The 72,089-nt window shown below is 42.6% G+C and overlaps 1 protein-coding gene, 1 long non-coding RNA gene and 1 pseudogene across 2 annotated transcripts; 1 reads left to right on the plus strand and 2 right to left on the minus strand.

The window, feature by feature from the left end:
- Positions 1-28,946: 28,946 nt before the first annotated feature.
- Positions 28,947-31,156, minus strand: LOC127349219 (uncharacterized). The gene is made up of 3 exons (XR_007880157.2): positions 30,822-31,156; positions 30,617-30,702; positions 28,947-30,383 (listed from the first exon to the last, which is right to left on the minus strand). It is a non-coding gene; the product is annotated as an uncharacterized lncRNA (long non-coding RNA).
- An 11,215-nt stretch (positions 31,157-42,371) lies between these two features.
- LOC127296991 (uncharacterized) lies at positions 42,372-43,343 on the plus strand. Its single transcript, XM_051327237.2, has 2 exons — positions 42,372-42,834; positions 42,926-43,343. Exons 1-2 carry the CDS (start codon positions 42,524-42,526, stop codon positions 43,110-43,112), a joined length of 498 nt encoding a protein of 165 aa, XP_051183197.1. The 5' UTR covers positions 42,372-42,523; the 3' UTR covers positions 43,113-43,343.
- A 24,339-nt stretch (positions 43,344-67,682) lies between these two features.
- Positions 67,683-71,201, minus strand: LOC127296990 (acireductone dioxygenase 3-like; annotated as a pseudogene).
- Between the last annotated feature and the right edge of the window lie 888 nt (positions 71,202-72,089).

Consider the following 72,089-nt stretch of genomic DNA (forward strand, 5'->3'; position numbering starts at 1 on the left):
TATTCCACATACGTGGAGAGTAAATGTGTAGCATACGGACTTGTTCCATCATGACAATTAAAAAACATACAAAAGTGGCAGATACTTTCAAGATTATAGGGGCGATTCACTCCACGACCATGTGTTCCATGTGAGAGTTCCACGTAAAATAAAAACAAAGAGTTAGTGTTGCGTCTTTTGAAGAATCAAAATAACGAAGAATTATGATCATAGCAGAGCAATGAGTTTAAACATGTACTACATGATGGTAGGAAAGAAATAATAGCAGGCATTTGCCATCATAGTTTACGATTAAACATATATAAATTATAAAAAAAACAATTGTGAACATGGAAGCGCGGGGAATGAACAACAAAATAGAAGACGGTTATGGTCGACAACGAACAAGATACAAATTACAACGGCGTTGATGTGGGGGTACCACGACAATCCATAAGTTATGGACATGGGTTTTAGGGAAGAAGATGCGCTGGCGGATTCATCAGCGTACAAACAACACAACACGTGGAACACGACATACCCAGAGTGCTTGTTTGATCTTGATTGATGATGATTAGGGTTACATAGTTGCCTTGGTGGCTATGGCGTACTCTAGATTGTGTATCGTGTATGCCTCTCCCGTCGATCCCTCCTAGTCCTTATAAAGGAGGCCGGGTCTCAGAACTCCAGGTCGGTTACATGCTAGGATACCCTTGTATGGGCTACTTATTATGTTGCACGCAAGTTTCCTAGGCTTCGGCTGCTATTGCATCCTAGGTGTAACACTCCAAAAATAAAACCTTTATTTTAGTGGTGTCTTCGACCACCAAAGAACTTTTTCCCTCTCATCTCAAAATTTTACCAAATAATTTTGCGCTTGGTTTTGCCTTTGATTCTCTCTTTTCTATGATTATTCCCATGTTTCCTTAAACCTACCACATCTTCCTCGCAACCAAATTCCACGTGACCCCTCTCCAAAACCCTATGCTCCTTTGTCGATCGGTAAAACCTATTCCACCACCTACCAAAAGAGCATACATTTCCATTGACTATAAAATTCCACCATATGTACCAGATGATTACAATATGTTTATAAAACCTTCTCAAGCAAAATATAGCCTACCCTAATGCAATATTTCCAAAATATCCAATATTCCCTATAATACCATCTCCAATCCAGAAATCATTTGACCAACCTATACACCTTAGAAAATCCCCAACTCTATAGGAGATGGATGATTGCATTATCTACATTTCATATTTTGGGCCAACCCCATTTGAGCAATATATCTACCACTTCCTTTGTAAGCCAATATTTGTGCCATATTGCAATCTTCAAACAAACCAAGTTCACATATTTCTTACTTCATGACCTAGTGCCCATTTTAGCTCTAATATGTGACCCTCAACAACATACTAAAAGTTGAGATCAAATACCTTACATTTACCCCACAAAATCTTCCAAAACCATTTCAGTTGATTTGAACTTTCAAATAATTGCATTGCCAAGTTTGGAATTTGGGAAAACCATAGTTACAAAAAAAAATTGAGAATACCTTATGGATCACAATGCATCAAACCACATCTCAAACACCTTCCAAAATCTTGACCAAAACCTTCCATGTATATTCCTGTTTTTTTCTATTTTGGAAAATCTTACATTACCAAGTTTCGACTCTGGCAAAATCATAGTTTAGAAAAAGTTTTGAAATTCCATTTGGCACACTCCAGTGGAAAACCTAATCCTTTTTGGTACATCACAGCTCTGAAACTAGGCCAATGCCAATGTAGGCATGATCACATGGTGGTCACCACTCGCCTGCGCGATGTGGCCGACAAGGCTCTCCCATATTCCCTCGACTCGGACCCCTCATGTTCATGCTCCAGCCCGACCCGGTGGACACTGTACTTGTTCTGATCCTCCTCCTCATCGATCCTATCCTCCTAGCTCAGCCGATATTATCCTCCTCCTCCTTCCTATTCCAAAGCCGGGGACGCCCATGGTATTGGCCCTCAGAAACCGCCATTCCTTTACTATAAAGTGAGACCCCCGTGGATCAAGATCGTGCTCCTGCACTCCTATCCCTTCCGGATGCTCGTTGCTGGTTTAGTTGGATGATGGAGCTGTTGTTCGACCTAATCGGCCAAAATCATTGCCAGAGTTCCACGGGACATCGGGAGATTTAGAGCATCTCCACTCGCCCTCCCCATACGACCTCCGGCGCTGCTATTTTTTGGCCCATTTTGGGGGGAGGGGAGGGGCTAAGACGCGAATGTGAATATGGGGACGTACCGATGCCTAGCCGTGCACCCCACACACTCCCCAAAATAATTTTTTGATATAACTTAAATTTAAAATAAGAAATGAACTACACTAATTTATTACAAGTTCAAAAAATCATACAAATAATTTAACAAGTTTAACATATAAAGCTAATAATTTAGTTCAACAAACCACACAAATTAAACATGTTTGAATCACAATGATAAACATATCATTTTGCAAACTAGATCGTTCCTTTGAGAACCCACAAATGCTCCACCAGATCATCTTGCAGTTGGTGATGAGTATTGGTGTCTCGAACTTATTGTTGCTTGGCGAGAAAAGCAGCAAATGTGGGAGGCACATGGTGATCAGCATCTACAAGATGACCCATCCGTTCATATAGTTCAACGTCAACCACTAGAAATCCCCTCTACCTCTCAATGATCATGTTGTGCAATATCACATAGGCAGTCATGACCTTCCACATCTGCTCTTTCGACCAGGTAAGAGCATGGTACCAGACAAAGGAAATCGAGACTGTAGCACACGAACTGGCCTCTTGATAAGCGCAGATTGCACACCGTTGGGGAACCCCAAGAGGAAGGTATGATGAGCACAATAGCAAGTTTTCCCTCAGTAAGAAACCAAGGTTTAATCGACCAGTAGGAGAAAGGGGTGACTTTTGACGGTGTTGCTAGCTGACTTATGGCAGGGCGCACTACCGGCGTCAACAACAACGTGGAACCTGCACACAACACAGCCAAATACTTTTCCCAAACTTACAGTAAGGTTGTCAATCTCACCGGTTTCGCTGAACACAAAGGATTAGACGTATTGTGTGGAAAAATGATGATTGTTTGCTGTGAAATTAAAGAGAACAGTTCTTGCAGTAAGTAAACAAAATATGATGATTGTATCAGTGTAAAAGAAAGGACCGGGGTCCACATTTCACTAGAGGTGTCTCTCCATAAAGATAAATAATATGCTGAGTGAGCAAATTACAACTAGGCAATTGACAGAATAAAGACCATACATGAAAAGATGATTACTATGAGATTTTTTTGGGCATTACAACATAATACATAGACCGTAATCCAACTGCGTCTATGACTAATAATCCACCTTCCGATTATCGTCTGAATCCCTTCCAGTATTAAGTTGCAAGCAACCGATTATCACATTAAGCAATGTGTGTAAAGTAAACAATAGAATTAAGATCTCAAAAAAAAAAACAATAGAATTACCCTTGGATAAAACATTGTTGTTTTCTTCCTAGTATCAACAACACATCTACAATCTTATAAATTATTGTCACTCTTCCAGAAAACTAGAGGCATGAACCCACCATCGAGCATAAATACTCCCTCTTGGAGTCACAAGCATTTACTTGGCCAGAGTATCTACTAGCAACGGAGAGCATGCAAGATCACAAATAACATATGAAAAGTATATATAATCGATCTCAACATAGTATTCCATATTTATCGGTCTCTAGAAAACATAACATGTAGCATTACATAAATATGATCTTGATCATGATTGGTAGCTCACAAGATCTAAACATGAGGCATAAAGTGGAGAAGATAACCATCTAGCTACTTCTATGGACCCATAGCCTAGGGATGAACTACTCATGCATCACTTCAGAGGCGGGCATGGTGATGTAGAGGAAGAGCTTCAGAACCCTCCCAGGTTAGGGCCTGCGATGGCGGCCGCGACAGAACTTTTCGTGGATGGACGCTCGGGTGTTTAGATTATTCCAAAGATCATGAATAAATAGGCGGAGGGGCGAGGTCGGTGGCCGCCTGGGGGGCCCACACCACCTCAATCCATGTGCCTGAAGGGAAGAAAGGTTGGTTTTCTCAAATGCAAGAGCCTGCCATGAAGGGTGTGGAGAGGTGATACGTCGCAAACGTATCTATAATTTTTGATGCTCCATGCTTGTTTTACATCAATTTATATATGATTTTCTTACACTTTGTTGCACTTTGTTGCACTTTTATACATTTTCCAGCACTAACCTATTAACAAGATGCCACAGTGCTGTTGTTTTGTATTTCAGAAAAGTTGTATAGGAAATATTCTCAGAATTGGACGAAACAAAAGTCGAAGTCAATATTTTACCGTAACGAAGATAGAGTCCAGAGGGGGGCGAGGAGGCGCCACAGGGCGGCCAAACCACCCCATTGCGTGGCCTCTGGACTCTATCTTCGTTACGGTAAAATATTGACTTCGACTTTTGTTTCGTCCAATTCTGAGAATATTTCCTATACAACTTTTCTGAAATACAAAACAACAGCACTGTGGCATCTTGTTAATAGGTTAGTGCCGGAAAATGTATAAAAGTGCAACAAAGTGCAACAAAGTGTAAGAAAATCATATATAAATTGATGTAAAACAAGCATGGAGCATCAAAAATTATAGATACGTTTGCGACGTATCACCTCTCCACACCCTTCATGGCAGGCTCTTGCATTTGAGAAAACCAACCTTTCTTCCCTTCAGGCACATGGATCGAGATTGTCTTAACGAATGTTGACCATCTTGGATAGATGACATCTGCAAAATAGTAGCCATTGTCATACTAGTGGCCATGGATCTGATACTGCACCGGAGGAGAATTGCCTTCAACAAGCTTTTGAAACATTTTCGAGGATTGCAACACATTGATGTCATGGTGCGATCCTGCCGTACCAAAGAAAGCATGACAAATCCACAAGTCCTAATCTTCCACTGCCTCAAGCACCACACTGCATGCTCCCTTGTGTCCCTTTGTACATGCACTGATGTGCAAATGGACAGTTTCCAAACACCGACACAATTTCCCTGCATAACCTATACATGTAATCAATGGCATTGGACTTACCCATGCACAGGAAGTCGCCTTGTGTATCTCCTGCAATTTCAAAGGCAAGCATTCCAAGGGTGACCGTGCATTTCTGAATTATGGAGAAACGAAGTTCACCGACAATGTCTCTCTTTAGTTTGAAGTAGTCGATCTCCCTCAAATTCTCGACTATCTTCAGGAAAATCTTCCTACTCATCATGAAACGACGGCGGAATACGACATCGTCGTGCAATAAATCATCATCAAACTAGTCGACGTATAACATGTAATAGTCTCCCATCCTCCGCCTCGGCTTGCTTTTGCGGAGCCCTGGCGTGGAACCACCAATGAGCGTCTTGTCCTCCTCGGGATCATGGCCAAGAGGGAGACGCTGATCGACATATGTTCCTCATTCCAATGACGTCCCTTGCAGCAGTCGAGACATAAATTTCCTTGTCCATGAGAGCGGCATGGCCTCCTCGTCATCCAAATCCATCGCCTTGGCAAACCGCCAAACACCTCGCGTGCAAGGTGAGCATGGGGCGGGAACGGAAGGTGCGGCGGTGGCGGTGGGGCGGTGAACGGTGACGGTGGGATGGGCCAGAGAGGTGGCGAGGGTTGCGACAGAGTATATGCGGCGGTGGAGTGGATGCTACCGAAGGCAATGGGCCATCGATAGCGAGGGGTGGTTGTTGCGGTGACCTGGGGAACGGGAGGTAGTCGCGGGGTAGAACGGGTGAATGGGTTTGTGATTTCGTCTCCACTCGCCAACAGGGCTAGCCCGCCGCATTATTTCGGCCATCCGGTGCCCCCGTTAGCCCCCTGTGGATTGGGTTCGACCTAGGAGCGCCGGATAAGTCATTGAGCCGTGCCGGCAAAAAAACAAATATAAGGACCCAAGCTAAGCACGTTTTTTGTGTGCACCGGCACCCCTATTTGGATATTGAGGACCTTTGGAGATCCCGAGCAGGCGAGTGGAGATGCTCTTAGAGTTCTATAGTCCGATTAAACCGCCAGGAAAGGTCCCCCTTAATCTCCTCTATCTCCCGGTGTTCCTGGTTTTTCAAACGTTGGTCTGTGGCTTCGGCATCGACCGTATCCATGGACGGCTGTGCTTGATACTGCTCGAGGGGATGTTTCCCGCGGGCTACGGCGTTCGTGGCCTACCTACCTAGACGCGGAGAACCCTAGCGACCACGTTGGTGCCCTCGTAGAGCTCCGACGAGCCCTGGAGCCTCGCCCCCCTCTACCACCTGGCATTCCCTGCGTCTGTTTCGACCGAAGGTTGAAGACGACGAGGACGACCGAGTTGACCCAGCCTCGTAACGGTTCACCACAGTGGGCCAGGCGGGCAACTTCGCGACCTAAGGCTGGTCCACGGACAGCCCAGCCCAGCAACCTCCTAGAAGTCCAATGCGCGCCCGCCCGCGCGGCCTGCACGCCGTCCACGGCTAGCCGGCCCGTTACCAGATCTGGCCCGTTTACAGGTTTTTTCTCATAAACTTTCTGCGAATATCAAAACTTTGAACGGCCATATTCATCGATCTATAACTCGGAAAAAGGTGATTCAAAAGCACAATTTTTTTACTTTGAAAATATCTATCCGTTGGTACTGGTTTCACATTTTTGTGATACACTTTTGTCACGAGCAGCCTATTACCCCGCAGTTGCTAGTAATACCGAGAACTTACGAATTGGCCATTTTGTAAAAGAGGGCCAACCTCTCCTCATTGAGACGAGCTATGCATCTGCCGTCCCTTCGTCGGAATGAGGAGGCCAGCACTGGCGACCGCATAGCTAGATGCCGCTTCAACCTCTGTAAATCAATTGTTATTACATAGATGAATTTAGCCGCCCTGCCGACGAGTATTCACCATGCTCCCCTCGCTGCTTTTCTCCGGGCCTGCGTGTCGCCTAGTCAGAATATAGATTGAGAGAGAAGGGGTAATTCTAAAGGAGAGTGAGTCTCATTCGTGTGTTGTGTGCTTTCTCCTGGATGTGTTGGACGCATTTGTTAGCATTAACATACCCCTGCCCCCTGGCACGAGGCTATTTTTCCAGTTGTATTGCCTCGTCATTGCTTAGAAAAAGGAACATATTATGAAATGGCTACAAAATCTGAAATCCTAAAGCGCAAATGAGCAGCGGCAGTGATTCAGACCCCGCCTTACACAATGTCCACCAAATTTCCTCTGTATTTTATTACAATTATTTATTATTGCACGATTACACCTCCAAGATCACGGGCGCCAATACATTCTCCATTCACTACTCATCATAGGTAAAAAGAGCATTTCAGGTCAATCCCAGTGGCAGCAACAAATACTTTCCCCCGAGACATCATCGCAACTGGCTTTTGCGGGGTCATAATCGTTGCTCTTACAAATCGTCCGGCATTCACCGATCGAGCAGCGTTGCACGTAGAAACATTTTCGATCTTGAATACTAGCTGTATACAACAAAAATGATTTGATGTTGAGATGCGTGCGCGGTATGATAAAAGAAGAATACTATACTACAACAAAAATAAGAGATGTGTATGTACGCACCTATGTCCCTCCCCGTCGCATGGCATGATTGGAGAGTGGCAAACACGAGCAGAAGAGGTAGTACTAGGCACACGATACTTGTGATGTTTCTGATAGGCGCCATGAAGAGAAGCTAGCTAGTTCTTGTCTATCTTTTTTACCCTGCAATGTTTCACCACGCAGCTGTATATTTTCCTTTGTACTCTTAGCCATATATATAGAGAGATGCACATAGGCAAATCTTGGACAGTAATCAGTTCTAACCATATAATTCTCTGTCATAGCATCGCCACTTAGTTGACATTAATACCTACTTATATTAAAATTATTGCACACATATCTATTCTCTCTGCCATATCATCAATTATTGGGCATCAATGCCTACTTATATTGAAATTATTGCACGTATATCTATTCTCTCTGCCATATCATCAATTATTGGGCATCAATGCCTACTTATGCTAGTCATAGTGCATAGTATCATATAATAGTATCATGCATGTGATACTTGTCTATGATACTATCTCTATAGTGGGTGATATTTTATAGAGTAGTATCATAATCTTCTAAATTTATTGTTTTGTAGAATCCCAATACAAATTTGTGTACAAGATTTATTTAGCATTAATTTTTCTCGTAACGTGTGCTATGATACAATATCCACATATGTTACTCTAATCTTATCATATAGTGGTACCATCCATATGATACCAGTCTATGATACTACCCCTATAGTGATTAATATCATCTAGTAGTATCATAATCTCAAGATATTTAATGATTTGTAGAATCTCAATGCAATTGTCTGTATAAAATGTATTTGCCATTAAATTTTCTAATTTCACGTGCTATGATACAATGTCATAATATGATACCACTAGCATATCTCTCCTCATTAATTATAGCACCACATAAGATTTTTGCCAATGTGGCATGCATGATACTCCTATGATACTAGCACTATGGCTAGTCTTAATTAGATGCCACGTCAGCATTTTTGTGAGCCCATGATGCATGATACTGCCTAAGATACTAGCACTATGGCCAGCCTTATATATGAAATATTGAATTTATTTGGCTCATTTTTTTCCTGAATACATGTTCTTCGTTAAGAAAGATAATCTTCGATACTCCAAAATGACTATTCAGGAGACTTCTTATGGTCTTTTCCACCTATGCCACAAAAAATATGCTTTCTCCGATACTTAGTGCATCAACACAGAATGCCAAGATGTATTTTTATAATTAGTATTTCTACATCTATGAGCCAAACCACCTATGCCACAAACAGTTTTTTTAAATTTTTTTAAAATACATTTTATGCATTTTTATAATTAGCATTTCTACATCTATGAGGCAAACCACCGTCTTCACAAATATAGAGCTAATAACCAGTAAAGGTCCCAATACCATGTCTACTTCTAGCTGACGCTGAAACCGTAGTTTGTAGCCCACTTATCAGTGTGGGCGTGGCCGAAATAGCCCACTGTAGTGAAGGGGGCTCTTACACACCTAAGTTGGGTGGTACTTGGCGAAAGAAAGACCATTTCGTCTCATATCTTTGCTCATACCGAAACCCAAAACTCCTAGCGATGGAGATGGTGACATGACAAAGAATGAAGGGCCACTGCATTGTCGGCTACCCTGCGAGAGCATGAACGCGGTAGGGAGAGGACACGAGTCAGATGACTTCGTAAGAGTTCCAACAACGATGGAGTGGAGCAACACGTTCTTCTATGTTGAGCAAGCCACTTCGTCTTGGGTTGCTCTGGCAACGATTGGAATGCACCTGCACAAATATGGGTTTAGGGCTAAGAGGTACCTTGATATCTACGTACATTTGTTGGTTGTCTGATAAAAACTGATGACATGATGGTATTTGATGTCGAACTTGCTAGAAAACGCTAGCTCGTTCACTACTAGGAAATGGCCTACCGCCGGCGTCCTGAAATGGCCTACCGCCGGAAAGTCCAAATGTAGCCCGAGCTACATGGCTTTTCTTTTTTTACAAAACTCGAATTCAACATTTTGAAGTTTTAAAAAATTCTGAAAAAAAATCTTGGTGTAGATTATGATGTATTCTACTACTGTGCAAAATCTCAGAATGCAATACATTATATTCGAGGCTACAGAAAAATGATAAATTCTACCAAATTTTGGAGGTTTAAAAATTTGTACTGCTCACTTATTCAGATCCATGAATTTGTGAATTTTGCACAACCCAAAATATCAAGTCTTTCATATTGCTTCTTTTTCACAGTGGTAAAGTACAACATTATCTATCTCAAAAAAATTGTTCATATTTTTTTTTGAAGCTGAACAGTGAGTTTCCTCACTGCATATTTTTATATTTTATTAAAATAAAGAACTGTACAAACAGTGCTAGAGAAAAGCACTGGAACAAAAAAGAAAAAGCTAGAAGAAAAGATCCTACAAAACTGTACAAAATTTTCTACCCAAACCTGTAGTCCCGTATAAGACTTCCTCTTAGCCTTGTAAATAAGGAGATGCATTTCATCCTTTAATTTGCGCCTGGCTCGGTATAGACTAGGAGTCAATCCTTTGAAGATAAAATCATTACGTGTCGTCCAAATCGACCAGCAAATAAGAATGATGATTTCCATGAAGAAAGGCTGCCGAATATGTGCTTTGATACTCTGTATATAGCTCTGGATATCATTTGGTATAGTCACTTGAGAAAGATACCAGGGAGGGCACATGTGTTGGAGATATGCCCAAGAGGCAATAATAAAATGGTTATTATAATATATCTTTGTGTTTATGATAATGTTTGCATACCATGCTATAATTGTATTAACCGAAACATTGATACATGTGTGTTATGTAAACAACAAGGAGTCCCTAGTAAGCCTCTTGTATAACTAGCTTGTTGATTAATAGATGATCATAGTTTCATGATCATGAACATTGGATGTTATTAATAACAAGGTTATGTTATTATATGAATGATGTAATGGACACATCCAATTAAGCGTAGCATATGATCACGTCATTAAGTTCTATTTGCTATAAGCTTTCGATACGTAGTTATCTAGTCCTTTCGACCATGAGATCATGTAAATCACTTATGCCGGAAGGGTACTTTGATTACATCAAACGCCACTGCGTAAATGGGTGGTTATAAAGGTGAGATTAGGTATTCGTAAAGTATGAGTTGAGGCATATGGATCAACAATGGGATTTGTCCATCCCGATGACGGATAGATATACTCTGGGCCCTCTCGGTGGAATGTCGTCTAATTAGCTTGCAAGCATATGAATGGTTCATAAGAGACCACATACCACGGTATGAGTAAAGAGTACTTGTCAGGAGACGAGGTTGAACAAGGTATAGAGATACCGATGATCAAATCTCGGACAAGTAAAAATATCGCGTGACAAAGGGAATCAACATCGTATGTAAATGGTTCATTCGATCACTAAGTCATCGTTGAATATGTGGGAGCCATTATAGATCTCCAGATCCCGCTATTGGTTATTGGTCGGAGAGAAGTCTCAACCATGTCTGCGTAGTTCACGAACCGTAGGGTGACACACTTAAGGTTTGATGTCGTTTAAGTAGATATGGAATATGGAATGGAGTTCGAAGTTTTGTTCGGAGTCTCGGATGGGATCCAGGACATCACGAGGAGGTCCGGAATGGTCCGGAGAATTAGATTCATATATAGGAAGTCACTTTCCAAGTTTGGAAATGATCCGGTGAATTTATGGAAGGTGGTTTCTAGAATTATCCGGAATAAATCACTATGGAAGGTGGAGTCCCGGTTGGACTCCACCAACCCTAACTTGCCCACCAAGTGGAAGGGTGGATTCCATGGTGCACTCCACCTCCTTGGCCGGCCAAGCAAGGGGGGAAAGGGGAGAGTCCCAACCCAACTAGGTTTCGTCCATATGGCAGTTTTGAATTGGGGTCTTATTCGAAGACTTGGGCAAACCCTAGATGTGTTCCACCTATATAATGAGGGACAAGGGGAGGGGGCCGGCCACCCTAAGACCACAAGTTGGCCGCACCCCTCAAGGCTGCCCTAGCCGGCGCCCCTCTCCCAAACCCTAGCCGCCCTCCTCCTCCTCCTCTCCCGCATATGCTTTGGCGAAGCCCTGCCGGAGATCTCCGCCACCACCGCCACCACGCCGTCGTGCTGCCGGGATTCCGAGGAGGATCTACTACTTCCGCTGCCCGCTGGAACGGGGAGAAGGACGTCTTCATCAACACCGAACGTGTGACCGAGTACGGAGGTGCTGCCCGATTGTGGCACCGTCAAGATCTTCTACGCGCTTTTGAATGCGGCAAGTGATCATCTTCTGCAACAACGAGATCGAATCTCGTAGGCTTTGGAAATCTTCAAGGGTTAGTCTCGTGATCCCCTCGTTGCTACCATCTTCTAGATTGCATCTTGGCTTGTTTTTCGTTCTCGCGGTAGGAATTTTTTTGTTTTCTATGCTACGAATCTCATCAGTGGTATCAGAGCCGAGTCTATGCATAGATTGGTTACACGAGTAGAACACAATTGTTTTGTGGGTGTTGATGCTTTGAAGTCTTTAGTTCGTGTACTTTGCATCTTGCGGCATGGTGGGATGAAGCGGCCCGGGCTAACTTTACATGACCGCGTTCAAGAGACTTGCTCCACGCTCGACATGCAACTTGTATTGCATAAATGGCTTTGCGGGTGTCTATCTCTCCCACCATAGTGAAGATTCAATTTACTCTTTCTATTGACAATATTAGTATCACCGTTGTGGTTCATGTTCGTAGGTAGATTGGATCTTACTCGAAAACCCTAAACCACGTAAAATATGCAAACCAAATTAGAGGCGTCTAACTTGTTTTTGCAGGGTTTGGTGATGTGATATGGCCATGATGTTATGATGAATATGTATGAGATGATCATTATTGTATTGTGGCAACCGGCAGGAGCCTTATGGTTGTCTTTATATTTCATGTTGAGGTATTATTACAAAGTAGTTGTTATAGTTGCTACACACGGTGAACAACCATGAAGACGGCGCCATGGACCTTGATGCTACGCTGACGATGATGGAGATCATGCCCGTTGATGATGGAGATCATGTCCGTGCTTTGGAGATGAAGATCAAAGGCGCAAAGACTAAAGGGCCATATCATATCACATATGAATTACATGTGATGTTAATCCTTTATGCATCTTATTTTGCTTAGATTGCGACGGTAGCATTATAAGATGATCCCTCACATTAATATGAAGATAATAAAGTGTTCTCCCCTCGTATGCACCGTTGCTACAGTTCGTCGTTTCAAAGCATCTCGTGATGATCGGATGTGATAGACTCTACGTTCACATACAACGGGTGTAAGCCATGTTTGCACACGCGGAATACTTGGGTTTGCTTGACGAGCCTAGCATGTACAGACATGGCCTCGGGACAACGGAAACCGAAAGGTTGAACACGAGTCATATGGATGATATGATCAACATGTTGATGTTCACCATTGAAGCTACATCATCTCACGTGATGATCGGTTTTGGTGTAGTGGATTTGGATCGTGTACCACTTAACAACTATGAGGGATGTTGTATTAAGTGGGAGTTCATTAGTAATTAGATTAAAACATGAACTAATTATCATGAACATAGTCTGAGTAGTATTTTGAATTAATTTTGTAGTATTGGCATCCGTTTTCTACCATGCGCTAGTCTTGTAATTGAGATAGAAATACTGTTAAAATCTGACAAGAAACTTTACGGACTGGTACCGTATTGTTAAAGAATCAAGAAATGATTAAGTCCTATTGCAAACTTTTAGTAAACCTCACTTTGCTGATTCAAAGAACAATGGTTTCAATTAGTACCTAAAGTCATCTTGTCTCCGTGAAACTTAAAGTTCAAATTTGTTTGAAAAGTAAGGAGCTGGAAATTTTGTTTTCAGAAATAAGCAAGGTATGAGATATATGTGATATCTAAGACCTTATTGCAAGGTGATAGAATATAATTTGGTGAGACTATATAAACTCATAAGTTTTATGGGAATGTACGAAGGTTGAAGACGCAAGGCGTCCCAATCCTCCAACTATTGGGGCACTAACGATATTCGCATATCCATGAAGTGATTGTCCTTAGTATGCACCGTTGCTAAGACTCGTCGTTTTGAAGCATCACATGATGATCGGGTGTTATAGATTCTACGTGTGCATACAACGGGTGCAAGTCAGATTTGCACATGCGAATACTGAGGTTAAACTTTACGAGCCTATCATGTACAGACATGGTCTCGGAAAGTCGTCATGATATGATGGATAAAATTATGAGTGAAATTGTTCATCATATTACAAAATTACTAATAGTGAAATCTGGAACACTTGTCATATGATGATCAACTTCAAAGTAAGAACCTCAAGGTTATTGGTATTTGACCAACAAACCTAGAAGTTATTGTGTTGAAGTGTTTTTCTGAGAATGAGGAAAGCTAAAAGAGAAACTACAAAAGATATTTTGGCAGAAATAAAGAAAATACTAGAAAGTCTAGCTCAGGTGTATATAAATGATATACATATTACGGATGTATTCCTTGTTTGGTCACATAATGAAATTCTTGGGTATTTGTGCCAGATTGGTTGGTATGAGATGTCATACAATACAATGCAATACAAGAATATGATGGCCTAAGTGACTGATAAGGAATATGGTAATAATGCACGTCTGGAACATAATAAAGTGTTATTATGTTTATCGTTGGCATTGTACCTAGCCCTTAGAATTTATAATAAAGAACTTAATAATTGTTATTTTGCTCTGGTCAAATGAAAACAATGAGTTGTTCAAATTATGACATTACTCCATGTATGATGGATAAGTTATTATAAATCTTAATGGTGAAATACACATACATAACACTGACGCTAAAATGCCATAAGGCAAATGATTTGAATTCCACTTAATTATGGAACCGCAATTTAGGTCATGTTAGAGAGGAACGCATGAAGGAACTCCATGCAAATGGATTTTTGGAGTCATTTGATTTTTGAATCATTTGGCGCTTGCAAATCTTTTCTAAAAGAAAACAAATGAAATACCGTTCATAGGCCAAGAGTTGAACGGGCAACTAACTTAGTGGAAACATACATGATGATGTATGTGGTTCTGATGACCCACAAGTATAGGGGTGTATCGTAGTATTTTCGATAAGTAAGAATGTCGATCCCAACGAGGAGCAGAAGGTGTTGACAAGCAGTTTCGATGCAGGATTCACTATAGATGCTCACAGACAAGTATTCAGGGGGTTTTGATGTAGCAGATGAATAAAATACGAGTAAATAAAGTGCGAGAGTAACAATTGCAGCGAGTGGCACAATCCTTTTTAGCACAAAGGACAAGCCGGTTTGTTTACTTATAACGACCAAACGTTCTTGAGGACACACGGGATTTTAGTCTAGTGCTTTCGCGTCATATAGCTAATTAATCTTCATTGTTTTGATAAGTGTTGTGTGGGTGAACCTATGCTAATGCACCGCCCTTCCTAAGACTAATACATACTTGTGATTATACCCCTTGCAAGCATCCGCAACTACAAGAAAGTAATTAAGATAAATCTAACCACAGCCTTAAACTCTGAGATCCTGCTATCCCTCCTGTATCGATATACCAACGGGGGTTTAGGTTTCTGTCACTCCGGCAACCCCGCAATTGGCAAACGAGTACAAGATGTATTCCCCTAGGCCCATAAAGGTGAAGTATCATGTAGTCGACGTTCACATGACACCACTAGAAGAATAACACCACAACTTAAATATCATAACATTGAATATTACTCAACCATAATTCACTACTAACATTTAGACTTCACTCATGTCCTCAAGAACTAAACGAACTACTCACGAGACATCATATGGAACATGATCAGAGGTGATATGATGATGAATAACAATCTGAACATAAACCTTGGTTCAATGGTTTCACTCAATAGCATCAATAACAAGTAGAAATCAATACCGGGAGAGTTTCCCCTATCAAACAATCAAGATCCAACCCAAATTGTTACAGCGGTGACGAGGGGCAGCGGTGGAGACGGCGGTGATGACAATGGAGATGATGGTGATGGTGATGGAGATGATGTCCAGCTCGATGACGGTGACGATGGCGTCGATTTCCCCCTCCGGGAGGGAATTTTCCCGGCGGATCTCAGCCTGCCGGAGAGCTCTTTTCTCTCTGGTGTTTTCCGCCCCGCAGAGGCGGCTGTGTCTCTTCGCGACTATCCTCTGGAGCTTAGGTTTTCGGGGCGAAGATGTACGCGAAGGAGAGGAGGCCAGAGGGGGCTGTGGGCCCCCTCCCCCCAAGGCGGCGCGGCCAGGCCTTGGCCCGCGACGGCCTGTGAGGTGGGCCCACGGCGACCCTCCTCGGCTCCTCCTTCTGGCTCCCTTCGTCTTCTGGAAAAATAGGATTTTTCATATAAATTCCGTCAATTGTTGATCTTTTGAAATATTGCATTCTGACGGCGCTTTTTCCAACAGAATCCTGACTCCGGTGCGCGATCCTCCAATAATCATGAAACATGCAAAATAGATGAAATAACATAAGTATTACCTCTAAATATGAAATATATCGATGAATAACAGTAAATTATGATATAAAATAGTTATGCAAAATGGACGTATCAACTCCCCCCAAGCTTAGACTTCGCTTGTCCCCAAGCGAAACTGAACTCGGTAAACAGGACCACATGTTTATGGAGTGAAGAGTCGATAAATAAAATACGGACAAGAAGCATCATATTCATTCACACAAGACATTCTAGTGAACAACTTCCTCATATAATCCAACTTGAAACAAGTATAAGGTAATCACAAATAAAGGTGCATAAGAAATCATAATTGGTGATGGAAAACTTCGTTCTTGGTTAGAGAACAATTAACAGATTATACTTATCTATCGAGCAGCGCTCTCATGTTAAAGTTTATATGGCACAACTTGCATACTCAATCATAATAATCTCCTCATAATCATTGATAACTTTCAAAGCTATATTCATTCGGATAAAACTTGTATCAAACAAGGAAGAATAAAAGACATGATGAAGTAAATCACAATATAGATGGTTTGATCACAACAACTCAAATGCTTGCTTGAGATGGAGGGAAATAGGTTTACTGACTTAACATAAAGTAAAAGACAGGCCCTTCGCAGAGGAAAGCAGGGATTAAATCATGTGCTAGAGCTTTTCAGTTTTGAAATCATATAAAGAGAGTAAAAGTAACATTTTGAGAGGTGTTTGTTGTTGTCAATGACTGGTAGCGGGTACTCTAACCCCCTTGCCAAACAAACTCTCGAAGAGCGGCTCCCATAAAGTTTTATTTTTGGTTGGCACTCCTCCCAACCTTTGCTTTCACAAACCATGGCTAACCGAATCCTCGGGTGCCTGCCAACAATCTCATACCATGAAGGAGTGCCTTTTTATTTTAGTTTTGTTTAGATGACACTCCTCCCCTCCTTTGCTTTCTCAAGCCATGGCTAACTGAATCCTCGGGTGCCTTCCAACAATCACATACCATGGAGGAGTGTCTATTTGTAAAATTATGAAGGTTAATTAATCGGGGCTGGGAACCCCATTGCCAGCTCTTTTTGCAAAATTATTGGATAAGTGGATGAAGCCACTAGTCCATTGGTGAAAGTTGCCCAACAAGATTGAAAGATAAAACACCACATACTTCCTCATGAGCTTTAACACATTGACACAAATAAGAGATAGTAAATTTTGAATTGTTTAAAGGTAGCACACGAAGTATTTACTTGGAATGGCAGAAAATACCATGTAGTAGGTAGTTATGGTGGACACAAATGGCATAGGTTTGGATTAAGGTTTGGATGTACGAGAAGCATTCCCTCTCGGTACAGGTTTTTGGCTAGCAAGGTTAATTAGCAAGCATAAGAGTTGAGGGAAACAAACAAATATACATGTGATAGAAACAATCATGCATCTTCCTTGTAAGCACAAACAATTTTAACCTCAAAATAATAAGCTAAGGAGCTAGCAAGAAAGAAAGACAATGAAACAACATATCTACATGTATTTCTATTTTCTACTTAAACCTCAAAGTGTTGTTGCTATTGACCAATGCTAAGTTTGCCAAAACCAAATAGATTTACTCAATGCTCCCAAAGTGATACCAATACTAATAACAAGATCAATCATATAATAGAGATTGCAAACTAAAATAAGATGTGCAATATGTAAATGATAAGACTTCTCATTAATATTTCATAACGATAACTCACACCAAGGGATACATAGACAACCAACTAAGGAGAGATACTTCCACACTGCAACCCATCTTATATGATAACTTCCCTACTGATGATATAACACTACTTGATAGTAAAAAGTAAAAGATAGTGATGATGTGATACCGCGACACTCCCCCAAGCTTGGAACAAACCAAGGGGATGCCAATACCGATGATGAATTACTCCTTCGGCGGTGGTGATGATGAATTCTTGACAAGTTTCTCAACAAGCTCCTGAAGCTCATCAATTTTGTACATGAGGTGGCGAATCATCTCCGAATTGTGCTCGACGCGGCTAAGAAGTATGTCCGACGGCGAGTCCCAACTCTTAGAGTTATTTCCCCACTCTTCAGCTTCAGGCTTCATCCTTCCTGCAGTGTTAGAACGATCTATATCCCAATTGCTAGGCAATGCTGCCTTGGGAGTCCTTTCAATTTGACTATTGTAAATTAGATTGCAGAAGGGATGGTAAGTGCCTGAAGAAGATGTCTTCGGAGCTAAGTAGTGACGTGGAACCCTTCCTCCGGTGTGAATTCTTGCGCTCCTCCTGGCACTGAAAGGGTTTTCCACCACCTCGATGCTTGCGATGGCAGTACGCGGGTACGCACGCGAGTCTTCCTCCACTTCTTCTTCATCTTCTTCCTTGACGCTCTCGTCCACCTCTTTCCACTCGGGATCTTGAATATTTTCATCCGAGAGCCCCTTGGCCTTGTTGTTGGAGACCATGGTGCTTCTAGATTGAAAACAGATCCTGGCAGAAACAGCCCGAAACAAAACACGTCGAGAAAACGATATACGGACCTCCAGGGGTCCGGGGGATTATATAGCAGGAATTTTTACAACAAAAGGAAGGTACCAGGTTGAACCAGAGTCGGAGAGGGGCAACGAGGTGGCCACCTCATAGGGCGGCGCGGCCAGGCTGGGGCCCGCGCCGGCCTATGGGGGCACGCCCTCGTGCGTCTCCTCCACTCCGTTTCGATCTCGTAATTTTTCATATTTACCAAAAACAGTAAAAACATTGTTTGGAAAGTAAATCGCGAAATTTTTATTACCAGTACTGTTACCTATTCAAAGTCGAATTCTGCCGGACTGTCAATTTGTCCTTTGATGAAAGCTTCCGGAGTTTCCACTCGAATAACATCAACATCTTCATTATAAGAATCACCTGAGATATAATGCTTGAGTCTTTGTCCATTCACCACTTGTGAGGCATCGCCTTGGAGAGAACTAATTTTAATCGCTCCTGAACGATACACCTCCTCAACGACATATGGTCCTTTCCATTTTGAGAGTAATTTCCCTGCAAAGAATCTGAGACGAGACCGATACAATAAGACTTTATCCCCAATATTAAATTCTCTTTTGATAATCCTTCTATCATGCCATTTCTTAACTTTCTCTTTAAAGAGTTTAGCATTTTCATAAGCTTCACTTCTCCATTCATCTAGAGAACTCAATTGTAGCAATCTTTTCTTACCGGCTAGTTTAGGATCTTTATTCAGTTCTCTTACAGCCCAATAAGCTTTATGCTCTAGTTCTAAAGGTAAATGACAAGCTTTTCCATAAACCATTTTATACGGTGACATACCCATGGGATTTTTATAAGCAGTTCTATAAGCCCATAGTGCTTCCTTCAATTTACTAGCCCAATTCTTTCTAGTTTTATTAACAGTCTTTTGCAAGATAGATTTAATCTCTCTATTTGATAATTCTACTTGCCCACTAGTTTGAGGATGATAAGCGGAAGCAATTCTATGATTAATACCATATTTAGCAAGAGTTTTTCTAAAACCACCATGAATAAAATGAGAACCTCCATCAGTCATAATATATCTAGGAACTCCAAATCGAGGAAAAATAATATCTAAAAGAATTCTTAAAGAGGTCTCACCATCAGCACTTTTTTTGGGTATGGCTTCCACCCATTTAGTAACATAATCAACAGCGACAAGTATATGAGTGTTACCTTCTGAAGAGGGAAAAGGTCCCATGAAGTCAAATCCCCAACAATCAAATGGTTCAATAACAAGAGTATAATTCATAGGCATTTCATTGTGTCTGGAGATATTACCAACCCTTTGACATTCATCACAAGATAAAATAAACTTACTTGCATCCTTGAAGAGAGTTGGCCAATAAAAACCTGATTGTAGAACCTTTTGCGCGGTTCTATCTCCGGCGTGATGTCCTCCATAAGCACTACCATGACATTTACTCAATATCTCTTGTTGTTCATATCGGGAACACATCTTCGCAGAATACCATCCTCTCCTTCTTTATATAAGTGTGGGTCATCCCAAAAATAATGCCTCAAGTCATAAAAGAATCTCCTCCTTTGCTGGGCTGAAAAGGTTGGAGGCAAGTACTTGGAAACAATAAAGTTAGCATAATCGGCATACCAAGGGTTATCTCGCGAGCTCACCTTTATTACAGCCAATTGTTCATTTGGAAAACTATCATTAACAGGAACAGGATCATAAGCAATATTTTCCAATCTAGACAAATTATCAGCAACAGGATTATCAACACCTTTCCTATCTGCAATATGCAAATCAAATTCTTGCAACAGAAGTACCCATCTAATAAGCCTTGGCTTAGCATCTTTCTTTTGCATTAGGTATCTAATTGCAGCATGATCAGTATGAATTGTAACTTTTGAATCAACAATATAAGATCTAAACTTGTCACAAGCAAAGACTACAGCTAGCAATTCTTTCTCAGTTGTAGCATAATTTCTTTGAGAAGCATCAAGAGTTTTACTAGCATAATGAATAACATTCAATTTTTTATCTACTCGCTGTCCAAGAACAGCGCCTACAACAAAATCACTAGCATCACACATAATTTCAAAAGGTAAGTTCCAATCAGGAGGTTCAACTATAGGAGCAGTTGTTAAGGCTTTCTTTAGAGTTTCAAAAGCTTCCTTACAATCATCATAAAAAAAAAGGTACATCTTTTTGAAGAAGATTAGTAAGAGGTTTTGATATCTTGGAGAAATCTTTAATAAATCTCCTATAAAACCCAGCATGACCAAGAACACTACGAATACCTTTAACATCCCTAGGATAGGGCATCTTCTCAATTGCTTCAACTTTAGCTCTATCAACTTCAATACCTCTCTCGGAAATTTTATGTCCCAATACAATTCCTTCATTAACCATAAAGTGGCATTTCTCCCAATTAAGAACAAGGTTAGTTTCTTCACACCTCTGCAAAACTTTATCAAGGTTCCGCAAGCAATTATCAAAAGAATTCCCGTAGATAGAAAAATCATCCATGAATACCTCCACAATATTCTCGCAAAAGCCATGAAAAATAGCAGACATGCATCTTTGAAAAGTAGCAGGAGCATTACATAAACCAAAAGGCATGTGTCTATAAGCATAAGTTCCATAGGGACAAGTGAAAGTGGTCTTCTCTTGATCCTTAGTTTTAACAGCAATTTGTGAAAACCCAGAATAACCATCAAGGAAGCAAAAATGAGTATTTTTAGATAACCTTTCTAATATTTGATCAATAAAAGGTAAAGGGTAATGATCTTTCTTAGTAACCTTATTAACTTTCCGATAATCAATGCACATTCTATACCCTACAACTACTCTTTGAGGGATGAGCTCATCATTATCATTAGGCACAACATGCATTCCTCCTTTCTTAGGAACACAATGCACAGGACTAACCCATCTACTATCAGCAATAGGATATATAATACCAGCTTCAAGAAGTTTTAATACCTCATTTCTTACCACATCCTTCATCTTAGGAATTAGACGACGCTGATGTTCAACAACAGGCTTTGCATCATCTTCCATATTAATGACATGTTGGCAAATAGAGGGAGAAATCCCCTTCAAGTCATCAAGAGTGTAGCCAATAGCTCCTCGGTGCTTCTTCAATATTTCCAATAACCTTTCTTCTTCAAACTCTGAAAGCTTAGAACTAATAATAACAGGATATATTTTCTTATCATCAATATGAGCATATTTAAGATTATCAGGCAATGGTTTTAAATCAAAAACAAGATCTTCTTTTGGTGGTAGTGTTGTACCTAGATCTTCTACCGGTAAATCATGCTTAAGAATAGGTTGACGAAGGAAAATTTCATCAAGCTCATTTCTTTCTTCCCTAAAAACTTCACTCTCACTATTCTCCAAATGTTGCTGCAAAGGATTATTAGGAGCAAGAGCAATAGATGCACACTGTTCAACTCTAAAATCATTATTAGGCGAATCAGCTTTATAAGGAGTTTTGGCAAATTTAGAGAAATTAAACTCATAAGACTCACCAGCAAATTTAGTCAAAATTTTCTCTTTCTTGCAATCTATAACAGCTCCACAAGTATTTAGAAAAGGTCTACCAAAAATGATAGGACAATACTTACTAGCAGCAGAACCAAGTACCAAAAAGTCAGCAGGATATTTAATCTTACCACATAGAACTTCCACATCTCGAACAATACCAATTGGAGAGATAGTTTCTCTATTAGCCAGCCGAATAACCACATCAATATCTTCAAGTTCACAAGAACCAATTTCGTGCATAATCTCCGTATAAAGCTCATAAGGAATAGCACTAATACTTGCACCAATATCGCATCAACCATAATAACAATGATCACCAATTCTAACAGATAGCATAGGAACACTAGTTTTCTTGGACTTATTAGGATGTGAAACAATATTAGAAGTATCTTCACAGAAAATAATATGACCATCCTCCACATTTTCAGTCACAAGATCTTTAACTATTGCAACAGCAGGTTCAACTTTTATTTGCTCTTCAGGTTCTATAGGTTTCTTTTCACTTTTATTAACCGCACTATTTATAACAGAATACTCCTTCATTTTAGCAGGGAAAGGAGTTTTTTCAATATAAGCTTCAGGAATAACATGATCAACAGTTTCAACTACAACCCATTTATTTATAGATGAATCAATTTTATCTTTATACGGTTCATGATACTTATCAAAGTTCTTCTTAGGCAATTCATAATGAGAGGCAAAAGCTTTATAAAGATTTGCAACAACTTGAGAATCAAGATCATAAGTAGCACTAATATTACGAAATTTATCAGTATCCATAAAAGCTTCAATGCATTTATAATCATATTTTATACCTGACTCTCTATCTTTGTCGTTCTCCCATCCTTCAGTATTCTCCTGGATCCGATTAAGGTCCCTTTTAAACTCTTCTTTGTTGCGTGTAAATGATCCAGAACAAGAAGTATCCAGCAATGTCTTGTCTTGAAAAGAAAGTCTTGCATAGAAATTATCAATAATAATACTACCAGGAAGCTCATGAATGGGGCATTTGAGCATTAAAGACTTCAATCTCCCCCACGCTTGGGCAATACTCTCTCCATCATGAGGCCAAAAATTATATATGCGGTTCCGATCCTTGTGAATTTCACTTGGAGGATAGAACTTAGAATAAAATCGGGGCAGAATATCATTCCATTCAAGAGAATCCCCATTATCCAATAATTTATACAAATGCGCCGCTTTACCAGACAGCGATATAGAGAATAACTTCTTCCTCACTTCATCCATAGCAATACCTGCACACTTGAATAAACCGCATAATTCATGTAAGAACAGTAAATGATCTCCAGGATGGACAGTTCCATCCCCTGTATAGCGGTTATCCACAACACGTTCAATGATTTTCATTGGTATTTTGTATGGAACTTCTTCCTCACCTGGCGCCTCATCCACTACCTTTGCAGTAGTAGTAGATTTTCCAAATAAAAATTCAAGAGAAGATCTCTCCATAATGAATTATAGCAGCAGGCAGGAATAAAATCAGCACTAACAGTAAAAGTTCCCCTTACCAATTCCACTTACCAATAGCGCTTCACTCCCCGGCAACGGCGCCAGAAAATAGTCTTGATGACCCACAAGTATAGGGGGTATATCGTAGTATTTTCGATAAGTAAGAATGTCGATCCCAACGAGGAGCATAAGGTGTTGACAAGCAGTTTCGATGAAGGATTCACTGTAGATGCTCACAGACAAGTATTCAGGGGGTTTTGATGTAGCAGATGAATAAAGTAAGAGTAAATAAAGTGCGAGAGTAACAATTGCAGCGAGTGGCCCAATCCTTTTTAGCACAAAGGACAATCCGGTTTGTTTACTTATAATGACCAAACGTTCTTGAGGACACACAGGATTTTAGTCTAGTGCTTTCGCGTCATATAGCTAATTAATCTTCATTGTTTTGATAAGTGTTGTGTGGGTGAACCTATGCTAATGCACCGCCCTTCCTAGGACTAATACATACTTGTGATTATATCCCTTGCAAGCATCCGCAACTACACAAAAGTAATTAAGATAAATCTAACCACAGCCTTAAACTCTGAGATCCTGCTATCCCTCCTGCATCGATATACCAACGGGGGTTTAGGTTTCTGTCACTCCGGCAACCCCGCAATTGGCAAACGAGTACAAGATGTATTCCCCTAGGCCCATAAAGGTGAAGTATCATGTAGTCGACGTTCACATGACATCACTAGAAGAATAACACCACAACTTAAATATCATAACATTGAATATTACTCAACCATAATTCACTACTAACATTTAGACTTCACCCATGTCCTCAAGAACTAAACGAACTACTCACGAGACATCATATGGAACATGATCAGAGGTGATATGATGATGAATAACAATCTGAACATAAACCTTGGTTCAATGGTTTCACTCAATAGCATCAATAACAAGTAGAAATCAATACCGGGAGAGTTTCCCCTATCAAACAATCAAGATCCAACCCAAATTGTTACAGCGGTGACGAGGTGCAGCGGTGGAGACGGCGGTGATGACGATGGAGATGATGGTGATGGTGATGGAGATGATGTCCAGCTCGATGACGGTGACGATGGCGTCGATTTCCCCCTCCGGGAGGGAATTTCCCCGGCGGATCTCTACCTGCCGGAGAGCTATTTTCTCTCTGGTGTTTTCCGCCCCGCAGAGGCGGCTGTGTCTCTTCGCGACTATCCTCTGGAGCTTAGGTTTTCGGGGCGAAGATGTACGCGAAGGAGAGAAGGCCAGAGGGGGCTGTGGGCCCCCTCCCCACAAGGCGGCGTGGCCAGGCCTTGGCTCGCGCCGGCCTGTGAGGTGGGCCCACGGCGGCCCTCCTCGGCTCCTCCTTCTGGCTCCCTTCGTCTTCTGGAAAAATAGGATTTTTCATATAAATTCCGTCAATTGTTGATCTTCCGAAATATTGCATTCTGACGGCACTTTTTCCAGCAGAATCCTGACTCCGGTGTGCGATCCTCCAATAATCATGAAACATGCAAAATAGATGAAATAACATACTTATTACCTCTAAATATGAAATATATCGATGAATAACAGTAAATTATGATATAAAATAGTGATGCAAAATGGACGTATCAGGTTCACTGGGCATAGTTGTGTGCGGGAGATTCTTCTACTTCATGAAAAACTTCCAACAATGAATTGAGTATATATATGTGGATATATTCGATAAGGAAGAAGTTTGAAACATTTGAATAGATTCAAATAAATTTCAGCATGAAGTGGAAATCATCGTAATAGAAAAGTCAAATATCTATGATTAGATCATGGTGGAAATATTTGAATTACGAGTTTTAGCAAACATCTAAGAGAGTTATGAAGTTGTTCTACAACTCACATTTCTTGGAGTATCATAGTGATGATGAAGTATCCGAAAGACGTATCCAAACCTTGTTGGATTAATGATGAGATAAAATGAAGCCATTATATTTTTGTGGATTATGCTTTAGAGACTATCGCTTTTACACTAAATAGAGCATCATCATGATCCGTTGAAATGACACCATACAAGTTATGGCATGGGTAAAAACCCTAATAGTCATTTCTTTAAATTTTGGTCTAAAGAGTTTACAACCAAAATCGGATGAATGTCTTTGTTGGTTATCCCAAAGAATTGATTGGGAATTCTTTCCACTATGGAGACAAAGACAAAAGTGTTTGTCGATGTTTCTTACTTATTTCCAAGAAATTGTTTCTTAGTGAAGTATTTGAGTGGGAGGACAATAGAACTTGATAAGGTTTATGAACCTGAGCATAATGATCAGAGTAGCGCATCATCGGAATTGGTTCCGGAAGCGGCCACGAATATCATGGCTCCCATGACTACAAAGTGTTTTAGCCATGGAGATCGAAGTACTTATTGAACCTTGTAGGTATGGTTTACTTTGTGATCAAATAAATGATTTGTGGACAAAGGATTGATTTTGAACAATAATAAACCAACTACAAACAAAGAAGTTATGATGGGCCCTGACTCCGTTAAAATGACTATACGCCATGAAATCCAAGGTAGATAAATACTTTTTCAAAGTAAATGGATCTATAAAATTGATGGACTTGGATGGAATATCCTTGAAGAAGCTCGACTTGTCGAAAAGTTGTTTACGACAAAGTTCAAAAAGTTGACTACGATAAGATTAGATCTTCCGTAGCAATGCTTATAGTCTATGTGGATTATTCTAGTAATCGCTACATATTTCTTTTATGAGATATGCTAGTAGGAAGGCAAAATATATTACTTAACAGAAGTGTGTATTAAAGGTGTATACAAGATACAAACTAAGAGTTTTGCTAGTCCGTGGAATACTAGATAGGTATACGAACTTCAATTGGATGAAGTGAGTATCGCGGAGTTGGAATCTTCACCGGATGAAATAGTCAAAGAGTTTTTGATTTCATCAGAAACGATGAAGATGCTTGCATTTGCAAGAAATTTAGTGGGAGCGCTGAGACATATTTATAATACTTAATGTAGATGACATTTAGTTGGTTATAAATGATGTAATTATATACTTGATTAAAAGGTTTTATTGAGAATTAACTTCAATGAAAGGATATGGACTGACACATATTTAGTGTCAAGATCTATGAAGATAGATTAACACATAATAAGTTTATGTCAAAGTACATAGAATGGATATTGAAGTAGTTCAATATAGAAATATTAAGAAAATGTTCTTGTCATGTGAAGGTTCAACAAGACTTGAGTGTATTTGACACTCGATGAGTAAAAACACATGAGTGATTTTGATCACGAATAATATGTACACAATCAGATGTCTTGTGCTCTAAAAGTGTTATGAGCATGTACCAGAATGATTCATGTGATGATCATTGAAAAACAGTAAGAATATTCTTGAGTACTTAAGAAGAACCAAGGATATATATATAATTTTGTATGGAGAAATGACAAACAAATCGCTGTAAGATGTTGCACCGATATTGGTTTTATCACATATAAAATACAATTTCAATCTCAAATTGGACTAAGTGTTGTTTAAAAGGTAGCACAATGAGCTAGAAGTTATCTATGCTAGATTTAGATGAGTTCTAAATATTGTGACGGATTCTACAAACGAAGGCAGGGTATGTCATTGTTTTAATAATGACTGAGGATGTTTAAGTCGAAGAGTTCTTTGAGAACTTGGTGTAGTTCCGATAGTGTCAGAACTTTGAAGCTATATTGTGTATGACAATATTAGTGACATATTTCAGACCGCGGAATTAAGGTTCCACCAGAGGACTGAACATATATGATTATGCCGACTCATTTGGAAAATGAGTGATGCATTGAGACACAAATGAATTGCAAAATACATACGTTTCTAAGCGTGTCAGATCCGTTGACTAAAACCTCTCCCGTGAGCAAAACATGATAAAGCACCGGAAGGCCAATGTGTTATATCTTTACAAATATAAACTAGATTATTGACTCTAGTGCAAGTGGGAGACTGTTGGAGATATGCCCAAGAGGCAATAATAAAATGGTTATTATAATATATCTTTGTGTTTATGATAATGTTTGCATACCATGCTATAATTGTATTAACCGAAACATTGATACATGTGTGTTATGTAAACAACAAGGAGTCCCTAGTAAGCCTCTTGTATAACTAGCTTGTTAATTAATAGATGATCATAGTTTCATGATAATGAACATTGGATGTTATTAATAACAAGGTTATGTCATTATATGAATGATGTAATGGACACACCCAATTAAGCGTAGCATATGATCACGTCATTAAGTTCTATTTGCTATAAGCTTTCGATACATAGTTACCTAGTCCTTTCGACCATGAGATAATGTAAATCACTTATGCCGGAAGGGTACTTTGATTATATCAAACGCCACTGCGTAAATGGGTGGTTATAAAGGTGGGATTAGGTATTCGTAAAGTATGAGTTGAGGCATATGGATCAACAATGGGATTTGTCCATCCCGATGACGGATAGATATACTCTGGGCCCTCTCGGTGGAATGTCGTCTAATTAGCTTGCAAGCATATGAATGGTTCATAAGAGACCACATACCACGGTACGAGTAAAGAGTACTTGTCAGGAGACGAGGTTGAACAAGGTATAGAGATACCGATGATCAAATCTCGGACAAGTAAAAATATCGCGTGACAAAGGGAATCGGTATCGTATGTAAATGGTTCATTCGATCACTAAGTCATCATTGAATATGTGGGAGCCATTATGGATCTCCAGATCCCGGTATTGGTTATTGGTCGGAGAGAAGTCTCAACCATGTCTGCGTAGTTCACGAACCGTAGGGTGACACACTTAAGGTTTGATGTCGTTTAAGTAGATATGGAATATGGAATGGAGTTCGAAGTTTTGTTCGGAGTCTCGGATGGGATCCAGGACATCACGAGGAGGTCCGGAATGGTCCGGAGAATTAGATTCATATATAGGAAGTCACTTTCCAAGTTTGGAAATGATCCGGTGAATTTATGGAAGGTGGTTTCTAGAATTATCCGGAATAAATCACTATGGAAGGTGGAGTCCCGGTTGGACTCCACCAACCCTAACTTGCCCACCAAGTGGGAGGGTGGATTCCATGGTGGACTCCACCTCCTTGGCCGGCCAAGCAAGGGGGGAAAGGGGAGAGTCCCAACCCAACTAGGTTTCGTCCATATGGCAGTTTTGAATTGGGGTCTTATTCGAAGACTTGGGCAAACCCTAGATGTGTTCCACCTATATAATGAGGGACAAGGGGAGGGGGCCGGCCACCCTAAGACCACAAGTTGTCCGCACCCCTCAAGGCTGCCCTAGCCGGCGCCCCCTCTCCCAAACCCTAGCCGCGCTCCTCCTCCTCCTCCTCTCCCGCATATGCTTTGGCGAAGCCCTGCCGGAGATCTCCACCACCACCGCCACCACGCCGTCGTGCTACCGGGACTCCGAGGAGGATCTACTATTTCCGCTGCCCGCTGGAACGGGGAGAAGGACGTCTTCATCAACACCGAACGTGTGACCGAGTACGGAGGTGCTGCCCGATTGTGGCACTGTCAAGATCTTCTACGCGCTTTTGAAAGCGGCAAGTGATCATCTTCTGCAACAACGAGATCTAATCTCGTAGGCTTTGGAAATCTTCAAGGGTTAGTCTCGTGATCCCCTCGTTGCTACCATCTTCTAGATTGCATCTTGGCTTGTTTTTCGTTCTCGCGGTAGGAAATTTTTTGTTTTCTATGCTACGAATCCCATCAACATGTACTTCCAACATTGTATTGCAAACGGGTAAGTGAAAAATAAATGATCTCTAGTCTCAAGAACTGCTTGATTACACATGATGCATGTGTAGTCTGTCATAAAGAAATTCTTTCTTTGCAAGAGGGCTCTTGTGTTTAAACGGTTGTGGATCAGTAACCAGAAAAACACTCTATGTTTATCTTGGCAGCAACTTTTCCAAAGCCATTTGATAGCAGGAATAATAGGATCATGCTTCGTCAAAGATCTGTATGCTGAAGAGACTTGACAATCATCTTTTCTCCGTTTATCTTACATCTACCTTAATGATTACAGTTTTGCTAGGGCTCAGTAACTTTTTCCACCGTTAGGTGAACGCATCTAGATTTGTGCGGTGTCCTCCTTATCCTCTTCCGTCTCTTCTTCCTGGTAACGAAGGCGGTGGAGGGGCGCAAAAAACTTAGGGCGGAGGTGGGGTGGGGGTGTGCCAGTGCTGGAGAGGATGCGGCCACTCGCCAGAGTTAAAGGGATGGCCGGGGCAGTGCCGAACTAGCTGAGGGGGTAGCTTGGGGCAGGGAAGAGCGGCAAAGTGCGCAACAACGCTCTGGTCGCGGGTGAGGTGGACGGCAGTCGGCCGACGGTGGTTGCGGGGGAGGCCGACGGTGGTTTCTCGTCGGAGGTGAAGAAGAAGGTCAGGGTCAATCTACTGAGAGTTAAGTTAATTCTTAGTTAACTGAGCCCTAGAGAGACCCTAACAATTATTCTATGTGGCATTACTAAAAAATAGTACTGTACATCTTAGAAGAGCACTAAGCTCCCAGTGTTTAGACGAGCTGTGAGCGCTTTGCATGTCTCTATCGCGGGGCCTACCAGCTGGGTGTCGTTCTTGACTTCTTGTTGGACACCCTGCCTTCCTGCCTTGGTTCAGTGATGGACCCTTGGTCAACGAGTCGTGGTTGATCCAACCAGAACCAGCCACGCTGTTTTTTGGGCCTCGCTGCAACGCATTTTGTTTTGAGATTGAGTTAGCTTCAGGATTCTTCGTGTGGTGCCCAGGGCCGGCTCTAAGATTTTGAAGGCCCCATGGCGAATTCTATTGATACCATGAAATCAATTGTATAAACACCGATATTTTTTCAGTACCATGATTTTTTTTTTCTTCTGTTCCAAACCAAGTATCATAGAAGCTAGTACAACACATAGAAAAAGAGAAATAACATGCGAACAAACCTTCAATACATAGAATTTTCTTTCTTGTGGTTTGTTTTCTGATAACCAGAGAGATGCTTCTTAGTCAACATGAGTGAATGTTGTAGCTGTAAATGATGCACAAAATAAACACAACAATTCAGTCAGCGAATTAAGAATTTTTGATTTAGAACATGAAAAATAGAGTCCGCTGTCTCATAGAATTTGTGATGAGAGAATTAATTACCTGTAAGTATGTAACCTGCTGATTGATATCTCCGATCCCTGCTCCCTGTCTCCAACTCTCCTTCAGTGCCGGCCCTCCGCCTCCACGATAGTGCTGCGCGGCCGTGCCTGAGCCGCGAGAAAATGGAAAAGGATTAGGAAAGGGAATTTGTTTTAGGCGATCGGATGAGGTGTTCTTGTTGGCTTCCGTCCCGAGCGGCCTGTGCGTGATTGGGGATTCGATTGAGAAGTCGAGAACGAAAAGAAAACGAACAGTCGAGGGAATAGGATTTGGACGCTCGCTAGTGTGATTCTTCCCTGTTGGACTTGGACGACGCTGGCCTGTGCAGTGCAATAGTGGGCCTTTTTTTTCCTCTACTATTCCATGTATACGTGCTTGTATAGCTAATATATTGGGCTCCTATTTAGGCTGGGCCCCGGGCGGTCGCACCTGCTGCCCTGGTCCAGAGCCGGCCCTGGTGGTGCCACGCATGGAGGTTATCTGTCGGGTGAGCCCTGCTAGGATGCTTGGTCGGTTCGTTTGGGCCTCTGGGGTCAACGTGTCAGGTTCGCTATCTGAGAGGCCGACCCACAGGTTCTCGAGTGGAGAGCGGCGGCGGCTGGTAGAAATACGCCGGACGACAGCCGGCGCCGGGTGTTGTCCGCTTTCTACAAGCCCGCTCCAATTCATGGCGCGAGGTGCTAGATTGAGCTCCACCGCCTCTTGTGTGGCGCCGTCGCCGCCGACGGCAGCAAGGAGGAGCACACAGGGAAGCGGCGCAGCATTGCACGGCTCATGGGGACGCCTGATCTGGTAGTCAGTATCTCCACCGCCATCTTCTTCCGTCAGTTCATTGCCGTCGGTCGCACTCTCCTATCATCCGTGATGCAGTCACGCAGATGCAGATCGATGAGGCGGTTGTCTGCCACGACGCCGCTGTTTGTTCATGGTGTGGACGACCCAATGCAAAACCTCCTCCGCGCATTCCTCCACAGGTTCAGCACAGATTCTAGGATGCGCTATTCGTCCTCCTCTACAAGCCTCCTCGATGTTTCGGTTCCTAGATCATCGTTATCCACTCGGCATCCACAAATCCTTGTTAATGTGTGACACCAATAACAAGCCCAGGGCATGAATACAAAAAGAAACAGTCGGAGTAAAAATTCACGGTGCCTCGTGAGACACTATAATATAGCAGCCATATTCAGTCCTTTAAAAAATGTAATCTTTTGTCTGCTTTTTAGGTTGGTTGAGAACTTGAGATGTTAGGTCAATTAAATTGTTTGAGCCAGCATTTTAGCTTGTTGTTTGCCAGAGTTGAAGATTCTGTATGTATCTTTATCTTGAAATCATGAAGCCATGCCATCCCCGTGGACTCAAACCCCACTGATCCTAAAACTTGTCGTTCCCTTTTCTTTGTAGGGATATATTAGTTCATTTTTGTGGTACTTCCAAATTTTCAAGAGTAATGGTTCAATAGTGTCAGTTGAGTAAGTATTGAATGTCTTACTGTAGTTTGTAAGAGATAGCAAAGCTTTAATGTCTTGTTGTTGGTTGTAAGAATTAGCATTCACTACCTCAAATTTATCCGCTTTTTTCGATTGAATTCTGTATATACTTGTATTGCTTTTCCTAAGCTAGACACCTCATGATTCAGCTCAAGTAAATTTGGAGTTGGACTCAGATAGTGTCTTTTCGGGCGAAGTGCTATACTTTAAATTGTATTACCTGATCATATCTGGAAACTCCAAGTTTCGAAGAAAGCATAAAGCTTAGTCGACCGTTTTGTACTTCAAAAGTTCTTCCATGACTACAGTCAAAACCATAATTCTGCAACCACAGAGATACCGATGTATCTCCATATACCACGGTTACTTCCTGGTTACTTCATTTCCACGCCGTATATCTAGATTTCTGAATATTTCCTTGGTTATGTGATTCTTTGAAAACGCATTATCTGATACACTAAGAACTATGCATGAATTGTGGTCGTTGCTTGGTCATCTTTTTACCAAAAAAGAACACTTTAAGAGTTATTTCTCATGTTTGGACTGGTCCCTGTGAAAGAGAAGATAAGAGGATATTATTTCCTTCAGTTGAACCTCATCGGGTTGCTCTTCTTAAATTTAATGGTTCGTTTGCTGCTGATTGTTTCTATATGATGATTGTAGAAAAACAATTAGCAAAAAGAATTGGTTTCAAGTTTCTATATGACTAGGAAAAATGCCCGTGCGTTGCACCGGGAGACTAAAATCAACTAAACCCATAACACTTTTTTTTATGGATCAGAAGGGTTAAATTTTTGTTGGTACATGGTGGCATAGAAATACATATTATTTAGTATAAGAAATATGATTGAGTGTTTCAACGAACGCAAAAAAAGTTTAGAATTCCATGCATATGAAAAACATACTATTAATTTTACAGCTTGCATTGTCTATCTAGTTGTCCCTCTTACATCTACTAAGAGGCTTGCCTCACCTTTGAAGAAACAATAAGGTGGTAGGCTTTTGTATTCACCACAGGACTAGACAAATTTGCGAGCTCTTATAGTGCACCTTTCCATCTATACACCGTATAAATATAGGATCTATTTAAATCAATTGGCCAAAGTACAAAGTGCTATTATGAACTAAAAGTTGCACTTTTTGATATGGACAATGTTGCTGTATTAGGAATATAAAGATGTAATTATTGAACTACCGAGAAAAAAAATGATGAAATAATGTCTAAACAGCGTTTGTTCCGATGAACATGTCAGCCTACTTTCCTACAACCAGGACAGAATAGACAGAATGTAAACCGAGCTGGTGAGTGAAGAAAACATGTAGGCAGGAGGTATCTACCATCAGTGTTTTTTTTTTTGGACAGAAGGCAGCAGCGTTGCTTCAATTTCATTAAGCTGAGGACCAGGATAAATGCCGGGAGATGTTCAGAACAGAAGAATACAAATAGCAGAGAAAAGTCATCAGTGTCACTAAGTTAAATAGCCGATCAACTTACATCGCCATTTTGGCTGCAGGCATAGGCACCACATCCAGTACATCATGAACGCAGAATTCAGACAACGTCTCTTCGGATTTGAATTTTAAATGTGACATTTGCCAAATAGGCACCACGCTCTGAAGTAAATACAACCAATCTACGGCAAATTTCTCACAGCTGGAGACGGTCCAAGCAATGAATAAATCAATATGCAGAAACCCAAACGATCGACCATCCAGACAACGGTGTAAAGCGTTCTAAATCCAACAGCAAATTAAAGTCAAATCACAGCAGGCTCGGATCGTTGTCGTTGTCCCACTGTTCTGCGGCTTCTGCCCACGACGAGTCAAACAAGTTCATCTAGAATGTCTCGGTAGAATACGAATCAAGAAAACCAAACCTGAAGTGGGCATGAGCAGGAGCTCCGCCTGCCTGCAGACGCGCGGCAACTGCGACGCTGTTGGTAGCGCTCGCGCACGGGATGGGGCGCAGCCGTGCAGGGAGGGATAGGCGCCTAAATCGACGCCTGTACGGGGGACGGGGTGGCGGGGTGGTAAAAGGGGCCCGACGGGAGGCTGGGGTCGGGGCGGCATGCTGCATCCTCTGCTGTTTTGCATCGTTTCGAGAGCGACGGTAGAGGAGGAAAGGAGGCCGGATGTATCCCGGACATACCTGGGCATGTGTCGGGCCGGGCCGGGCCTCGGGCCGGCCCGAGGTAGGCCCGACGCAAAAAATTCGGCCCAAGCCCGGCCAAAAACACACCAAGCCCGCCGGGCCGTCGGGCCGCGGGCCGGGCCGTAGGCTTAATCTCAGTTTTCGGGCTACCCAGGCCCGGCCCGGCTCGGGTGCCGGGCCAACATATCTCGGCCCAGGCCCGAGTTTTTCGGGCCGGGTCGGGCCGCTCGGGCCGGGCTGCCCATGGCCAGATCTAATCCCGGAGGTGGAGTACTTGATGACCAAGGAAGCGTCTGGCACGATGCAGATCCGGTTCTACTTCCTGGCCCTCTCGTCCTCAAGCCCTCCGCCCCGCGTGCCTCAAGCCATCGCAACCACACTATGCATTGAAGCTGCCGCCGCCGTGCGCCATTGCATCAGATAGATGGCGTCAGATTCGCGCGATGTGGTTGTCAGATAGAGCTCTTGGGGCGTAGGATCGATCTGCGCTGGAAGGGGTTGCCAGAATCGAACGCAGATGCAGGGCGCGGCTACCTGTGGAGAAGGAGAAAGGGGAGCGGAGGGCCGTTTCCTCCAGTGGAGGAGGAGGCTGGGCGTTTCCGCCGAAGGAGGAGGCAGAGGAGGGGATCCCCTCCACTGGTGTCTTAAAACCAATCGTTATTTCACTTCGCGGTGGCAACGCGCTGTAATTTCGACTAAAAGTCAGGGGTAATAAAAAAACGGACCAACAAGAAGCCTTATTTTCTTTATTATTAGGTATAGGTATAGATTGAAGAGAGAAACGAATTCATCTGATGCTGACAATATTCTCTCTTTTGTATAATTAAATAAACTGTATGAAGCAGTTCATGCCAAACAGAAGCTATATAATAGCGTCTCACTATGGAATTTAGATACTTCGTTGTAAGTTTATTATTTCTTTCAATTTGTCTACTAAGCTCATATGCAATATGTCTAACATTGAGGCCAGAAAGTTGAGTGATATGACATCCATCTACTGAGATTTAAGTTTGTTTAGGTCATCAGGTAATAGATTCTACAAATGTCGAAGATGGTCACTTTGTTCATGTTTTGTGAAAAGTTGATCCAGATTCTGGTGCATTTTTAGTTTGCATGCTGTCCACCTCTTGATGCTCTAATTGTATGGAAATTTCCTTATTCTATATATACATGCTGTCCACTGCTGCTTCTATCTGATCGATGATGTTTTTTCAGGTGAAAGTCTGGGGAGTTGCAACATTTCTGGCATTTGATGCCAATGAAGCCCAAATTTTGATTTTTGTTTCTGAATTTCCAATACTAACTGGCCATTTTAAACTTCACAAATCCTATATTAACTGTTTTTCACTTTGATAGTCTGATCAATAATATTCATCCAATCTGACAAAAGAAAGAGAATTAAGTACCAGTACAAATATATTTCGGTTTAGAGTAATCTCTATGTATGCCTGGAAAAACAAACAGCTGGGAAGCAGCTAAATGTAATATTGGTATAGGAACTTGGCACAAAGCAGCTGAGCAGCAGCTAAACGTAATATTGGTATAGGAACTTGGCATAAAGCAGCTGGGCAGGCGTGACCCTGAACTTATTAATCATGACGTAGATTAGCTAAATCATGTTGAAAAAGGGCTCATAGTAGTATCTTTCTAGGCGGCAGCTAAACGTATTATTGGCCTAGGAACTTATTTTGAACATCGCATATAGATAATTACTATCACTTCCTAATAATATTGGTTCTTGTGTGCTTAACAAATCAATGTACGGAGTAAGATTCATTTTGTTTGCTTTAGAATCTTGTGAGCCATAAGGAAAAATAAACGCAGGTTAGTTTATCTTTTGAATTTTTTAGTTGCTTTTGCTATTCCACGGCCCAAGTGTGTTGTGCGATTAATATTACTTTGTGCACCCATATTTTCTGTGAGTTAATTAGAATGTGTTCAGTTTCTCAGAACTGCTATATGCAGATAAGATAAATTTGAATATGACTCATGTGAGGTGCTCGAGTGTTTTTATTCATTTTCTTCTATAAGTATGGGTGGCTCTTATAAACTATAGCTTCTTCTTGCACATGAGGTACTTGGGTTGTGTTTTTTGATCCTTTTTGAACTAGACCATGCATGTCTCTAACATTTAATTCAGTACACTGCTGGTGTACAGAATGACCTCTATCCAAATTGTAGAAAAACTCATTCAGGTTAAAGCAATATGATTCTTATTGTTCATGTATCCTACTTACAAGTGTAACCAGAATTATTACAGATAACAATATAAAGTAAATCTTGTGAATTTTTCATATTCAACAGAAAAATGAATATTTGACATAGCTAGAATAAATTTTTTTTTTTTTTGAGAACTTCGGAAGGGGTACCCCCCTACCTTAAAAACTTTTATTAAAAAAAAGGGGGAGCTAAGGCAGCTCAAAGTTATACATGCAAGAGATTACAGGGAGAGAGAACATCTAGAGGGAAAGCAAAAACACACAGAGTAGGGAAATTAAACAGTCCAATCTGCTAGCCAATGTTGGATAGAAGCCTTCTCCTCATGTTTGGCTCTAAGAGTCCAAAGCTTGCAGGTGTCTATGCATTGCTTGGCCACTATGTGAACTGGAATATCAACATCATCAAAAACTTTCCTGTTTCTTGCCAACCAAGTACTCCACAAAGCAGCTGTAATGACTAAAGTCCAGGCTTTCTTTTTCTGAGGCGGGCACCTCTCTCTTGCGGTGTCGAAGATATTTGTAAGCTTCTCGCAGCTGGTTAAATTAATCCCTAAGAGCGCAAGGATTTGAATTGTTCTACCACAATTCAGAGCAAAATGTTCAGTAGTCTCCCTTTCCTTGCAGCCAAAGGGACATCTCTCGTCATCCACAATATTCTGACGGAGTAAAACAGCTCTCACTTTGATCCTTCCTTTGATCAGAAGCCAGGCAAAAATTTTACCTTTTTTAGGTGCTGCACATCTCCAAATAGATTCAGCACTTTCCTGCTTGATACCGCCCCAGTTCATGATGTTGTAGAGGTTGCTAACCGAAAAACAATCTGTCTTGTCTAAACGCCATCCCCTCTTATCACCTTGTAGGTTTTGCAAATTACATGTGCCCAAGAACCGAAACAGCGCTTCCTTTTCTTGATCGGCCCGGTCTGAGGTGATGTGGTTAAAAGGGATAGTCCAAACTCCGTCCCTCCAGCAATCCGCAACTGAAATATTTGGCCTAGAGGTGTGTGAAAACAGAGCTGGAAATTGGAAGCAAAGAGGACCATCAGACGTCCATTTATCTTTCCATAAAGAGGTAGTAATCCCATCACCCAGCTGAACACATGTAGCATTTCTGTAGGTGTCAATCAACCCCCACATCTGTTTCCACACTCTGGTTTGGGTGGTTGGCCTGTCTCCAAAATCTTTACCTTGCAAGTGTGTAGCCACCACCCATCTGGCCCAAGGCGAGTTGGGCTGAGTTAAAAAACGGTGGACAAATTTTGTCAGCAAACAATCATTTTGAATTCGCAAATTCTTGATACCAAGCCCACCTTCTTCATAGCTTCTGCAAACATAGTCCCAGGCAACAAGACAGTCGCTACCATTTACAGAATTTTTCCCTTTCCAGAAGAAAGCTCTCAACAATCTTTCGAGCTCATCAATTACCCACTGCGGTAATTTGAAACAAGACATGAGGTAGGCTGGCAGGGCTGACAGAACAGATTTTGTCAGAGTGAGCCTCCCACCACGTGTAATGAAATGAAGTGAAAAGCCAATTCTGCTTTCAACAGCCAAGATATATGGTAGAAAAACCTCTTTTGGGAGCTTAGAGTCAGAGAGTGGAAGGCCCAGGTATACCTGTGGGAAAGAGGCCACATCACAGTTTAGAGCATTAGCAATCTCCTCACTTTCCCGCATTGTAAGATTAATTGGAACAAAGGTTGATTTACTGAAATTTATTTTTAGTCCAGTAGTGCTTGCAAAGTCATCTAAGATTTGCTTCAGGATTTTTGCCTGTTCCACGTCCCCTTGTATGACGATCAAAGTATCGTCTGCATATTGTAAAACTGGGCAGGGCTGGTCTTCTAAAACTGGGTGTCGAAGAGATCCACTAGCTGCAGATTTCTTTATAGCTTGTTGGAGAACATCAACCACCACAATGAAGAGAAGAGGCGATAAAGGATCCCCTTGCCGCAGCCCCCTTTTGATATTGATCCAGTTCCCTGGAATTCCATTAAGTAAAATTGCTGTTTTAGCCGATGTAAGAAGCTCCTTCATCCATAAGATCCATTTGCTATCAAAACCTCTAATCTGCATGATTGTAAAAAGAGCATCCCAAGAAACCGTGTCGAAAGCTTTACTGAAATCTAGTTTGAGAATCATAGCTTTCTTCTTCCTTTTTTTACAGGTCTGAACTAAATCCATTGCATACATAAAATTGTCTGCAATGCATCTTGTCTTGACAAAACCCGTCTGGTCCTCATCCACAAGTAGTTTGATCAAAGATTGCAGCCGTGCCGCTAAGACTTTGGTGATCCATTTAACCGTGCAATTAAGGAGAGAAATAGGCCTGTAATTGCTCGGAGAGCTATCATTTTCCTTTTTGCGAAGTAGAATCATATATGATCTGTTAATTCCTTCCAGTTTAGTATTGCCACAGAAGAATTGATCAAAGAACTTCAGAATATCTTCTTTGATAAGAGGCCAGAAATCTTGATAGAATCCCGACCCAAAACCATCCGGTCCAGGGCTTTTGTCCCTAGGAATATCTCTAATAGCATTCAAGATTTCTTGTTCACTGAAAGGTAATGTCAGCTGTGCTAAGTTAATAACGTGGGGGTACAACCCCTGAATATCAATTTGCGGAGTAGTCCTCACTTCCGTTCCCATGATGTTTCTGAAATAATCAGTCATGATTTTTTGTTTCGCCTCCTGGGTGTACTGCGGATGTCCATCAAGCTGAATCACTTTGATCTGATTAGTTCTCAGCCTTGCCGACGCTTTGGCATGGAAAAATCTAGAATCTTCATCCCCAAGGACACACCAGTTTACTTTTCCTCGTTGCCTGGCTGCCACTGCAATGGAGTGAATCAAGGTTTCTATTTTCTGTTTGACCATTTCTTTGAAGAAACACTCAAGCTTTGTCAATGGGCGTCCTTCCTCAAGCCAATCTAAAAAGGCCAGGGTAAATTTATTTGCCTCCAACACTACCCTATCAGCTTGCAGGGTTTTTCTCCACATCCCAATATTTTTCCTCAACAGTTTCAGGTTACGGCAAAAACATTTTGCAGTGTCCCTGTAGGAGGGGAAGTGACTCCAAGCTTCGGTGACCAACCCGGTGAAGCCAGTTCTGAACTTCCAATTATTTTCATAACGAAAAATCTTGGACTTTGGAATAGTAGTAGATGTTTGAATCTTCAAAGGAAAATGATCAGATGTTACCCTGGGTATAGTATGTAGAGTTGTATCCGGCTAGAATAAAATTTAATAATTGCTGAAATGTAATGTTATCTAATGGCATTATAAAGTGACATGTTTCTAGGGATGGATCACTGCTGTTGCTCCTTTGCTTTGTGGTGGGTGTCCATGGCTGTTAGTGAGTAAGGAATAGACTGCCGCGGGTGGATTTAGTGGTCGTTGGGTCGTACCATTGCAGCCCATCAAAAAAATTGTCGCAGCAAAAGATAAAGGATAAATAGATGATTGAAAAACTAAACGCCGCGGCAAGGTGCGCAAAGTACATCTAGTGCACTTCTGTTGCAGTAGGAGCAATAAGCAACGGTGGATAGAGAGCTTAGACTGATCAAGGTATCTAAAGGTAAAAAGTAGGTAGATCAGTAGCTTAATTACGTAGATATTTTGTGTAGTCCAGTACATGAGCCTACCCTAAATGGTATTCAACGATTAATCATAGAACCAGATGCACAACAAGATGGATCCTTTCATCTCTTCAAGTTGTTATCTTGGATACGACTTTTCGACATTCATTCTTATTGCATTGTTAGAGTACGAAAAAATAGGTAGATGTGAAATAGTAGAGCTGTATGGATATTCATCATACTTGAATTTTAGACGTTACATTATAGAGTTATCAAATTGTATGAGATGTTTCTTTACACAGGCTAAACAGTTCGACTTATATACACTTGCATTGTTTGGCCTATACGAGCAAAAAAAAATTTATTTGGCTAAGTCCACTATACCGCATTTGTTGAGACTTCCATCGAACCTACTTCACGCAATTTCCCAAAGGATCTGGTTTCGCTTGAGATAAATTGAGTAAACTAGATAAAAATCTCACATTTACTACCCGAGACGAAAATGTACTGAAGTATTGCAGATTAATTTGGAGAATTGCACGTATGAAAGGAGTTTATAGTGTAAAAAATCCTTTATTTGGCTAAGTCTATTGTACCACATTTGTTGAGACTTCCATCGGACCTACTTCACGCAATTTCCCAAAGGATATGGTTTCGGTTGAGATAAATTGAGTAAACTAGGAGAAAAATCTCACATTTACTACCTGAGACGAAAATGTACCGAAGTATTGCAGATTAATTTGGTGAATTGCACATATCAAGGAGTTTATAGTGTTCCACTTATAACCTAGGATTAATTTGGCTGTAATGCTTCTTGATGATCTCGTGTACTCATTAAATATGAAGAATGTCCTCACAAAAACCTTATTACCATTGCCGACTGTTCTAATCAAAATCTTTAAAACTTAACAGTTTCATTGAAATCCACTTACTACCACTAAAAATAAATCCATGCTCTTAGTTAACAGAACTTGAAATGTAGTGGGATGGAAACCTCCCTACTGATTCCATCATCAAGTTATTCCTTACTGACTATTGCAAAATATACTACGAATCACTAGCTGCAATTACAAGTTTTTTTTATCAGACTTCTCATTGCTGCCAACCAGGTAAGCCTTTCGATTTCACTGTTATGCCATGTGATTTTCTGGTATATAATTATATCCACCTATTTATGTGTGACTGTAATATAGTTGAATAGTGAGGTTCTGCATTTAGACTGTTTTCAAATAACAACGGGTAGTTTATTTCACGTATGTTCCGCAAGTAATTAATAGAAGAAACGACCAGATTATATTTTGGGTTGAACTATTTGAAGTTACAAAGAACTTAAGAGTAAGTGGAGCTTTGTGTCATGGCCGTTCTGTGAACCAAGTTGTCTCAAGATTCTTCTTTCTACTATTCCTTGAGTAATTTTTCTCAACGGAATCTATATACTAATAAGTCACAATTTCTTATCTATATAAGTTCAGCGTAAGTCATGAAATGTTAGGTATCTTTTGTGGCATGATAGCTGAATAATAGAGGTTATTGTATCAGCCAAATCCACAGGTCTTGAAATTTGACAGTATTTAAGCGATGGTATAAAACATAGAAGGTCTTGAAATTTGACAATATAAACGACAGTAGCACAAACGGCGCGGCAAGACGCGCCAGGTCCATCTAGTACCTTGACTAAGCAGAGCAAAATATGACCGTTGGTTTCTTATCTGCTCTGTGATCAGTCACTGAAGCATGCAGGTTAAATAATTCTGATGCGGCCGGACACGTCTTTGTTCCCAGTGCAGCGATAAAGACAGCGTCCACATGTAAGGCGTGAGTCACTAGTGTTATCTGCACTATGTGGCAGTGTGACTCCCAAATGCTCAACAGTGCAATCCCCCAGCTGTGCAATGCGTCAGTGTGCACACATATACACACTCATCCTTTTTTTTTTTTTTGAAAGGAATACACACTCAACCTCGTGCGCCATGTGTAGCATGCGGGCGAATATTGTACCTCCAGACAAACCTTTCTTTTTTAGCACTGACGGAGACTGATTAATAATTTAAACTAAAGGGGAGCACGCGTGGTTGCAAGCTGTGGCATCGCCATCTATATAATCGTCAGCCACATCGCTTAGCTCTCATCTCAACAGCTTCCTTTGTACTGCCATTCACGTTCCTCTCTCCGCAACCGCTTACGGTTTCAAGGATCGAGCACGTATAAAAACTGCGACCGTCTCGCTGGCATCACTGTCTAAAAATTGTTATCTCACTGTCGCTGGCATGATTTCGAGATCTCCCAGTCTCTTCCAAATCGAGGCCGCGGCGGCGGATCAGGGGATGAAGCCAAGAATGCAGGCGTCCGGCGATCTCGTGGGGCTCCGGCTGATCATACAGGCGTCGCCGAGGCAATGCCAACACCGGCCGCCGCTGGCCGTCCTCAGGAGGTCGTCTCTGAGGTCATCGCCGGCGTCGAGCGCGTCCAAATGCCAGGAGAGTTTGGGCGGCCCGAGGTTCATGGGGCTGGAGTTCCTGAAGCTCTGCCTCTGCTGCTGCAGGAAGATCGACGGCGACATGGACGTGTTCGTGTACAAGTAAGATTAATCTCCTTCCTCGTTCGATCTACTTGCTGTTACTTGGGCTTGAGCTAAGGTTCTTACGGTTCTTGGGATTTCTTTTTTGCAGGGGAGAGCAAGCGTTCTGCAGCGCCGAGTGCCGTTCCCAGCATATGGCGAGGGAGGAGAGGCGGGAGATCGAGATCCTCGTCAGGAAGCGCCGTGACGCGTTCCACAGCCGGCGTGCGGCGCCGGGCAAGACGATCGGAGGATCGTCAGATCGGCACGCCAGAGTGGAAATCTCAAGCTTTTGCTAGTAGTTCCTTACCATGCCTGCTTGCAGAGAAACCGAGGAGGGTTAACCAGGACAAATTTGTAGTCCTAGATTTTGGTATCCACGTCGGTCGATTTTATTTAATTCGTATGGGTTTAGTTAAAGTTAATTTTTTCAAATTTTTGACCATGATTGTAGAGAAAAAAATACAAGTATCCGTAATACCAAATATATGTAATCCGAAAATTTAGTTAATCACGATTTTAGTATAATAGATTCTATATTGTAATTTTTTATATTTTCTCGAAATATTTGGTTAAAGTCTACTGTTAGCATCCATTTTGGGACACCTGTCGGCTAGGCAAGCCGGATCTATCGAAGACCAAGAAGCCAGATGGCACATCTGATTTTCAAGTCAAATTGATGGCTGCATTAATACCTTAGCCAAGGCAGATCAATTACGTCTAAGGTTAAGGCGGATCCATGGATATCTAAGGTTACGGCGGAACCATGACCACCTGAGGTGCAAGGTGAATCCTGCTCATCTTACATCCATTCTTGTTCTCATGTTGACTAAAACCAGCCAGAACCATTGAATCTGGAGAAGCTAGATGAATTAGTAGGATCTGTATCCTCTAGAAAATTGTTATTGAACATTATAGAACACTTATTGGGGTTAATAAATTGACCCGTCCGAGGCCAATCTCAAAAATACCAATTGCATCCTTGATAATTCCAGCTTGAGCAATGTTTTCTTCGAAGGTGATTAGGCTATCGTCGGCAAATAACAGGTGTGAGAGGGCTGGAGCACGTCTACATATGTTTAGATCCCTTAACTCCTCAAGATAGACTGCTCATTGCAATATTTTTGAAAGGCCCTCACCAATAAAAAATGAATAGGTAAGGATACAATGGGTCTCCTTGTCGGATACATCTCGATGGTGTGCATCTTGTGGTTAGCGGCTTAGCGCCCCCATTTATCTTAAACTTATACTGGAAAAAAGAGATACACCACATAATCTATCCAACAAAATTTGGGTGAAAACCAACTTTGTTAGAATTACTTTAGGTAGTTCCAATCAACTCGTTCATAAGCCTTAGTGAGATACAATATATAGGCATAGAAGGTGCTACCCTTTTTCTTGTTTCTCTGTATGTTGTGAAAGTATTCAAAAGCTACCAGTCTCCCAGGTATAAAAGCACTCTCGCATTCTCTAATTAGACCATCAAGTAGTGGTAGTAGTCTATTAGCAATGCACTTCGTCATTATCTTGTATGTCACATTGCATAATGAGATCGATCTAAAGTATTTTAGAGAAACTGGATCATTTATTTTTGGTATGAGCACAATGATTGTTTCATTGACTTCAGGTGCCATGTTTCCTTCTTTGAAGAATTTTTTGACAACATTGATGACTTCTTCTTTGAGAATCCCCAAGTTTTCTGAAAAAATCTAGCCGGGAAGCCATCAATACCTGGAGATTTTGAAGGACCTATTTGGAAAGTAGCATCTCCTATATCTTTATCCGAGAATTCTCTGATCAGATTGTCATTCATCTATTGGTCCATGATTTATTCAATGAGTTCAGGAAACACCAGATTTTCTTTTGTATACATGGTATTAAAATACTAATGTGCCATTTCTTCCTGTTCTGTTGGTTCCTCCTGTAGGGATTCGTTGCATAGAAAACAAAAATGTTCCTACCGCGAGAACGCAATCTAAGCCAAGATGCAATCTAGAAGACGGGAGCAACGAGGGGATGAACGAGACTCACCCTTGAAGATTTCCAAAGCCTACAAGATGAGGCTCTTGTTGCTGCGGTAGACGATCACTTGCCGCTTTCAAAAGTGCGTAGAAGATCTTGACGGTGCCACAATCGGGCAGCACCTCCGTACTCGATCACACGTTCGGTGTTGATGAAGACGACGTTCTTCTCCCCATTCCAGCGGGCAGCGGAAGTAGTAGCTCCTCCTTGAATCTGGCAGCACGACGGCGTGGTGGCGGTGGCGATGGAGATCTCCGGCGGAGCTTCGCTAAGCGTTGCGGGAGAGGTGGAGGAGTGGGGCGGCTAGGGTTTGGGGAGAGGGGGTGGCCAGCCTTCAAGGGGTGCGGCCAAGGTGGTGGTCTTGTGGTGGCCGGCCCCCTCCCCTTTGCCCCTCATTATATAGGTGGAACCCCCAAGTGTTGGACTACAAGTCCTCGAATAAGACCCCAACCCAAAACCTTCCATGTGTAGGGAAACCTACCCAAGGTGGGATTCCCACCTCAAGTGGGACTCCCACCCTTCCATGAGTGGGGGTGGCCGGCCCCCTTGGTGGAGTCCACTTGGGACTCCACCCCTCTAGGGTTGGCCGGCCATGGGTGGTGGAGTCCCTCCGGGACTCCGCCTTCCAAAGTGATTTCTTCCGGACTTTTCTAGAACCTTCCATAAATTCACCGGATCATTTTCAAACTTATAAAATGACTTCCTATATATGAATCTTATTCTCCGGACCATTCCGGAACTCCTCGTGATGTCCGGGACCCCATCCGAGACTCCGAACAAAACATCGAACTCCATTCCATATTCATGTTCTACTATTACGACATCAAACCTTAAGTGTGTCACCCTACGGTTCGCGAACTATGTGGACATGGTTGAGACTTCTCTCCGACCAATAACCAATAGCGGGATCTGGAGATCCATAATGGCTCCCACATATTCAACGATGACTTAGTGATTGAATGAACCATTCACATACGATACCAATTCCCTTTGTCACGCGATATTTTACTTGTCCGAGGTTTGATCATCGGTATCTCTCTATACCTCGTTCAACCTCGTCTCCTGACAAGTACTCTTTACTCGTACTGTGGTATGTGGTCTCTTATGAACCATTCATATGCTTGCAAGCTATTTAGACGACATTCCACCGAGAGGGCCCAGAGTATATCTATCCGTCATCGGGATGGACAAATCCCACTGTTGATCCATATGCCTCAACTCATACTTTCCGGATACTTAATCCCACCTTTATAACCACCCATTTACGCAGTGGCGTTTGATGTAATCAAAGTACCTTTCCGGTATAAGTGATTTACATGATCTCATGGTCAAAAGGACTAGGTAACTATGTATCGAAAGCGTATAGCAAATAACTTAATGACGTGATCTTATGCTACGCTTAATTGGGTGTGTCCATTACATCATTCATATAATGACATAACCTTGTTATTAATAACATCCAATGTTCATGATCATGAAACAATGATCATCTATTAATCAACAAGCTAGTTAAGAGGCTTACTAGGGACTCATTGTTGTTTACATAACACACATGTATCAATGTTTCGGTTAATACAATTATAGCATGATATATAAACATTTATCATAAACACAAAGATATATAATAAACACTTTTATTATTGCCTCTTGGGCATATCTCCAACAGTCTCCCACTTGCACTAGAGTCAATAATCTAGATTACATTGTAAGGTACCTAACACCCATGGCATTCTGGTGTTGGTCATGCTTTGCCCTAGGGAGAGCTTTAGTCAACGGATCTGCTACATTCAGACCAGTGTGTACTTAGCAAATCTTTACTTCTCCATCTTCGATGTACTCGCGAATCGAATTATAACGCAGCTTGATACGCTTCAGCCTCTTGTGTGACCTTGGTTCTTGAGCATTGGCGATGGCACCCATGTTGTCACAGTAGATGACTAGTGGGTCCAATGCACTAGGAACCACACCGAGCTCTACAATGAACCTCTTCATCCACACCGCTTCTGATGAAGCCTCTGAAGCTGCTATGTACTCCGATTATGTTGAAGACTTCGCCACCGTGCACTGCTTCGAGCTTGCCCAGCTTACTGCAGCACCATTCAATAAAACCACTGATACGTCTCCGACGTATCGATAATTTCTTATGTTCCATGCTTGTTTTATGACAATACCTACATGTTTTGTTCACACTTTATGTCATTATTATGCGTTTTCCGGAACTAACCTATTGACGAGATGCCGAAGTGCCAGTTCCTGTTTTTGCTGTTTTTGGTTTCAGAAATCCTAGTAAGGAAATATTCTCGGAATTGGACGAAATCAACGCCCAGCATCTTAGAATCCCACGAAGCTTCCAGAACACCCGAGAGCCACCAGAGGAGGGCCCTGTGGGCCCCAGATGACAGGCCGGCGTGGCCAGGGGGTGGGCCGCGCCCCCCTAGTGTGTCACCGCCTCGTCGACCTTCCGACTCCGCCTCTTCGCCTATATAAAGGTCCCTGACCTAAATCTTTGATACGGAAAAGCCACGGTACGAGAAACCTTCCAGAGCCGCCGCCATCGCGAAGCCAAGATCTGGGGGACAGAAGTCTCTGTTCCGGCACGCCGCCGGGATGGGGAAGTGCCCCCGGAAGGCTTCTCCATCGACACCGCTGCCATCTCCACCGCCATCTTCATCACCGCTGCTGTCTCCCATGAGGAGGGAGTAGTTCTCCATCGAGGCTAAGGGCTGTACCGGTAGCTATGTGGTTAATCTCTCTCCTATGTACTTCAATACAATGATCTCATGAGCTGCCTTACATGATTGAGATTCATATGAGTTTTGTATCACAATTCATCTATGTGCTACTCTAGTGATGTTATTAAAGTACTCTATTCCTCCTGCACGGTGTAATGGTGACAGTGTGTGCATCGTGTAGTACTTGGCGTAGGTTATGATTGTAATCTCTTGTAGATTATGAAGTTAATTATTGCTATGATAGTATTGATGTGATCTATGCCTCCTTCATAGTGTGATGGTGACAGTGTGCATGCTATGTTAGTACTTGGTTTAGTTGTGTTGATCTATCGTGCACTCTAAGGTTATTTAAACATGAATATCGAATATTGTGGAGCTTGTTAACTCCGGCATTGAGGGTTCGTGTAATCCTACACAATTAGTGGTGTTCATCATCCAACAAGAGAGTGTAGAGTATAGCATTTATTTATTCTGTTATGTGATCAATGTTGAGAGTGTCCACTAGTGAAAGTATAATCCCTAGGCCTTGTTCCTAAATACTGCAATCATCGCTTGTTTCATCGTTTTACCGCATCCGTATCGCCTGCAATATTACCACCATCAACCACACGCCAGTCGTAGCATCAAGCTATTTTCTGGTGCCGTTACTACTGCTCATATACATTCATACCACCTGTATTTCACTATCTCTTCGCCGAACTAGTGCACCTATACACCTGACAAGTGTATTAGGTGTGTTGGGGACACAAGAGACTTCTTGCTTTGTGGTTGCAGGGTTGCATGAGAGGGATATCTTTGACCTCTTCCTCCCTGAGTTCGATAAACCTTGGGTGATCCACTTAAGGGAAACTTGCTGCTGTTCTACAAACCTCTGCTCTTGGAGGCCCAACACTGTCTACAAGAATAGAAGCACCCGTAGACATCAAACACGTACCCAGATTGTGACTTAGAGTCATCAGGATCAGTGTTCCAACTTGCATCGGTGTAACCTGTTACAACGAGCTCTTGGTCACCTCCATAACAAAGAAACATATCCTTAGTTCTTTTCAAGTACTTCAGGATATTCTTGACCGCTGTCCAGTGTTCCATTCCTGGATCACTTTGATATCTGCTAGTCAAACTAACAGCATGTGCTATATCCGGTCTAGTACATAGCATGGCATACATGATAGAGCCTACTGCCGAGGCATAGGGGATCTTACTCATCCTTTCTCTTTCTTCTGCCATAGCCGGTCCTTGAGTCTTACTCAAAACCTTGCCTGGTAACATAGGTAAGAACCCTTTCTTACTTTCGTCCATTCTAAAATTCTTTAGAATCTTGTCCAGGTATGTACTCTGTGATAGCCCTATTAGACGTCTTGATCTATCTCTATAAATCTTGATGCCTAATATATACGATGCTTCACCAAGGTCTTTCATTGAAAAACTATTATTCAAATAACCTTTTACACTGCTTAATAGTTCTATGTCATTCACAATCAATAATATGTCATCTACATATAATATCAGGAACGCTACAGAGCTCCCACTCACTTTCTTATAAATACAGGCCTCTCCATGACACTGTATAAACCCGAAGTCTTTGATCACCTTATCAAAGCGTCGGTTCCAACTTCTAGATGTAGATGCTTGCTTCAGTCCATAAATTGAACGCTGAAGTTTGCACACCTTGTCAGCATTTTTAGGATCGACAAAACCTTTGGGTTGTACCATATACAACTCTTCCTCAATGTCTCCATTAAGGAACGCCGTTTTGATATCCATCTGCCAAATCTCATAATCGAAAAATGCAGCTATTGCTAAAAAAATCCTCACAGATTTTAGCTTCTCTATAGGTGAGAAAGTCTCATCGTAGTCAACACCTTGAATTTGTCGGAAACCCTTTGCGACAAGTCGAGCTTTATAGACAGTAATATTACCATCAGCATCTGTTTTTCTTTTGAAGATCCATTTATTCTCGACAGCCTTGCGGCTATCAGGTAAGTCTACCAAAGTCCATACTTTGTTATCATACATGGATCCCATTTCGGATTTCATGGCTTCTTGCCATTTGTTGGAATCTGGGCTCATCATCGCTTCTTCATACGTCGCAGGGTCTTCATCATTGTTGTCCATAATCATGACATTTAGACAAGGATCATACCAATCGGGAGTGGCACGTTCCTTTGTCGATCTGCGAGGTTCAGTAGCTATCTCGTTCGAAGTTTCATAATCATTATCATTAGCTTCCTCTGTTGTCGGCGTAGGTGGCACAGGAACAACTTCCGGTACTATGCTACTCTGATCAACGAGTGAAGATTCAGTAATCTCGTTGAGTTCTACTTTTCTTCCAGTCACTTCTTTAGTGAGAAATTCTTTCTCAAGAAAGGTTCCGTTCTTAGCAACAAAGATTTTGCCTTCGGATCTGTGATAGAAAGTGTACCCTATAGTTTCCTTAGGGTATCCTATGAAGACGCATTTCTCCGCTTTGGGTTCTAGCTTGTCCGGTTGTAACTTTTTTACATAGGCTTCGCAACCCAAAACTTTATGGAACGACAGCTTAGGTTTCTTATTAAACCATAATTCATACGGTGTCGTTTCAACGGATTTAGATGGTGCCCTATTTAAAGTGAATGCAGCTGTCTCTAATGCATAACTCCAAAATGATAATGGCAAATCACTAAGAGACATCATAGAACGAACCATATCTAAGAGAGTTCGATTATGACGTTCGGACACACCGTTTCGTTGTGGTGTTCCCGACGGTGTCAATTGTGAAAGTATTCCGCATTTCTTTAAATGCATGCTAAACTCATAACTCAGATATTCACCTCCGCGATCAGATCGTAGAAATTTAATCTTCTTGTTATGTTTATTTTCTACTTCACTTTGGAATTCCTTAAACTTCTCGAAAGTTTCGGATTTATGTTTCATGAAATAGATATACCCATATCTACTCAGATCATCTGTGAAGGTTAGAACATAACGATAACCACCGCGCGAGGCTACACTCATTGGTCCACACACATCGGTATGTATGATTTCCAATAAGTCTGTAGCTCACTCCATAATACCAGAGAATGGAGTCTTAGTCATTTTTCCCATTAGACATGCTTCGCATTTATCAAGTGACTCAAAGTCAAGTGATTCAAGTAATCCATCGGTTTGGAGTTTCTTCATGCATTTCACTCCAATATGACCAAGACGACAGTGCCACATATAAGTAGAATTATCATTCAATTTAATTCGCTTAGCATCAATGTTATGAATATGTGTATCACTACTATCGAGATCTAATAGAAATAAACCATTCTTTTCAGGTGCTCGACCATAAAAGATATTATTCATAAAAATAGAACAACCATTATTCTCAGACTTAAATGAATAACCGTCTTGCATTAAACAAGATCCAGATATAATGTTCATGCTCAACGCGGGTACAAAATAACAATTATAGAGGTTTAAAACTAATCCCGAAGGTAGATGTATAGGAAGTGTGCCGACATCGATCACATCGACTTTGGATCCATTTCCAACGCGCATCGTCACTTCATCCTTCAATAGTATTCGTTTATTCTTTAGTTCCTGTTTCGAGTTACAAATATGAGCAACCGAACCAAAGATCAAATACCTGTGTACTAGTACGAGAACCAATAAGATAAACATCTATAACATGTATATCAGATATACCTTCTTTCTTCTTCTTGACAAGGCCGCTCTTCAGATCAGCCAAATACTTGGAGCAATTACGCTTCCAGTGTCCCTTCTCCTTGCAGTAATAGCACTCAACATCAGGCTTAGGGCCATTCTTAGGTTTCACAGGAGGCGTGGCAGCTTTCTTGCCACCCTTCTTGAATTTTCCCTTAGACTTGCCCTGTTTCTTGAAACTGGTGGTCTTCTTGACCATCAACACTTGGTGCTCTTTCTTGATCTCAATCTCAGCAGATTTCAGCATGGCGAAGAGTTCTGGTAACTCTTTGTTCATGTTCTGCATATTGTAGTTCATCACAAAGTTCTTATAACTAGGTGACAGTGATTGAAGGACACGATTAATCCCCAGTCTATTAGGAATCACTACTCCCAAGTCACTGAGTTTCTTCGCATGCCCAGTCATGATGAGCATGTGCTCACTAACGGAGCTGCCTTCTTCCATCATGCAGCTGAAGAAGTGTTTCGATGCTTCATAGCATTCCACAGCCGCATGAGTTTCAAAGATAGCTTTCAGCTCATTGACCAACTCATGAGGATCGTGGTGCTCAAAACGTTTTTGAAGATCGGCTTCCAGACTGCATAGGATGGCACATTGAACTTGAGAGTACCGAGTTTTCCGAGTCTCGTAAACATTATTTACTTCATCGGTTTCAGTTTCTGCAGGAGGGTCACCTAGCGGTGCATCAAGCACATATTGCAGGTTTCCACCAGCGAGGAAAATCCTCACATGACGGAACCAGTCGGTGAAGTTGCTACCGTTGCTCTTAAGCTTTTCTTTCTCTAGGAACTGTTTAAAATTGATTGGGGACGCTATATCTACAACATATATTTGCAATAGTTTAGACTAAGTTTATGAAAAATTGAGTTCAAATTTTAATTCAACAAAATTTAAAATCTAGGTGAACTCCCACTCAAAACAATATCCCTCGAATTGTTTTAGTGATCACACGAACCAAATCCACCACACAAAGTCCGATCATCACGAGACAAGATGTAACTTCAATGGCAAACATTCAAAGTGTTCATCATATCAATCATATGATTCATGCTCTACCTTTTGGTATCACGTGTTCCGAGACCATGTCTGTACATGCTAGGCTCATCAAGGCCACCTTAGTATCCGCATGTGCAAAACTGGCTTGCACCCGTTGTATGCACTTGTTGAGTCTATCACACCCGATCATCACGAGATGCTTCGAAACGACAAGTCTTGACAACGGTGCTACTAAGGATCAACACTTTATTATCTTGATATTTTAGTGAGAGGGATCATCTTATAATGCTACCGTCGTGATCTAAGCAAAATAAGATGCATAAAAAGGATTAATATCACATGCAGTTCATATGTGATATGATATGGCCCTTTTGTCTTTGCGCCTTTGATCTTCATCTCCAAAGCACGGACATGATCTCCATCATCAACGGGCATGATCTCCATCATCGTCGGCGTAGCGTCAAGGTCAATGGCGCCGTCTTCATGATTGTTCTCCCATGTAGCAACTATTACAACTACTTTGAAATACTACTCAACATGAAATTTAAAGACAACCATAAGGCTCCTGCCGGTTGCCATAATACAATAATGATCATCTCATACATATTCATCATCACATTATGGCCATATCACATCACCAAACCCTGCAAAAACAAGTTAGACGTCTCTAATTTGGTTTGCATATTTTACGTGGTTTAGGGTTTTCGAGTGAGATCTAATCTACCTACGAACATGAACCACAACGGTGATACTAGTGTTGTCAATAGAAGAGTAAATTGAATCTTCACTATAGTAGGAGAGATAGACACCCGCAAAGCCACTTATGCAATACAAGTTGCATGTCGAGCGTGGAGCAAATCTCATGAACGCGGTCATGTAAAGTTAGCCTGAGCCGCTTCATCCCACTATGCCACAAAGATGCAAAGTACTCAAACTAAAGACAACATAAGCATCAACGCCCACAAAACCATTGTGTTCTACTCGTGCAACCATCTATGCATAGACACGGCTCTGATACCACTGTAGGGATTCGTTGCATAGAAAACAAAAAATTTCCTACCGCGAGAACGCAATCCAAGCCAAGATGCAATCTAGAAGACGGGAGCAACGAGGGGATGAACGAGACTCACCCTTGAAGATTTCCAAAGCCTACAAGATGAGGCTCTTGTTGCTGCGGTAGACGATCACTTGCCGCTTTCAAAAGCGCGTAGAAGATCTTGACGGTGCCACAATCGGGCAGCACCTCCGTACTCTATCACACGTTCGGTGTTGATGAAGACGACGTCCTTCTCCCCGTTCCAGCGGGCAGCGGAAGTAGTAGCTCCTCCTTGAATCTGGCAGCACGACGGCGTGGTGGCGGTGGCGATGGAGATCTCTGGCGGAGCTTCGCTAAGCGTTGCGGGAGAGGTGGAGGAGTGGGGCGGCTAGGGTTTGGGGAGAGGGGGTGGTCGGCCTCCAAGGGGTGCGGTCAAGGTGGTGGTCTTGTGGTGGCCGGCCTCCTCCCCTTTGCCCCTCATTATATAGGTGGAACCCCCAAGTGTTGGACTACAAGTCCTCGAATAAGACCCCAACCCAAAACCTTCCATGTGTAGGGAAACCTACCCAAGGTGGGATTCCCACCTCAAGTGGGACTCCCACCCTTCCATGGGGGGGGGGGGGGGGTGGCCGGCCCCCTTGGTGGAGTCCACTTGGGACTCCACCCCTCTAGGGTTGGACGGCCATGGGTGGTGGAGTCCCTTCGGGACTCCGCCTTACAAAGTGATTTCTTCCGGACTTTTCTAGAACCTTCTAGAACCTTCCATAAATTCACCGGATCATTTTCAAACTTATAAAATGACTTCCTATATATGAATCTTATTCTCCGGACCATTTCGGAACTCCTCGTGATGTCCGGGATCCCATCCGAGACTCCGAACAAAACTTCGAACTCCATTCCATATTCAAGTTCTACTATTACGACATCAAACCTTAAGTGTGTCACCCTATAGTTCGCGAACTATGTGGACATGGTTGAGACTTCTCTCCGACCAATAACCAATAGCGGGATCTGGAGATCCATAATGGCTCCCACATATTCAACGATGACTTAGTGATCGAATGAACCATTCACATACGATACCAATTCCCTTTGTCACGCGATATTTTACTTGTCCGAGGTTTGATCATCGGTATCTCTCTATACCTCGTTAAACCTCGTCTCCTGACAAGTACTCTTTACTCGTACTGTGGTATGTGGTCTCTTATGAACCATTCATATGCTTGCAAGCTATTTAGACGACATTCCACCGAGAGGGCCTGATACGCGTACAGCACGCGTCCGTTGGGAACCCCAAGAGGAAGGTGTGATGCGTACAGCGGCAAGTTTCCCTCAGTAAGAAACCAAGGTTTATCGAACCAGTAGGAGCCAAGAAGCACGTTGAAGGTTGATGGCGGCAGAGTGTAGTGCGGCGCAACACCAGGGATTCCGGCGCCCCTTCCAGTATTAAGTTGCAAACAACAGACAATTGCATTAAGTATGGTGCGTAATGTAATCAACAAAAATATCCTTAGACAAAGCATTGATGTTTTATCCCTAGTGGCAACAGCACATCCACAACCTTAGAACTTTCTCACATCGTCCTGCATTAAATGGAGGCATGAACCCACTATCGAGCATAAATACTCCCTCTTGGAGTTACAAGTAACGACTTGGCCAGAGCCTCTACTAGTAACGGAGAGAATGCAAGATCATAAACAACACATAGATGATAGATTGATAATCAACATAACATAGTATTCCATATTCATCGGATCCCAACAAACGCAACATGTAGCATTACAAATAGATGATCTTGATCATGTTAGGCAGCTCACAAGATCTGACAATGATAGCACAATGAGGAGAAGACAACCATCTAGCTACTGCTATGGACCCATAGTCCAGGGGTGAACTACTCACACATCACTCCGGAGGCGATCATGGCGATGAAGAGTCCTCCGGGAGATGATTCCCCTCTCCGGCAGGGTGCCGGAGGCGATCTCCTGAATCCCCCGAGATGGGATTGGCGGCGGCGGCGTCTTTGGAAGGTTTTCCGTATCGTGGCTCTCGGTACTGGGGTTTTCTCGACGAAGGCTATATGTAGGCGGAAGGGTAGGTCATGGGGCGACGCGAGGGACCCACACGCTAGGGCGGCGTGGCCCAGGCCCTGGCCGCGCGGCCCTGGCGTGTCGCCTCCTCGTGGTCCCACTTCGTATCTCCTCCGGTCTTCTGGAAGCTTCGTGGAAAAATAAGACCCTGGGCGTTGATTTCGTCCAATTCCGAGAATATTTCCTTACTAGGATTTCTGAAACCAAAAACAGTAGAAAACAGCAACTGGCTCTTCGGCATCTTGTCAATAGGTTAGTGCCGGAAAATGCATAAATATGACATAAAGTGTGTATAAAACATGTGTGTATCATCAATAAAGTAGCATGGAACATAAGAAATTATAGATACATTGGAGATGTATCAGGGCCCAGAGTATATCTATCCGTCATCGGGATGGACAAATCCCACCGTTGATCCATATGCCTCAACTCATACTTTCCGGATACTTAATCCCACCTTTATAACCAACCATTTACGCAGTGGCGTTTGATGTAATCAAAGTACCTTTCCGGTATAAGTGATTTACACGATCTCATGATCGAAAGGACTAGGTAACTATGTATCGAAAGCTTATAGCAAATAACTTAATGACGTGATCTTATGCTACGCTTAATTGGGTGTGTCCATTACATCATTCATATAATGACATAACCTTGTTATTAATAACATCCAATGTTCATGATCATGAAACAATGATCATCTATTAATCAACAAGCTAGTTAAGAGGCTTACTAGGGACTCATTGTTGTTTACATAACACACATGTATCAATGTTTCGGTTAATACAATTATAGCTTGGTATATAAACATTTATCATAAACACAAAGATATATAATAACCACTTTTATTATTGCCTCTTGGGCATATCTCCAACACCTCCACTGTATGACTATCATATTTTCTTAAGATTTTGATTTTATTTATTTTTCCTGCCAAGTAGCCTTTCTATGGAAATATCTGGTGTTTTGGGCCATGCTTCAACCATGTGCCTCTTGAATTTTGTCACCACATAATTTCCTCTCTTAAGAGTAACTCATGTAGTCTTTGACTCATCGCTTCAATCTGATCGAAATGGTCCAAACCTTGACTTGCTTGTAGTCTTTCGAGATCAGACTTCAAACTATTGATTTCTTTTGTGAGTGTCCCAAGTTTGAGGCTGCTCCAATCAGTTAGACAATCCATCGTTGATTTTAGCTTATGTTGCAACAATTGTAAACATGAGGCAGAGGTATGTTGGCCCAGGCTGTATTGGTCTCCTCTTCTAAGGATTCCTCTCTCTCCCTCATCAGCTATTAACATGCAAACTTTGTAGCTTTAAAATACCCAGTCTTCTTATTGGAGTTCATCAAAATAGGGCTATGATTAGATCTTGAGGAAACCAAGTGTGTAACTTTAGACTGAGAAAATATATTTGACCAAGGAGGGCAAGCAACCTCCCTATACAGTCTCACCCTTACATTTTTTACTTCCCTTCTATTTATTATTATATGTCCATAGCAGTCCTAAAAAAATCAAAACATGAAGACTGCAGTTGTATAGAACATTACGGAAATTTTCCATCTTCCTTTCATTACTTTTTGTCAATGACAAATCTGTATGCCACTGACAAATCTGTATGCCACATAGCAAAGTTGAAGTCTCCTACCATCATCCATGGTTCATCAACATCTTTTTTTATTCTTCTCAGGAACTTCCGCATTTCTAGTGTCATGTACATGTGGTTTACCATATACAAAGGTGCATCTCCAATTTGTGCCATTTTATTCAATGATTCTAACATCAATGTGATGGCTTCCAAAACTTGCCAGATTTACATTCACTTCCTCATTCCAGTACAGAGCTAAATCCCTATCCTTTCCCGTCCAGAGAAATAGGCAAACAAAATATCAAGCCCAAACATGAACACAAACCCTGAATTATTTCTTTATTTTACCTTGCTTCAGAGATAAATACGAGGCTAGGACAAAATTTCCGCATAATGCGGACCAGCTCTTAAACTGTACGAGACTGTCTAAGGCCTTAGCAGTTCCAGGATAGGATCAACATGGCTCCTGCTAGGAGCTCACATTAGCGTCTGACAGTTTGTGGGCAGCCCTAGGACCAGTCGCTTCCAAACCACCATACACTCCCGGCTGTGCCTCTACAACAACTTCCTCCACTACATACCTTATCATTTCCCTTTCCTTTTGTTTTATCTCTATTTCCTACCCTATCCCAACTACTCCCTATAAATTTAACATGTTCATTTTCATTTTCAGTAACCACACAGATCTTTGCGATGAAAGCATCAACTTCTTCTTCTCTCATTGTACAAAGATTTTCTATGCCCAAACACACCTTGAGTGTGGGCACCTGGAAGTGTTTTTTATTTGCATGCTGAAATTTTTCATCTTCTTCTGGGTACTCTTACGAGGACGTGGAGCCCCCCGTGATCAAATCGATCATGGGTGGTCAGTGTGGTTTTGTGTTCACCTTCATGAGCCATCCATCTCCATGTTCCTTTCTTCATAGGGAGGGTTACTGCCGGCACTAGCGCTTCCCCCGACCTCCCCATTCTTGTTCATCTTTGCTTCAGTAGGTGTTCTTTTAGTTGTTTCACCACCTTCAAGGACTAGGCTAGCTGGCCCACCAACCAACATCTGGTAGGATGCCATTCACGAAGCGGGAGATGTGTTGTTGATGACGTTCTTTTTTTTCCTTCGCTCATGCCAGGATGGTGGTCGTGAACAGCGAGTTTTCCCACTTACTTGGCGATGTGAGCGATGAGATGTTGCTGCCTAAGATTTGTCGTGGTAGCTTTGTTCATGTTATGTTCCCGATGGAAACGCCAGAACATGCTGCGGTGATGATGCTGATTATCCCGCCCGATGATTTCAGGCAAGAACCATCAACGAGGGTCCTCTCGAAGAGTTGGAGGTACTCCTTGTTTTTCATAGTACTCCTCAATCCTCTGCTCTTCCTTTATGTCGCAATTCTCCATTTTATGTTCTATGGTACCATAGAAAAATAGAAGGTTGGGAGCCTCTCATAAAAAAACTGATACAACCAAGTCATCCTCAACAATTTCATCCACCAAAGGTATCCATCTTCTGATAGCACGATTATTGCACAGATGCACTCTAGACCTCATATTTTTTGTCACAAAGGTCTCCTATAGCATCATTGTCAATGAACATTATCTCTCCAATTTTAATTCATAAATATTTTTCTAATTCTTTAGAGAGAAGGTAGAAAGAAAAATCCTTGAATTGTACCCAAATTGGAACTCTGGTGAATGTTACCTTCACTGTCTCCTCGCCTTCTTTGAGAACCTGAATCAGCGAAGTATCTTCCTTGAATGTCCATGGCCCTCCAAAGGTTGAAATCTCCATCTTCTGTGAGCTCCAAGACGAATCGCCCATCAGCAAGTTGGCTTGTGTAGACATGGCCGGAAACCTTCGACATTTTATTCATTGAATCAATGAGATTCTTTGAAGTGATCATCAACATGGACAGGAAAACTCCCACCACCATGAGGCAACTTTCATTAAACCAACGAGCTGCCCCGTTTACTTTGTTCAGCGTCAAGATGATGGCAGCCTTCTGTTCTTCAATCCCGAGTTCCTACATCAACTCCTTACCAGGTCGACGGTGAACGTTGCCTTCAGCATCACCAATAGCTCCTTCCGCACCGCTTCTTGGTGTTGTACGGCAAAATGGATGCAACATGATATGCCTAAATACGAAACAAAGAATTCACATGACATTTTTTCTACGATTGTGTAATTATACACAATTCTTGAGACATGGTCATCAAAGGTCATCGGTGCGCGGCTGGGCTTTGCCCTCGCGTATGGCGATGGGGTCAAGCTGGTGATCTGGTTGATGCGAGATTGGGAAGGTGCGGCTATCAGGGAAAACCAGGCTTCGACTTCGGTTATGGTGCACGATGGTTGTGTCTATGTGCTGCTACCTTATTGAAGGCATCATCCCTACAGACAGACTCTCCTCTCTTTGGTCACTTTGGGGGAAACCATAGACCCGTATCTCCCGGATCGGACGATGGCGATGCTACAATGATGTTCTCCCTCTTGGAGGTATCATTTTGGAGCAGGTGTTTGTATGAGTTGGAGCGGTCCACCGTCTACCACATCGACGATGGCTACGTCTCGGAAATGGACATGTTTTGATGGATGAGCACCAGGCGTTGGCATTATCTAGCGTGGTGGCACCGAAAAAAGAGCTGTCCAGGTATATGCATTGATCCCTACTGAATATGATTCAGTGTGAAGATGGTGGCCGCTTCTAGAGTGTGCGCATGTGGTGTGTGATGAGGTTATTGTGGACCAGTTTGTGCTCATGAATCAATGTTGGGCGGCTTGGTGAAGCCTCTGGATTAGATGGTGTGAATCGGTTCGAGGTTAGGACACATGGCCTTGACCACGGCCACCTCCATCATCAATATTGTAGGTGTAGTGATATAGATTGTTATGAATGGGGCTTTGGGTTGACCGTTATATTCATTTATTAGGATTTTGAATAATGTAATTAAAAAGGCTATGTGCATCATTTCAATGAAGAGGTTGGGGGATTCAACATCCTTTTTGACAAGATAGAATATTTTTTTCAAAAAAATTCAGTTGATCTAGACTATAGTAGTTATGATATCATGATCGAGGTTGCCTCTGCCTTCTTCGTGCTGATCAAGACACACATGTATAGATGTTGGAGGCAGTGTAGGTTACATGTTGTTCCCCCCGTTCATCCACCTGCCAGATAGGTAAAAAAATATCCAACGGCAACCCCAATAGCGCCCCCAATATTGGGGTACCAACCATAAATCAGGCTCACACCAACAACCCCCTTATCTTGCCGGTGCTTTTTCGAGCCTAATAAAATAGTAGGTGCACCCGTGATGTCCCCTATCCACAAGGGACGGGGGAGCACCGACACTCCAAGACACATTGTACTTCGCCTGTGAACTCTCTTGGCAGAAATATACACGCTTTCCCCACCCCTTGATACTCTCCCGATCTCACCTCCCATCGCCATGATCACCATCGATGTCGATGCCACCTCCTCCCCGTTCTCACATCCAACCTAACGCACCCCTAGAATCGCCACTTTCGATGACGCCGCCACCACCTCTAGCCAATTATCGTCGTTGTACGGATGGACCACCCCCATTTTCTCCGTGGTATGGAAGAAATTTGGCTGCAACTGAAGCCACACTTTCTACCACCACCACCAAACGACACCGGTCCACTCTTTTGTGGTGTGCACGTCCTCTTCGATGCCGACTTGCTAAATGGAAAATGTGTTTCTTTTGTTTGATAACAATATTTGGATATTTACTGTCATGCTAGGGTCAAGCACAAGATGGTGGTCGACCCCTCAAAAGTGAAAAGATCAATACGATGACCGTAGCTTCTCGGTGGTGTAGCTTGATGTGTTTTTTGTTGTTGTTGTTGTTGTTGTTGTTGTTGTTGTTATTGTTGTTGTTGTTGTTGTTGTTGTTGTTGTTGTTGTTGTTGTTGTAGTTGTTGTTGTTGTTGTTGTTGTTGTTGTTGTTGTAAGGGCACACCGGAATAATGGCTGAGAGAACCCCTTGAAATTATGTTGTTGAGGAGTTCTAGATCAGATACTCCGGTGTCCCAGGAAACATAGACTCCGGCCCTCCTTGGCGGGAGACTCCAGGAAAGTCTCCGGACCACATGATATGGGCAAAGTGTGAACTCTGCCTCATGTTCTGTGGTCAACCAGGGGGTTTTCCTTGAGACTGGATACTCGGTCCAGAGACTCCAGCCTTGCCATGTCTAGACATTCAGACCGCAGACTCCAACCCTCCTAAACCAGAGACTTCCGGATCCAGGATTTGAGCAGAACGCCAACTCTGCCTCACATTCTGTGTTTGGTCTAGAGTCTTTAACCTTGTGACCGGAGACTGTAGTGTGTCTGAGTTTTGACATTGTATGTCCGGAGACTCCGGTGTTTGTACCTAGCAATGGCTACATTTTAGGGAGGGGGGCTATAAATAGTACATTTCTTCCACCTTGGGAGAATGCGGCTTCCTCTCTCTCTTTCACTGTTTCAAAGTTCAAAGATCGTAGATCTCCCTTTCTAGCCACTCAATGTTGTTGCCCTTTTGGGAATCATGGGAGGAACCCTAGAGCTACACTTCCACCAAAGGGATTTGAATATCCCACCCTCTTCGTGAAGAATCAAGTTGTGAAACCCCAGCTTTGCGAGAACTCTCCCTCAGAGCTTGCTCGTGTTGCAAGAGCTCAGTGGTCTGTTGTTGGGATCCTCCAATTAAGTTGTAGATGCATGCCCAAACCTTTGTGCAAAGGTTTTGGTGGACACCTTAAAGGCTGCCACTTAGTGGAGCGTGCGCAACCCTTCGTGGTTTGCTCACCGAAGAATAGGGTGAGGCCTTTGTGGCGTTGGTTTGCCTTTGTGGCACCACACCCCTCCAACGTAGACGTACTTTCCCTCAAAAGGAAGGAACTACGGGAATCAACCCTTGTGTCTCTGTGTGCTTCACTGTTGGCAACCTTTTTTCCCGCACTTCACTAATTGTATCTTCTATTGTGTTTACTTGCTTGCACCTTATCATCTAGGTAAATTCACATGGTTGTATATCTACAGAATTAACCTTTTGTGTCAAGCCTAAATGAAAAACAATTAAAAGTTGATTAGAACCTATTCACCCCCTCTAGGTGCCCATAGAATCCTTTCACTCGCCGGCACAACATCGGCGGCAATAAAATCCATTTTCTAGCCTCGCCCGCAAGGTGTTTCCGCAGTTTGCCTAAGCAATGGACAATGAGAGGATGATGGAGCCATTGATGCAAGAGGAGGCCAATGCCGCTGCTGTCCAAGAAGACAATATGAAAATCTTGCCCACTCTTCTTCACCTTCGAGAGCAGCTCAATGTCGTTCATTAGCATAGTGGTTCGAGGGCAGGGAAGCTGAAGAACAAGGACTGTTATCAGCTTGCAGGTGCTATGTTGCTTGACACTAACTATTTTTTCGATGGCGCAACTCATACCCCCAAAGATTTTTAGTGGCTTTTTAGGATAAACAAGGAGTTGTTCATGCGGATTGCCTTTGACGTGAGGGGGTATGATTTCTACATCATATGCAAAAAAGACTGCACCAGATTATTAGGTTTCTCATCGATTCAGAATTGCTCGACTGCTATGCGGTGTATTGCGTATGGAGCTCTTCTAGATGCACTACACGGCTACCCAAGCATGTTTGAGACCACATGCTTTGATAGCATCTACAAGTTTGCCGAGAATTTATGATAGTTTGGAACACCCTATTTGAGAGCACTAAATGAAGAAGATATAGCTCAAATCCTGACACAAAATGCAGCAAGAGAATTTCATGTGATGCTTGACAGCATCGATTATATGCATTAGGCTTCGAAGAATTTCCCATTTTCTTGGCAGGGGTTGTCCAAAGGTCATACCTGAGAGTGGGGTGTGATAGTTCAAGCCGTGGCAGATTATCACCTCTGAGTTTGGCACAGTTTCTTTGGCATGGGGGGGGGGGGGGAGTCACAATGGCATCAATGTGTTGAATCACTCACCGGTGTTTCTAAGGCTAGCTGAGGGACATGCTCCAACTGTTAACTATGGTATCAATGGTCACACATATAACAAAGAGTACTATCTAAATAATGGTATCTATCCATCGTGGTCTACATTTGTGAAGAAAATCTGTGACCGTGTACGGATGAAATATCTTGGTTTGATATGTGCCAGGAAGCTTCTCGGAAGGATGTCTCGAGCGGGCATTTGGTGTACTCCAATATCATTTTTCTATTGTTCGGCATCCTTATCTTACCCATTCGGAATCTTAGATGTAGGAGGTCATGAACTATTGTGTGATCACACACAAAATGATCATCGAGAGTGAGCGAGAATCACCAGTGATTGATGAGCATCCATTTGATCAATAGGGTCCTCTTGCCCAGCTTATGGAGGTGCCGACCGTGTTTGCTGCTTTCCTCGCCATGCATCAACAAATCCATGACACACAAGTTCGTATGCAACTTTAAAATGATCTAGTGGAGCATTTGTGGGCGCTCAAAGGAAACACGGCCTAATTCTTGAACAAGTTGAATTGCAATTTGAGAACCAACATGTGGTTGGATAGTTAGGAGAGCAGTTGTACACTTACCCATGAGGGATCAAACCTTAGATTTGACGCTTTGATATCTCATAAAGGCTGAATATTCTTTCAGTGGGAGGGAACGTTCCCATCGATATCGAGGCACTTGTGGCGAGTTCATTAATCTCAAAATAATATTCAGCCTTTTAGAGGTTCTTATAGGGGAAGGGTGTGCGTGTGCCCGTGCGTTCATAGAGGTGAGTGTATGTACATATGTATGAGTGTCTATGTAAAAAAAGTTGAATGATAATTTATTTGAATTCTCTTATGAATAATTTTATCCGTATGTTTGGATTATTTTGTGATGAACTATGCAATATGGTTGAATTATTATGTAAAACTATGCAAAATCTTCCTGTTTGTCAAAGAAAAAACTATCTCTTTTTAGGAGCGGGCTATATTGCAAGCGATGGTGTGGGATGGCCCTGCTAATACGCCCACAACACCACATGCAACCCATATCATACTGTTAACGTCGGCTATGATTTGAGGGCTGCCAGTGGAAATCTATATACCTAATAATAAAGAAGCTAACGTTTCCTTGGTTTGGTCCGTCAAAATACGCTTTCGTCCAACCCAACCTTCAATACGTTTTTGTCTGTCGTCTGAAGCTAAAGTTTTTGTCCTTCCCATTTTGTTTCCTACCAGACGAGCAGCGCAGAGTCCCGATAGAACCTGACTTTGTCCTACGATCTTGCTGCGGAGTCCGGCTCGAACCCGATCAATCCAGCCTGTACTTTAAATACGTGCCCGCAAGGCCCCAGCCCTAGGCAGCCAGGCCAATCCCTCGAGGATCGACCGAGTGGCTTCTCGATGGCTAACCATGGATAACGAAAATAAGGAGATATCAGAGCTGTGCCATGATAGGAAGAGAAGGCTGGCTAGGAATCGCCAGAATTAATGGCGGCGGCACGGAGGCCACCGTCGATGGTTGCAGGGGACGATTGCGACTGCGCCAGATGGTCGGGCAGTAGGTCGTCGTGGTGTGGGGGGGAGGTTTCTGTGTGGTTGGAACAGGAATTTCGCCGTTCGGCTTCCGCTGCCGTAACCTAACGCAACGATTGGAGCCGTTCAGCAAGCGAATGATGCAGTGGAAGAGACCAACCTCGGTGAGATACTGCGTCGTGCTCACCCTCCTCAACGATGCATACATACATGATAATGACTCGACATAGCAGCAGTTGTTGCCAAAGCTAGCGCTGGGATCGGCTATGGGTGGCCCTGCTGACTTCCTCCCACATGCAAGGCAACTCGGCGCGAGCGCTCTCTCTTTCCGGGTGATTCATCGCGGGACCTGAGCAGTGGTATGAACTGAGAAATAACAGACAATGAGGAAGATATAGAGCAGCAAGAAACGAAGAAGCACATGCCTAATCCTCAACTAGGAGGGAGCTATAGCTACTCCTACCATTCATGTGTTCAAGATAGAGCAAAGAAAAGGTTATCTGCCTTAGCACCGACGAGCTAGATGGCCAAGTCCCACGACGCCCAACTGGTGAAAATCCAGATCTTGACTAGAGCAATGACGCGGCATCCCACGACTCCCAGCACGTGCCGCATGTCTGGAGTCTACAGTCTATGAGCCTTTATCTGCCGTGCCAAGCGGCCAGATCGAGTGCAGTCTGTGACGCCTGTCCGGCTCGCGGCGCTCATTTTCTTAACAGTGATTTTTTCCAAGACTGTGTTTCATGGAAAGCAGTGATTGGCCGAGCGAATTCACTTCACGAAGATACAAGCGATCGTCACGAATAAGCAGTGCCAAGCTGCGCTCTATTCGAGAGATCACAAGTAATATCGATTTACCGGGTATATGCATTTGCGAGTTAGTAAAATAATTGTTTTGGTAAATATATATAGCTAACGATTTATTAAAAGTGCGTATGTATTGTAGATTTTTTTTTTACATTTAGACAACTATGATGGATGGCGATTCAATGGATATAGTAGTCATCTCCTGGTTCCTAACTAGAGGGAGGACATCTTCAAAAAAAAAGTACCATGGCGGTGGACTACGGTAGGAAAGGCGCTTTCGATGCAATGTAGGATCGTCTCAATCTGATAGCTGGCTCATGTGTTATCCTAGGATGGCATGATCTTAGGCATCGCTTCTACGTCGTTCCATTGTTGAAGTAGAACGTGGCGATGAGGTAAAAACATACATAATTTTGATACTTTGTACTCCCTCCGTCGCATAAAACATGCCAGAGATTTATCGAAATTCGAATCCTGGACACTAGATAGTAGCTAGCTACCTCTAAATTTTGATAAATCGTAGACATGTTTGATGGGATGGAGGGAGTACTTTTTCTATTTCCGCCACCATGACAACATTTTAATAATGTGTGTGTTCCGTTGCAACGCACGGGCAATTTTCCCAGTACCTCTACATCGAAGAAGCCGACGTACCATCTACCTCCTCGAATAAGAGCTGTCGCAAGTCCTCTTTCACATGAAAAACCACCATGAAGTCTATGGCCGGCGATCTCCATGTGTTTGGTGTCCGCCTCTTCATGCCCCTTTTCAGGTGCGCGTTGATCAGCTCCACTAGCAGATGTTTGCAATTTTAGTTGGATCAGAGGAGATAAGACTACCTAATATACATTTGATTTTCCTGAAGGCATTTGATCGAGCAGTAGAGCGCATGAAAACAGATTTGCTGCTTGACTTCAACATAAAGGCCGAGCGACGAGTACAACATGCCGTGGAACACGAGGTTAATCTTCTCTTATACGCGACCAATGTGAGCAGCACAGCTCCTCTGTTGTTCATGGACTTGAACCGCGCGCAGGCCACACACACATGGGAGATCGATCGGCCACTGAAGCAGAGTTGCCGACTGCTGGGACACTGAATCCCAGCCAAGGGCGCATTGCCTGGGCGGCGAGGGGAGAAGCCGGGCCAACCGCGCTAGAGCAGGTAGCCGGGTGGGGTATGAAACTGCTTCGCAGGCATCGCCTGTGTCTGAAATTCTGAATGCAACGCCCTCATTTTGTTACATTGTCAGAATCATGCTGCTGCAACAGCATCAGTTTAGTTCCTAGAATAATTTGTGGCACCCTGCTATCATCTAATTTATGCTTGCCATCATGATGACTGCTTGGTCAAACTTGTTTGCTTGTTATGCTCCAGGTCTATCATGCAAGGCCCTCTCTTACACTATTCGGCCAGTTCAGCTCTGCACTTGTCTTGCTCTTGTCAGGCTATCCATCTACCCATGTTTTTTTTAGAGGCCATCTCCCCATGTAAACATGTTAAGATTTATCATCTCACCATGAATACTTTCTGCATGGTTATGTACACGTGTTGTCAGAAAGTATGTAGAGTGTGACTGAGTGGTGGAGCCTCGATCTTGCCAGTGTTCCAACTCCATATCCACGTCAGGGGAACTGGATTCTGACAAGAATCTGACCCTGAGTCCACGCTCGATACGTCAGAAGTACTTAACCTTCCGGTTACTCGCGACTCTACAGTCTACACCATGGCCGACTTCTACGCGTCGAGGCCGGCAATCGCGATCAAACAACAGGCTCTTCGGCGGCGGAGCACAGAAGGCCAGGACGCTGCGGTGCGCCTGCCGCATCTTGCCGGACGACGAAGGGCCGGAGGAAACGGCCCAGCTGTGCGCGCTGCACCAACTCTGACCATGACGGCGGGCTCGCGACGGAGGGGCTCAAGAAGGTTGCCGTGCCCGACGGAGGAACGGCGTTCGTGCGCTACGTCAGGTGGGCGGCGTGCTATGACCTTGCCCACGCGCTTCTTTCTGGAGGACAACTACGCACGGGAAAAGATTGGAGATCGATGCTCGTACACCAGCGCAATCAGACGCATACATAACTGAACATAGAAGCGTACTTGAGGCTGCATCTCAAATGGATTTCATGTATTCTCATTATCAGATCAACTTGTGTACATAGTACGTACTATTACTTCAGACAAATGATTATTGGAAACCAGATGTGGGTTGATCAAACGCTAATAACACCGGATTAATAACTGTGTCTGTCTTGCTGGCTTCCTCTTCCCGAATACAATGCGGCCAGATAATTTTTCCTGGAGTACAGAAAAAACAACCATTGAAACGATAACTAGAGTATAATATTTTAGGGACTCTCTGATGACGCATGATCCGAATAATAAGCTCAAGTTACCTTGCCGGCAGATGGTCGTGGGGACGGTTATAGGCTGTCCAGTCCGGCCCTCCGGAAAAGAGACGCATCGCCTGAAATGCACCAACAGAAGGCACAAAGCTATCATAAGCAAGCTATGGGTTCGACTCTCAGAGAAATTCTAGATAATGTTTCGTACCCAAAAATTTTCTGTTTTTCCCAAATGCTAAGGAGAAGAAGAGCATTCAGCCAAAAAAAAAAATTTGGATTTTATCAACAATTTTCTTGTGTAGGTGGGTAACTGGTATTATCGGAGTCCTTATGTGAGGAATTACAGAAGAAAAAGTTCAGCAAAATGTGAATTAGAAAGGATTGGTCCACGATATGAATTGGAGACTTAATCTTAGTGCACCCCAGAACAATACGTTCTTGTTATCATAACCTATCATGGGTTCCTCAATATGCATGTTATGGTAGGGTAAATTTTTTATTTTGTCCTATTCGCTTGAGACTCCAGAGAGATAACAACGTCTATTCATATAGTCTATATATTGTGCAAGTTTAAAATTTGGCGGGGGCAGCAACCACTCCATTCAAGACTAGCTTTATGCTTAAACAACGATTGCAGAAGGTGGAGAACCGCGACCTATTTACGGAGATCTGTACACGGTTGGAGGACACGGCGAGGGATATTTTTTCCCTACATGGGTGGCAGCATAATCTACGGACTGGGCCTCCGCCTTCACCTTAGACGTTTTTTACATTCTCTCAGGCTGATACGTAATTTGATTTTTTAGCACTCCAGATTACTGAGACTCTTTAAACGGCTGTGTGCATCTTAGCTATGCAGAGGTCGGGTGTAATTGCTTATTACGAGTAATAAAACGTCCATTATCAAAAAATGCTTAAACAACGAACATGGTACTGACGGACGAACAAAGGGGAGCATCATTGCATGGTCCATTTTACATCATGTTCCTCAATTCAAACAGATGTGTATCAAATGTGTAGAAATTAGCTTGCTAGGCAACTTGTGTCTAAATCTTTATTACGATTCATGTCTGGTTTAGACATATATTTATATATGTGCATGCCCATGTCTTTTTCTCTCTCTGTGTGTGTCGTGTGGAATTGCATTCTCTAGCCAGTTCAATCAAAAGTCCGATCTGGTGGAGAAGGGCTAGACAATTACTACCTCCGTTTCAAGGAATAAGGCGCCCTCGTTTTACGTGCTTTTTATTTGACCAAGAATTACTTCAAATAGATAAACATTGTTAGTATGAAATTGGTATCATTAAAAAGTTTTTTTCAATACGAATCCAACGATACTAATTACATATAATATAATCAAGATTTTGTTACTTAATTTTTATGGTCAAAGTTCATCTTGAAATACGCGTGCGTCTTATTCTTTGAAACGGAGGTAGTATATTCAACATGTAGGAGGATGTGGTCCTCTTATTTGGGGGAGTGTATTTGGTCTGCCCTTGAAGCAATTTTGGGTTGGATTGGCTTGGCAAGTTGGTTTCACACACGCACCTTTATATAGTTGTTGTTGTCCAACGTGAAACGGTGGTAAATTCCAGCCGGTACGATAATGAGGCCTCCTTTGCTCAGTGACACCCTGACCCACTAGTCATCCTCATCCCTTACATCGAAGTACCCTTCATGAGACCAAGGACTAGGTAAGCATGGTAAATTCCAAAGGCGATTGCTAAAACAATAGGAGATAGCACGTCTATATAAGTACTCTATACTAGAGCCAAAAGAACACAAAACATACCGGTACCGTCGAGACAATAGCGAACTTCCTCATCGGTATGGAGGTGCTCTTCAAAGAACCTCTTGATCATCGCCTCATAATTTGGCATCTTCTCTGGGGTTAATTCAATTATGTCCTAAACAAATAAATTGCATATAAGCCATCTATCAGACTCCAATGTGACTATGCAGAAATAAAGGACAACATTTGATGCTCATCATACTTTCAGGATTGAAAAAAATGATATCTCAATGCAGAAGTCTAAGAAAAGAAGGAATATATGTTTATAGTTGGCCAAGCTCTGGTCTCAACTTCTCAGGACAAGAGAGGTTAAGCTAACATTTGAAATACATATGCTCTGATTTTTTTTGTGCGAAGAAGAGCATCAGAGATCCAATACGTGAGCATCTTTTAATTTGGAGATCGAACAATTTACCTAGTAAAAACTATTTAATACCTACGACATAGAATCAATCAATTTAATTCAGTACAAACCAATTCTTCTAATTTTGGTTTTTGCCTACTGCAAACTGCATTAGCTAGTCAAAGAATACAAAAACAATATTAATCTATAGTCCAGAAAGGCTAAGGTTATTTTGCTGTAAACACATCTATAGGACCAAAGTAGTATCTTTGAGCTAGATCTGAAAATGTGAAGCCAGTTTAATTAGAATCCTAAAGAGTGACCACACTACCAGTCTAGGGTCCAGTCTACATGGCGAGAAACAGCGGCACAACAAGGTGGTATTCCTTCCTTTCCAACGACCCCAACCAACTTTGTAAGCATGCCTTAGATACGGTATTACTAGCATAAGTTGACTTAGTATTAGTGAAGACCGATTGAGTGACAGACCATGTGCAAGTAACCCCTCTCTTGACGCATTGTCGTGAGGTTCTCGTCCCGCTCATGGTTCTCTGCATCTAGCCGCAGCGCCACGATTCCGAGGTCTGTATTCACATGTCAGCCGAAAAAACAATGACTTCCATTTGGGACTGCAAAACTTGACGCAAGGAGATAAAAATATTTAATCGTTTGCACGAATGAGCACCAAGTAGTTTTGCAAGCGGGACGGCCTCATCAGGCTGACGGTGATGGGGGAGCCTCTGATCTTCGTCCTCAGCGACGGCGACGTCGTCCATGTACCATGCTTTCACCACGTCGTCCACACCGATCTGTGTGTCAGTATATTCATGCAATGACATGAGAAAGCAGACAAAGGTCCGCTCGTAGGCGATGCGATCGAGATATAGACCAAGAGTTCTTCTAAGTAATTCTGAAGGTTTGCATGATTCTTGAGTACATATGAATCTTCATCTTTATCTAAAAGAAACACGTTAATGAATTTTCATAAAAAAGGAATGTTTATTCTCCCATGTCCTCTCCACGGAGCACTAAATATCTATTGGTGCAATCGTAGGAGCCTATGCATAAGCTGAGACTGCAACTAAGTACTACCTCTGTTGGGATGCGTCGATTAAATCCGATCGGAGGGAGTAGGAACTACTTGAATGCATTGAGGAATGCTAACCTCATATCGATGCCAAAATTACATACCTTCATGCCACCGGCGAGGTCGGTGTCGGCGCCATGACAGGAGTCCAGACCAGGGAGGCTTAGGCCGTGGGAAAAATGCAGCTCGCCATGGGTGGAGCTCTCGCCGCAGTGAGCATATGTCGTCTCCAGCGTCGCAAGGGTGGCGAGGACACACAAGATGAAGAGGAGTTTCTTGGCTGCCATGTTTCTTGCTATAGGTCTGAATATGTGGAAGTACAACCCGTGAAAGAAACTTAGAAGTGGTGCAATATATAGAGAAAGCTCTGTTGACGAATTGCACTATGCAAGTCGCGAGGTCATATTTTATCTTGAGAAATTAATTAGCAGCCTCTGGAAGAGGTTTGGCCGGCGCATCGAAGCGAGCTACTCATATGCACGCACATTTCGACAATACAAAGGGTTTGAATGGACAAACAACCAGTTGGCATTTCAAGTATAAACATGCATCCAGTTGGTAGTTTGTTAATGTGGTGTGATCACTAGATGGGACTGCATTTAAATGCTAAAATCAGCCGTCGAGGACAAAGGTTAGTATTTTTCAGATTTGTTTTATGTCAAACTTTTTTAAGTTTAACCAATTTCTTTTTTTGAGAAATCAACGGGGGCGATTGCCCACCTAAACTCATATTTCCATAAAGTGTTTAGACATTACAGGGGGGCGACCCCTTAGGAGCGTGGGAGCAACCAGCCCCGCAGCACTCCTGGGGTCCGGGGCGGCAAATACCGCGCCCGAGGTGGGGGAGGGGGATTACAGGGGGGAGGAGAGGACGGGGGCAGGGAGGGGCTAGGAGATGGACTGACACCAGGCCATTAGGGGGGCCGTGTCGATTCTAGCAGGGGCGCGGACGATCCACAGACGGAGGTGGTCAATGACCAAAGCTATCACCTGGGTAGTAGACATGAGGTCCGCGTCGAAGACCATCTTGTTCCGGGATTTCCACACCGACCACATGAGAGTGAGGATGGCGGTGTTCCGTGCCTTCACGTGCATCCGGGGCAGATCCTTGGAGAGGCCATCCAGGAGAGCTGGCGGGTTGGCAGTGTCGTGCAGACGTCCCAAGGGAGAGATGATGCTCCACAGAGGTCGTAGGCGGGGGTAGGAACGAATAAGTGCGACATGTTTTCTTC

Source organism: Lolium perenne, chromosome 4 (assembly GCF_019359855.2).
Source record: "Lolium perenne isolate Kyuss_39 chromosome 4, Kyuss_2.0, whole genome shotgun sequence".
Taxonomy (NCBI): Eukaryota; Viridiplantae; Streptophyta; class Magnoliopsida; order Poales; family Poaceae; genus Lolium; species Lolium perenne.

Excerpts from the sequence above, each read along its gene's own strand:
- LOC127296991 (XM_051327237.2), top strand. The coding sequence starts at position 42,524 with ATGATTTCGAGATCTCCCAGTCTCTTCCAAATCGAGGCCGCGGCGGCG. Across the intron at positions 42,835-42,925 it reads ATGGACGTGTTCGTGTACAA|GGGAGAGCAAGCGTTCTGCA; the intron begins GTAAGATTAATC and ends TCTTTTTTGCAG.